Source organism: Haemaphysalis longicornis, unplaced genomic scaffold (genome assembly GCF_048455015.1).
Source record: "Haemaphysalis longicornis isolate Haplotype H1 unplaced genomic scaffold, Haemaphysalis longicornis Haplotype H1 scaffold_10, whole genome shotgun sequence".
NCBI lineage: Eukaryota > Metazoa > Arthropoda > Arachnida > Ixodida > Ixodidae > Haemaphysalis > Haemaphysalis longicornis.
The window spans coordinates 74351248-74423336 of NW_027526204.1; the positions used below are offsets into that span (position 1 = coordinate 74351248).

The following is a 72089-nucleotide window of genomic DNA, read 5'->3' on the forward strand; positions in this document are numbered from 1 at the left end:
GACATCGGTTTTTCATCCTGAACGAAAGGTGAGACTTTCTTTTTTAAAGTGCTGGTGTGGCGTATCATATTTACGTTTCCTTGTACTGCAAATGCTTCGAGCACTGCGTAACCTCAGGGAATCAGGCATAGCTAGTGCTGCGTCTTTAAGATAAGCGCTTTGGAAACGCCCCGGAAAGGCGTAAGACACCATTTTTTAGCTGGGCGTAATTCTATTTTAGGCTGGTTGTGCCGTTTTATCTAGCGCTGAGGTATGCCAGCGGTACGCGGCCGTCGTCGCACGTAGCGTTTACGTGCCGCAAACGACGGCTGTGAGTTTCGGAAGTGGCCGGCCGGCCGGTGGTCCGTAGGCGAAGCAGGCGTTGTGCGCTGTCGCTGCACTGAATTACGTGAGCCGCAGGCTGCGTTGTATTATACTAGCTAGCCATTGCTAGCTTGGCCAACTGTTACTGCTATTATGGCCGTGATGCGCTGCAAAGCCGTCCGGGCTAACGTACACGGCGAAGTAGCCGTATCTGCATTAATTTGGCTTATCTGGGCATAACCAGCAGCCGTACACTCATCGTAAGTTTTACACATGCGTGCATACCAAGCTGTCTGCGTACAAAGCGAACCCGCTCGCCGACGCCGATAACGCGCGCTCGTCGCTTCGCTTTGGCGCGCCAGGTACGGTAAAAACGCGTCTTTCGTCGGCAGATAACAGCTTTGCTCGAGGCGGGGTGAGTGCGCAGTGCATTGAAACCTTCAAATTTGGTCTTCGTTCTACATCGTATATCAATTCTGGTATCGCAGGCATTGCATACAACTGTTCCACACTTGCCGTTTTTTCAAGCGTTTGCTCCCTTTTCTCTGGTCATATTTTGGCTAGTTTCATTAAACACGTATTGCGCAGATTGCACCTATTCAGTCGGAACTGTGTGTTTCTTGTCATATCTTTTTAAGGCATGGCCTTTGGCGGTCAGTAGTACTCAGTACGACGCTCACTGCTGCTTGCCATGGTGCCCACACAGCGCCCAAATATAGTTTCGCCAGGTGCCCGTTCTCGGGATGCGTTTCTTTCGCGAGCCCGTGGGGCAACAGGTTTGTTTAACGTTCAGCTCGCTCTCGCTCTTCGTCCTGATTTTACAAAAAAAGACACAGGGATTCAGGCTATGTGAGCAGCGTTATCATTCTTGTTAACCCAAACAATAGGTGAATTGCATTAAGAATGTGCCTAACCAGTGTTGCGAAATTACAAAGTCCCATATTTTAAGTGTTGCTAATAGCTTGACCGCATGATTGCTGAATAGAATAAGAGAACTTGTGTTTCAAATAGGTGGCATGCACTGGAGGCAATACTTGAATACTAGTTGCAGTGAAATTTATAGACTATTCGCATATCATCTGTCATTGCAAGCAGTTTGTGTACTATATCACCTATCACCTGTGCAGGTCTACAGGTGCCCTCAAGACAGAGCCAACCAGCCAGCTGCATTCGTCATACCAAACATGGTGCAAGCACTTCATGAATCGTGCCCTCACAGGACTCACAAAAGTGGCCGTGCCAACTGTTCTCCCAGAGTTATTCAGTTGTATTGATGACTGCCTGCAATGCTTCTTGCTACCTTATTGATGCTTCTAATGGATACCGCAAGTGTATTCCATCTATTGAACCTTGCCATTAGCACCTAAAATCTAACGCAAGTCTCGGCACTCAATAAGGCGTGACCACTGAAAAGACTATCGTTGACTCAAGGAACAAACGGTTTTTTATCACTGACATGCCTCATATCATTAAAACCACTAACAACAGCGTATACAGTCTCCAAACTCCACTCGCAAGTTATTGTTGCTGCTAGTTTAATATTGTGAATCAGTACATTCACAAAAACCCTTTTACATTATGAAGACTGCCAGGGTAAGAGGTCATGCTAAATGTCGTTTGTCACCATACGTGCTGCCTGTTGTCGGACTGGCCTAGATGAAGAGAACCATGTTGGGACCTACGTTGTCAAATGCTTATGGGATCCTGTAATGTGCCACCATTGTCTCATACACGAGAAGCATATAGTGCTTCCCTGTTTCTTACATTAGACTGTTCGTATTGACAGCGGAAGGCATGAATTTGTGTGCCTTAATCGAGCCTGGAACCTGCCGGTTGACTACGTGCACGTACCTAAAATATCCCCGCCTGGCCCTTTGCCTTTACTGGGAAGGGAACGCTTTCGGAAGGTAACCCGGCTTCTTGGGAAAATGCACCCTTGCAAGGAACCAATAGGAAGTTGATTTTTTTCCTCTTTACCTTTTGCGTGTGCATCTCCACATAAATGGGATTTCGGTTCAGTTACTGCTACTGATTTGAAGTTGCCCCGAGGCAATAGATCTCATTAGCGTTCATCAAATAAGCGAGGCCATCAAAGCCAAAGTTTTTCCCTTCTTTCATATCCTAACTGGAGAAATTGCCAGACTAAGAAAATTATCTGCGGAGATAGTGGTTGTAAACAGTTGCAAGCATCCGAGTGTCTAGATTATGTTATGGTTGATATTTTTGTATGACTGCAACAGCGCACAGAGTGTGAGGGTGTCGTAGATACAAGTAAACCTGTGGATGGCTGAGTTTCTGGATTTTCTGCATTTTCAATTACCGTGGAGAAAAAATCCTGTGTGTGGTTGTGATACCTTTACTTGTGCATTTTTTTTTCATTCCTGGAAACGTATTTTCCTCTCACTACTGTGTATTGTCTCTGTTGTGTATTACTCACTGTTTATTATTATATGTGTGTTGCAAAGAATGATGACAATTTGAACTTGTTCCGTTTAGTGCCATGCAATAAATATTTCTTCATTTATGGTGTGTCTCTTTTATCTGGTTCGGCAACATGTGAACACGCGACAGAATTCTTAACCAAGTGTGAGTGGTACTGTAAATTGCAATTTCACGTTTTCAGAAAAAGGTTTTTTTTTTGTAAAAGCATACGGGCACTAAGCCTGAGAATGATATATTCAAATAAACACTAATTATTGCATGAAAGCGTCCGAATACCGTACCGATGCCCGTCGCTGTGAGCAGCGCTTTGCAGTCCTTCAAACTACCCGCCAAAATCGGTGTCCGCGAAACCGAAACCGAAAGTGAACGTACGAAAGTATGGTTAGTAGTTTGGCTCTCCGTCCGCTCGGTGCGCTACACTACAGTACAGTCATTCGGCCGCAGGGCTCTATGGGAGTGTCCACTCTTACCAGTATTTCTTTCTCTATGGCCAGTGCCAATCGGACTACCTTCTTTTTAATCCCCGCGCCGTGACTCGAGTGTCTGCGACATGTCGAGAGTGGTCAACCAGCGTTGAACCCTCTTAAGCTCCCTATGGCACCAAGACTGCCAGAACAGAGGCCCTCGCTATGCATGTAGCGAATCAGAATAGGAAATGAGGGACTCGTAGAAATAACAGAGAAATAAGGATTGGCAGTCAAGAAGACCTCGGAAAGCAAAGGGGAGGTTGTGGTAGGCCTTTGAAACAGATCAAGAATTTGGAAAGAAAGAAAGAAAGCGAAGAAAAAATGCCCGCCAGGTGGGATCGGAACCCACGACCTCCAGAATACCGGTCTGGTGCGATAACCACTACGCTACCGGCGGGGGGATTTTCTCCCCCGCTTTCTGGGGTAGTTATGTCAATGTAATTTTGTTCCTGTGCTTGGGGGTGGTAGCCAGCGCCACTCTGACTTCTCGGGGTGAAGGGGCCCTTCTTTTTAATCCCCGCGCCGTGACTCGAGTGTCTACGACATGTCGAGAGTGGTCAACCAGCGTTGAACCCTCTTAAGCTCCCTATGGCACCAAGACTGCCAGAACAGAGGCCCTCGCTATGCATGTAGCGAATCAGAATAGGAAATGAGGGACTCGTAGAAATAACAGAGAAATAAGGATTGGCAGTCAAGAAGACCTCGGAAAGCAAAGGGGAGGTTGTGGTAGGCCATTGAAACAGATCAAGAATTTGGAAAGAAAGAAAGAAAGCGAAGAAAAAATGCCCGCCAGGTGGGATCCGAACCCACGACCTCCAGAATTCTTCGCTTTCTTTCTTTCTTTCCAAATTCTTGATCTGTTTCAATGGCCTACCACAACCTCCCCTTTGCTTTCCGAGGTCTTCTTGACTGCCAATCCTTATTTCTCTGTTATATATATATATATATATATATAGAGAGAGAGAGAGAGAGAGAGAGAGAGAACATCGGAAAGCAAAGGGGAGCATGTGGTAGGTCATTCAAACAGATAAAGAATTTGCAAACAAAGAAAGTGGAGAAAAAATGCCCGCCAGGTGGGATCCGAACCAACGACCTCCAGAATACCGGTCTGGTGCGATAACCACTACGCTACCGGCGGGGCGATTTTCCCCTCCACTTTCTAGGGTATTTATGTTAAGGTATTTTTGTTTCCTGTGCTTGGGGGTGGTAGCCAGTGCATAGAGAAATAAAAAAATTAGAAGAGTGGACACACGGGCTTATCGCGGCCGAGTGGCCTGACTCGCGCGCCGTCCGGCAGTCGGCGCAAGTGGTAAAAAACTATATATTTAAAATTAAGCTAACACACAATATTATACTTTTAAAATTTTATTACACATTAGACTACACATTTTTATTTGTGTAATAAGTTGAATGGCTGTCAATGTAAAATTTTGTGGCTTCTTTGCGCCAAGCCTGGCCAAGCCGCCAAGCCGCAAGCGCAAGCCGACATTTGGCTCTTTCGGCAGCGTTTGCACGTGCGTTTCTGCAGCCTCGTGCTAACCTCTGTTTTGAGAAGGAAACGCCTAGCGCTTTATTTGCGACATCGGTTTTTCATCCTGAACGAAAGGTGAGACTTTCTTCTTTAAAGTGCTGGTGTGGCGTATCATATTTACGTTTCCTTGTACTGCAAACGCTTCGAGCACTGCGTAACCTCAGGGAATCAGGCATAGCTAGTGCTGCGTCTTTAAGATAAGCGCTTTGGAAACGCCCCGGAAAGGCGTAAGACACCATTTTTTAGCTGGGCGTAATTCTATTTTAGGCTGGTTGTGCCGTTTTATCTAGCGCTGAGGTATGCCAGCGGTACGCGCCCGTCGTCGCACGTAGCGTTTACGTGCCGCAAACGACGGCTGTGAGTTTCGGAAGTGGCCGGCCGGCCGGTGGTCCATAGGCGAAGCAGGCGTTGTGCGCTGTCGCTGCACTGAATTACGTGAGCCGCAGGCTGCGTTGTATTATACTAGCTAGCCATTGCTAGCTTGGCCAACTGTTACTGCTATTATGGCCGTGATGCGCTGCAAAGCCGTCCGGGCTAACGTACACGGCGAAGTAGCCGTATCTGCATTAATTTGGCTTATCTGGGCATAACCAGCAGCCGTACACTCATCGTAAGTTTTACACATGGGTGCATACCAAGCTGTCTGCGTACAAAGCGAACCCGCTCGCCGACGCCGATAACGCGCGCTCGTCGCTTCGCTTTGGCGCGCCAGGTACGGTAAAAACGCGTCTTTCGTCGGCAGATAACAGCTTTGCTCGAGGCGGGGTGAGTGCGCAGTGCATTGAAACCTTCAAATTTGGTCTTCGTTCTACATCGTATATCAATTCTGGTATCGCAGGCATTGCATACAACTGTTCCACACTTGCCGTTTTTTCAAGCGTTTGCTCCCTTTTCTCTGGTCATATTTTGGCTAGTTTCATTAAACACGTATTGCGCAGATTGCACCTATTCAGTCGGAACTGTGTGTTTCTTGTCATATCTTTTTAAGGCATGGCCTTTGGCGGTCAGTAGTACTCAGTACGACGCTCACTGCTGCTTGCCATGGTGCCCACACAGCGCCCAAATATAGTTTCGCCAGGTGCCCGTTCTCGGGATGCGTTTCTTTCGCGAGCCCGTGGGGCAACAGGTTTGTTTAACGTTCAGCTCGTTCTCGCTCTTCGTCCTGATTTTACAAAAAAAGACACAGGGATTCAGGCTATGTGAGCAGCGTTATCATTCTTGTTAACCCAAACAATAGGTGAATTGCATTAAGAATGTGCCTAACCAGTGTTGCGAAATTACAAAGTCCCATATTTTAAGTGTTGCTAATAGCTTGACCGCATGATTGCTGAATAGAATAAGAGAACTTGTGTTTCAAATAGGTGGCATGCACTGGAGGCAATACTTGAATACTAGTTGCAGTGAAATTTATAGACTATTCGCATATCATCTGTCATTGCAAGCAGTTTGTGTACTATATCACCTATCACCTGTGCAGGTCTACAGGTGCCCTCAAGACAGAGCCAACCAGCCAGCTGCATTCGTCATACCAAACATGGTGCAAGCACTTCATGAATCGTGCCCTCACAGGACTCACAAAAGTGGCCGTGCCAACTGTTCTCCCAGAGTTATTCAGTTGTATTGATGACTGCCTGCAATGCTTCTTGCTACCTTATTGATGCTTCTAATGGATATCGCAAGTGTATTCCATATATTGAACCTTGCCATTAGCACCTAAAATCTAACGCAAGTCTCGGCACTCAATAAGGCGTGACCACTGAAAAGACTATCGTTGACTCAAGGAACAAACGGTTTTTTATCACTGACATGCCTCATATCATTAAAACCACTAACAACAGCGTATACAGTCTCCAAACTCCACTCACAAGTTATTGTTGCTGCTAGTTGTAATATTGTGAAACAGTACATTCACAAAAACCCTTTTACATTATGAAGACTGCCAGGGTAAGAGGTCATGCTAAATGTCGTTTGTCACCATACGTGCTGCCTGTTGTCGGACTGGCCTAGATGAAGAGAACCATGTTGGGACCTACGTTGTCAAATGCTTATGGGATCCTGTAATGTGCCACCATTGTCTCATACACGAGAAGCATATAGTGCTTCCCTGTTTCTTACATTAGACTGTTCGTTTTGACAGCGGAAGGCATGAATTTGTGTGCCTTAATCGAGCCTGGAACCTGCCGGTTGACTACGTGCACGTACCTAAAATATCCCCGCCTGGCCCTTTGCCTTTACTGGGAAGGGAACGCTTTCGGAAGGTAACCCGGCTTCTTGGGAAAATGCACCCTTGCAAGGAACCAATAGGAAGTTGATTTTTTTCCTCTTTACCTTTTGCGTGTCCATCTCCACATAAATGGGATTTCGGTTCAGTTACTGCTACTGATTTGAAGTTGCCCCGAGGCAATAGATCTCCTTAGCGTTCATCAAATAAGCGAGGCCATCAAAGCCAAAGTTTTTCCCTTTCATATCCTAACTGGAGAAATTGCCAGACTAAGAAAATTATCTGCGGAGATAGTGGTTGTAAACAGTTGCAAGCATCCGAGTGTCTAGATTATGTTATGGTTGATATTTTTGTATGAATGCAACAGCGCACAGAGTGTGAGGGTGTCGTAGATACATGTAAACCTGTGGATGGCTGAGTTTCTGGATTTTCTGCATTTTCAATTACCGTGGAGAAAAAATCCTGTGTGTGGTTGTGATACCTTTACTTGTGCATTTTTTTTTCATTCCTGGAAACGTATTTTCCTCTCACTACTGTGTATTGTCTCTGTTGTGTATTACTCACTGTTTATTATTATATGTGTGTTGCAAAGAATGATGACAATTTGAACTTGTTCCGTTTAGTGCCATGCAATAAATATTTCTTCATTTATGGTGTGTCTCTTTTATCTGGTTCGGCAACATGTGAACACGCGACAGAATTCTTAACCAAGTGTGAGTGGTACTGTAAATTGCAATTTCACGTTTTCAGAAAAAGGTTTTTTTTTTGTAAAAGCATACGGGCACTAAGCCTGAGAATGATATAATCAAATAAACACTAATTATTGCATGAAAGCGTCCGAATACCGTACCGATGCCCGTCGCTGTGAGCAGCGCTTTGCAGTCCTTCAAACTACCCGCCAAAATCGGTGTCCGCGAAACCGAAACCGAAAGTGAACGTACGAAAGTATGGTTAGTAGTTTGGCTCTCCGTCCGCTCGGTGCGCTACACTACAGTACAGTCATTCGGCCGCAGGGCTCTATGGGAGTGTCCACTCTTACCAGTATTTCTTTCTCTATGGCCAGTGCCACTCGGACTACCTTCTTTTCAATCCCCGCGCGGTGACTCGAGTGTCTACGACATGTCGAGAGTGGTCAACCAGCGTTGAACCCTCTTAAGCTCCCTATGGCACCAAGACTGCCAGAACAGAGGCCCTCGCTATGCATGTAGCGAATCAGAATAGGAAATGAGGGACTCGTAGAAATAACAGAGAAATAAGGATTGGCAGTCAAGAAGACCTCGGAAAGCAAAGGGGAGGTTGTGGTAGGCCATTGAAACAGATCAAGGATTTGGAAAGAAAGAAAGAAAGCGAAGAAAAAATGCCCGCCAGGTGGGATCCGAACCCACGACCTCCAGAATACCGGTCTGGTGCGATAACCACTACGCTACCGGCGGGGGTATTTTCTCCCCCGCTTTCTGGGGTAGTTATGTCAATGTAATTTTGTTCCTGTGCTTGGGGGTGGTAGCCAGCGCCACTCTGACTTCTCGGGGTGAAGGGGACCTTCTTTTTAATCCCCGCGCCGTGACTCGAGTGTCTACGACATGTCGAGAGTGGTCAACCAGCGTTGAACCCTCTTAAGCTCCCTATGGCACCAAGACTGCCAGAACAGAGGCCCTCGCTATGCATGTAGCGAATCAGAATAGGAAATGAGGGACTCGTAGAAATAACAGAGAAATAAGGATTGGCAGTCAAGAAGACCTCGGAAAGCAAAGGGGAGGTTGTGGTAGGCCTTTGAAACAGATCAAGAATTTGGAAAGAAAGAAAGAAAGCGAAGAAAAAATGCCCGCCAGGTGGGATCGGAACCCACGACCTCCAGAATACCGGTCTGGTGCGATAACCACTACGCTACCGGCGGGGGGATTTTCTCCCCCGCTTTCTGGGGTAGTTATGTCAATGTAATTTTGTTCCTGTGCTTGGGGGTGGTAGCCAGCGCCACTCTGACTTCTCGGGGTGAAGGGGCCCTTCTTTTTAATCCCCGCGCCGTGACTCGAGTGTCTACGACATGTCGAGAGTGGTCAACCAGCGTTGAACCCTCTTAAGCTCCCTATGGCACCAAGACTGCCAGAACAGAGGCCCTCGCTATGCATGTAGCGAATCAGAATAGGAAATGAGGGACTCGTAGAAATAACAGAGAAATAAGGATTGGCAGTCAAGAAGACCTCGGAAAGCAAAGGGGAGGTTGTGGTAGGCCATTGAAACAGATCAAGAATTTGGAAAGAAAGAAAGAAAGCGAAGAAAAAATGCCCGCCAGGTGGGATCCGAACCCACGACCTCCAGAATTCTTCGCTTTCTTTCTTTCTTTCCAAATTCTTGATCTGTTTCAATGGCCTACCACAACCTCCCCTTTGCTTTCCGAGGTCTTCTTGACTGCCAATCCTTATTTCTCTGTTATATATATATATATATATATATATATATATATATAGAGAGAGAGAGAGAGAGAGAGAGAACATCGGAAAGCAAAGGGGAGCATGTGGTAGGTCATTCAAACAGATAAAGAATTTGCAAACAAAGAAAGTGGAGAAAAAATGCCCGCCAGGTGGGATCCGAACCAACGACCTCCAGAATACCGGTCTGGTGCGATAACCACTACGCTACCGGCGGGGCGATTTTCCCCTCCACTTTCTAGGGTATTTATGTTAAGGTATTTTTGTTTCCTGTGCTTGGGGGTGGTAGCCAGTGCATAGAGAAATAAAAAAATTAGAAGAGTGGACACACGGGCTTATCGCGGCCGAGTGGCCTGACTCGCGCGCCGTCCGGCAGTCGGCGCAAGTGGTAAAAAACTATATATTTAAAATTAAGCTAACACACAATATTATACTTTTAAAATTTTATTACACATTAGACTACACATTTTTATTTGTGTAATAAGTTGAATGGCTGTCAATGTAAAATTTTGTGGCTTCTTTGCGCCAAGCCTGGCCAAGCCGCCAAGCCGCAAGCGCAAGCCGACATTTGGCTCTTTCGGCAGCGTTTGCACGTACGTTTCTGCAGCCTCGTGCTAACCTCTGTTGTTGAGAAGGAAACGCCTAGCGCTTTATTTGCGACATCGGTTTTTCATCCTGAACGAAAGGTGAGACTTTCTTCTTTAAAGTGCTGGTGTGGCGTATCATATTTACGTTTCCTTGTACTGCAAACGCTTCGAGCACTGCGTAACCTCAGGGAATCAGGCATAGCTAGTGCTGCGTCTTTAAGATAAGCGCTTTGGAAACGCCCCGGAAAGGCGTAAGACACCATTTTTTAGCTGGGCGTAATTCTATTTTAGGCTGGTTGTGCCGTTTTATCTAGCGCTGAGGTATGCCAGCGGTACGCGCCCGTCGTCGCACGTAGCGTTTACGTGCCGCAAACGACGGCTGTGAGTTTCGGAAGTGGCCGGCCGGCCGGTGGTCCGTAGGCGAAGCAGGCGTTGTGCGCTGTCGCTGCACTGAATTACGTGAGCCGCAGGCTGCGTTGTATTATACTAGCTAGCCATTGCTAGCTTGGCCAACTGTTACTGCTATTATGGCCGTGATGCGCTGCAAAGCCGTCCGGGCTAACGTACACGGCGAAGTAGCCGTATCTGCATTAATTTGGCTTATCTGGGCATAACCAGCAGCCGTACACTCATCGTAAGTTTTACACATGGGTGCATACCAAGCTGTCTGCGTACAAAGCGAACCCGCTCGCCGACGCCGATAACGCGCGCTCGTCGCTTCGCTTTGGCGCGCCAGGTACGGTAAAAACGCGTCTTTCGTCGGCAGATAACAGCTTTGCTCGAGGCGGGGTGAGTGCGCAGTGCATTGAAACCTTCAAATTTGGTCTTCGTTCTACATCGTATATCAATTCTGGTATCGCAGGCATTGCATACAACTGTTCCACACTTGCCGTTTTTTCAAGCGTTTGCTCCCTTTTCTCTGGTCATATTTTGGCTAGTTTCATTAAACACGTATTGCGCAGATTGCACCTATTCAGTCGGAACTGTGTGTTTCTTGTCATATCTTTTTAAGGCATGGCCTTTGGCGGTCAGTAGTACTCAGTACGACGCTCACTGCTGCTTGACATGGTGCCCACACAGCGCCCAAATATAGTTTCGCCAGGTGCCCGTTCTCGGGATGCGTTTCTTTCGCGAGCCCGTGGGGCAACAGGTTTGTTTAACGTTCAGCTCGCTCTCGCTCTTCGTCCTGATTTTACAAAAAAAGACACAGGGATTCAGGCTATGTGAGCAGCGTTATCATTCTTGTTAACCCAAACAATAGGTGAATTGCATTAAGAATGTGCCTAACCAGTGTTGCGAAATTACAAAGTCCCATATTTTAAGTGTTGCTAATAGCTTGACCGCATGATTGCTGAATAGAATAAGAGAACTTGTGTTTCAAATAGGTGGCATGCACTGGAGGCAATACTTGAATACTAGTTGCAGTGAAATTTATAGACTATTCGCATATCATCGGTCATTGCAAGCAGTTTGTGTACTATATCACCTATCACCTGTGCAGGTCTACAGGTGCCCTCAAGACAGAGCCAACCAGCCAGCTGCATTCGTCATACCAAACATGGTGCAAGCACTTCATGAATCGTGCCCTCACAGGACTCACAAAAGTGGCCGTGCCAACTGTTCTCCCAGAGTTATTCAGTTGTATTGATGACTGCCTGCAATGCTTCTTGCTACCTTATTGATGCTTCTAATGGATATCGCAAGTGTATTCCATATATTGAACCTTGCCATTAGCACCTAAAATCTAACGCAAGTCTCGGCACTCAATAAGGCGTGACCACTGAAAAGACTATCGTTGACTCAAGGAACAAACGGTTTTTTATCACTGACATGCCTCATATCATTAAAACCACTAACAAGAGCGTATACAGTCTCCAAACTCCACTCGCAAGTTATTGTTGCTGCTAGTTGTAATATTGTGAAACAGTACATTCACAAAAACCCTTTTACATTATGAAGACTGCCAGGGTAAGAGGTCATGCTAAATGTCGTTTGTCACCATACGTGCTGCCTGTTGTCGGACTGGCCTAGATGAAGAGAACCATGTTGGGACCTACGTTGTCAAATGCTTATGGGATCCTGTAATGTGCCACCATTGTCTCATACACGAGAAGCATATAGTGCTTCCCTGTTTCTTACATTAGACTGTTCGTATTGACAGCGGAAGGCATGAATTTGTGTGCCTTAATCGAGCCTGGAACCTGCCGGTTGACTACGTGCACCTACCTAAAATATCCCCGCCTGGCCCTTTGCCTTTACTGGGAAGGGAACGCTTTCGGAAGGTAACCCGGCTTCTTGGGAAAATGCACCCTTGCAAGGAACCAATAGGAAGTTGATTTTTTTCCTCTTTACCTTCTGCGTGTGCATCTCCACATAAATGGGATTTCGGTTCAGTTACTGCTACTGATTTGAAGTTGCCCCGAGGCAATAGATCTCATTAGCGTTCATCAAATAAGCGAGGCCATCAAAGCCAAAGTTTTTCCCTTCTTTCATATCCTAACTGGAGAAATTGCCAGACTAAGAAAATTATCTGCGGAGATAGTGGTTGTAAACAGTTGCAAGCATCCGAGTGTCTAGATTATGTTATGGTTGATATTTTTGTATGAATGCAACAGCGCACAGAGTGTGAGGGTGTCGTAGATACAAGTAAACCTGTGGATGGCTGAGTTTCTGGATTTTCTGCATTTTCAATTACCGTGGAGAAAAAATCCTGTGTGTGGTTGTGATACCTTTACTTGTGCATTTTTTTTTCATTCCTGGAAACGTATTTTCCTCTCACTACTGTGTATTGTCTCTGTTGTGTATTACTCACTGTTTATTATTATATGTGTGTTGCAAAGAATGATGACAATTTGAACTTGTTCCGTTTAGTGCCATGCAATAAATATTTCTTCATTTATGGTGTGTCTCTTTTATCTGGTTCGGCAACATGTGAACACGCGACAGAATTCTTAACCAAGTGTGAGTGGTACTGTAAATTGCAATTTCACGTTTTCAGAAAAAGGTTTTTTTTTTGTAAAAGCATACGGGCACTAAGCCTGAGAATGATATATTCAAATAAACACTAATTATTGCATGAAAGCGTCCGAATACCGTACCGATGCCCGTCGCTGTGAGCAGCGCTTTGCAGTCCTTCAAACTACCCGCCAAAATCGGTGTCCGCGAAACCGAAAGTGAACGTACGAAAGTATGGTTAGTAGTTTGGCTCTCCGTCCGCTCGGTGCGCTACACTACAGTACAGTCATTCGGCCGCAGGGCTCTATGGGAGTGTCCACTCTTACCAGTATTTCTTTCTCTATGGCCAGTGCCACTCGGACTACCTTCTTTTTAATCCCCGCGCCGTGACTCGAGTGTCTACGACATGTCGAGAGTGGTCAACCAGCGTTGAACCCTCTTAAGCTCCCTATGGCACCAAGACTGCCAGAACAGAGGCCCTCGCTATGCATGTAGCGAATCAGAATAGGAAATGAGGGACTCGTAGAAATAACAGAGAAATAAGGATTGGCAGTCAAGAAGACCTCGGAAAGCAAAGGGGAGGTTGTGGTAGGCCATTGAAACAGATCAAGGATTTGGAAAGAAAGCGAAGAAAAAATGCCCGCCAGGTGGGATCCGAACCCACGACCTCCAGAATACCGGTCTGGTGCGATAACCACTACGCTACCGGTGGGGGTATTTTCTCCCCCGCTTTCTGGGGTAGTTATGTCAATGTAATTTTGTTCCTGTGCTTGGGGGTGGTAGCCAGCACCACTCTGACTTCTCGGGGTGAAGGGGACCTTCTTTTTAATCCCCGCGCCGTGACTCGAGTGTCTACGACATGTCGAGAGTGGTCAACCAGCGTTGAACCCTCTTAAGCTCCCTATGGCACCAAGACTGCCAGAATAGAGGCCCTCGCTATGCATGTAGCGAATCAGAATAGGAAATGAGGGACTCGTAGAAATAACAGAGAAATAAGGATTGGCAGTCAAGAAGACCTCGGAAAGCAAAGGGGAGGTTGTGGTAGGCCTTTGAAACAGATCAAGAATTTGGAAAGAAAGAAAGAAAGCGAAGAAAAAATGCCCGCCAGGTGGGATCGGAACCCACGACCTCCAGAATACCGGTCTGGTGCGATAACCACTACGCTACCGGCGGGGGGATTTTCTTCCCCGCTTTCTGGGGTAGTTATGTCAATGTAATTTTGTTCCTGTGCTTGGGGGTGGTAGCCAGCGCCACTCTGACTTCTCGGGGTGAAGGGGCCCTTCTTTTTAATCCCCGCGCCGTGACTCGAGTGTCTACGACATGTCGAGAGTGGTCAACCAGCGTTGAACCCTCTTAAGCTCCCTATGGCACCAAGACTGCCAGAACAGAGGCCCTCGCTATGCATGTAGCGAATCAGAATAGGAAATGAGGGACTCGTAGAAATAACAGAGAAATAAGGATTGGCAGTCAAGAAGACCTCGGAAAGCAAAGGGGAGGTTGTGGTAGGCCATTGAAACAGATCAAGAATTTGGAAAGAAAGAAAGAAAGCGAAGAAAAAATGCCCGCCAGGTGGGATCCGAACCCACGACCTCCAGAATTCTTCGCTTTCTTTCTTTCTTTCCAAATTCTTGATCTGTTTCAATGGCCTACCACAACCTCCCCTTTGTTTCCGAGGTCTTCTTGACTGCCAATCCTTATTTCTCTGTTATATATATATATATATATATATATATATATATATATATAGAGAGAGAGAGAGAGAGAGAACATCGGAAAGCAAAGGGGAGCATGTGGTAGGTCATTCAAACAGATAAAGAATTTGCAAACAAAGAAAGTGGAGAAAAAATGCCTGCCAGGTGGGATCCGAACCAACGACCTCCAGAATACCGGTCTGGTGCGATAACCACTACGCTACCGGCGGGGCGATTTTCCCCTCCACTTTCTAGGGTATTTATGTTAAGGTATTTTTGTTTCCTGTGCTTGGGGGTGGTAGCCAGTGCATAGAGAAATAAAAAAATTAGAAGAGTGGACACACGGGCTTATCGCGGCCGAGTGGCCTGACTCGCGCGCCGTCCGGCAGTCGTCGCAAGTGGTAAAAAACTATATATTTAAAATTAAGCTAACACACAATATTATACTTTTAAAATTTTATTACACATTAGACTACACATTTTTATTTGTGTAATAAGTTGAATGGCTGTCAATGTAAAATTTTGTGGCTTCTTTGCGCCAAGCCTGGCCAAGCCGCCAAGCCGCAAGCGCAAGCAGACATTTGGCTCTTTCGGCAGCGTTTGCACGTGCGTTTCTGCAGCCTCGTGCTAACCTCTGTTGTTGAGAAGGAAACGCCTAGCGCTTTATTTGCGACATCGGTTTTTCATCCTGAACGAAAGGTGAGACTTTCTTTTTTAAAGTGCTGGTGTGGCGTATCATATTTACGTTTCCTTGTACTGCAAACGCTTCGAGCACTGCGTACCCTCAGGGAATCAGGCATAGCTAGTGCTGCGTCTTTAAGATAAGCGCTTTGGAAACGCCCCGGAAAGGCGTAAGACACCATTTTTTAGCTGGGCGTAATTCTATTTTAGGCTGGTTGTGCCGTTTTATCTAGCGCTGAGGTATGCCAGCGGTACGCGCCCGTCGTCGCACGTAGCGTTTACGTGCCGCAAACGACGGCTGTGAGTTTCGGAAGTGGCCGGCCGGCCGGTGGTCCGTAGGCGAAGCAGGCGTTGTGCGCTGTCGCTGCACTGAATTACGTGAGCCGCAGGCTGCGTTGTATTATACTAGCTAGCCATTGCTAGCTTGGCCAACTGTTACTGCTATTATGGCCGTGATGCGCTGCAAATACGTCCGGGCTAACGTACACGGCGAAGAGCCGTATCTGCATTAATTTGGCTTATCTGGGCATAACCAGCAGCCGTACACTCATCGTAAGTTTTACACATGGGTGCATACCAAGCTGTCTGCGTACAAAGCGAACACGCTCGCCGACGCCGATAACGCGCGCTCGTCGCTTCGCTTTGGCGCGCCAGGTACGGTAAAAACGCGTCTTTCGTCGGCAGATAACAGCTTTGCTCGAGGCGGGGTGAGTGCGCAGTGCATTGAAACCTTCAAATTTGGTCTTCGTTCTACATCGTATATCAATTCCGGTATCGCAGGCATTGCATACAACTGTTCCACACTTGCCGTTTTTTCAAGCGTTTGCTCCCTTTTCTCTGGTCATATTTTGGCTAGTTTCATTAAACACGTATTGCGCAGATTGCACCTATTCAGTCGGAACTGTGTGTTTCTTGTCATATCTTTTTAAGGCATGGCCTTTGGCGGTCAGTAGTACTCAGTACGACGCTCACTGCTGCTTGCCATGGTGCCCACACAGCGCCCAAATATAGTTTCGCCAGGTGCCCGTTCTCGGGATGCGTTTCTTTCGCGAGCCCGTGGGGCAACAGGTTTGTTTAACGTTCAGCTCGCTCTCGCTCTTCGTCCTGATTTTACAAAAAAAGACACAGGGATTCAGGCTATGTGAGCAGCGTTATCATTCTTGTTAACCCAAACAATAGGTGAATTGCATTAAGAATGTGCCTAACCAGTGTTGCGAAATTACAAAGTCCCATATTTTAAGTGTTGCTAATAGCTTGACCGCATGATTGCTGAATAGAATAAGAGAACTTGTGTTTCAAATAGGTGGCATGCACTGGAGGCAATACTTGAATACTAGTTGCAGTGAAATTTATAGACTATTCGCATATCATCTGTCATTGCAAGCAGTTTGTGTACTATATCACCTATCACCTGTGCAGGTCTACAGGTGCCCTCAAGACAGAGCCAACCAGCCAGCTGCATTCGTCATACCAAACATGGTGCAAGCACTTCATGAATCGTGCCCTCACAGGACTCACAAAAGTGGCCGTGCCAACTGTTCTCCCAGAGTTATTCAGTTGTATTGATGACTGCCTGCAATGCTTCTTGCTACCTTATTGAAGCTTCTAATGGATACCGCAAGTGTATTCCATCTATTGAACCTTGCCATTAGCACCTAAAATCTAACGCAAGTCTCGGCACTCAATAAGGCGTGACCACTGAAAAGACTATCGTTGACTCAAGGAACAAACGGTTTTTTATCACTGACATGCCTCATATCATTAAAACCACTAACAGCGTATACAGTCTCCAAACTCCACTCGCAAGTTATTGTTGCTGCTAGTTGTAATATTGTGAAACAGTACATTCACAAAAACCCTTTTACATTATGAAGACTGCCAGGGTAAGAGGTCATGCTAAATGTCGTTTGTCACCATACGTGCTGCCTGTTGTCGGACTGGCCTAGATGAAGAGAACCATGTTGGGACCTACGTTGTCAAATGCTTATGGGATCCTGTAATGTGCCACCATTGTCTCATACACGAGAAGCATATAGTGCTTCCCTGTTTCTTACATTAGACTGTTCGTATTGACAGCGGAAGGCATGAATTTGTGTGCCTTAATCGAGCCTGGAACCTGCCGGTTGACTACGTGCACGTACCTAAAATATCCCCGCCTGGCCCTTTGCCTTTACTGGGAAGGGAACGCTTTCGGAAGGTAACCCGGCTTCTTGGGAAAATGCACCCTTGCAAGGAACCAATAGGAAGTTGATTTTTTTCCTCTTTACCTTCTGCGTGTGCATCTCCACATAAATGGGATTTCGGTTCAGTTACTGCTACTGATTTGAAGTTGCCCCGAGGCAATAGATCTCATTAGCGTTCATCAAATAAGCGAGGCCATCAAAGCCAAAGTTTTTCCCTTCTTTCATATCCTAACTGGAGAAATTGCCAGACTAAGAAAATTATCTGCGGAGATAGTGGTTGTAAACAGTTGCAAGCATCCGAGTGTCTAGATTATGTTATGGTTGATATTTTTGTATGAATGCAACAGCGCACAGAGTGTGAGGGTGTCGTAGATACAAGTAAACCTGTGGATGGCTGAGTTTCTGGATTTTCTGCATTTTCAATTACCGTGGAGAAAAAATCCTGTGTGTGGTTGTGATACCTTTACTTGTGCATTTTTTTTTCATTCCTGGAAACGTATTTTCCTCTCACTACTGTGTATTGTCTCTGTTGTGTATTACTCACTGTTTATTATTATATGTGTGTTGCAAAGAATGATGACAATTTGAACTTGTTCCGTTTAGTGCCATGCAATAAATATTTCTTCATTTATGGTGTGTCTCTTTTATCTGGTTCGGCAACATGTGAACACGCGACAGAATTCTTAACCAAGTGTGAGTGGTACTGTAAATTGCAATTTCACGTTTTCAGAAAAAGGTTTTTTTTTTGTAAAAGCATACGGGCACTAAGCCTGAGAATGATATATTCAAATAAACACTAATTATTGCATGAAAGCGTCCGAATACCGTACCGATGCCCGTCGCTGTGAGCAGCGCTTTGCAGTCCTTCAAACTACCCGCCAAAATCGGTGTCCGCGAAACCGAAAGTGAACGTACGAAAGTATGGTTAGTAGTTTGGCTCTCCGTCCGCTCGGTGCGCTACACTACAGTACAGTCATTCGGCCGCAGGGCTCTATGGGAGTGTCCACTCTTACCAGTATTTCTTTCTCTATGGCCAGTGCCACTCGGACTACCTTCTTTTTAATCCCCGCGCCGTGACTCGAGTGTCTACGACATGTCGAGAGTGGTCAACCAGCGTTGAACCCTCTTAAGCTCCCTATGGCACCAAGACTGCCAGAACAGAGGCCCTCGCTATGCATGTAGCGAATCAGAATAGGAAATGAGGGACTCGTAGAAATAACAGAGAAATAAGGATTGGCAGTCAAGAAGACCTCGGAAAGCAAAGGGGAGGTTGTGGTAGGCCATTGAAACAGATCAAGGATTTGGAAAGAAAGAAAGAAAGCGAAGAAAAAATGCCCGCCAGGTGGGATCCGAACCCACGACCTCCAGAATACCGGTCTGGTGCGATAACCACTACGCTACCGGCGGGGGTATTTTCTCCCCCGCTTTCTGGGGTAGTTATGTCAATGTAATTTTGTTCCTGTGCTTGGGGGTGGTAGCCAGCACCACTCTGACTTCTCGGGGTGAAGGGGACCTTCTTTTTAATCCCCGCGCCGTGACTCGAGTGTCTACGACATGTCGAGAGTGGTCAACCAGCGTTGAACCCTCTTAAGCTCCCTATGGCACCAAGACTGCCAGAACAGAGGCCCTCGCTATGCATGTAGCGAATCAGAATAGGAAATGAGGGACTCGTAGAAATAACAGAGAAATAAGGATTGGCAGTCAAGAAGACCTCGGAAAGCAAAGGGGAGGTTGTGGTAGGCCTTTGAAACAGATCAAGAATTTGGAAAGAAAGAAAGAAAGCGAAGAAAAAATGCCCGCCAGGTGGGATCGGAACCCACGACCTCCAGAATACCGGTCTGGTGCGATAACCACTACGCTACCGGCGGGGGGATTTTCTCCCCCGCTTTCTGGGGTAGTTATGTCAATGTAATTTTGTTCCTGTGCTTGGGGGTGGTAGCCAGCGCCACTCTGACTTCTCGGGGTGAAGGGGCCCTTCCTTTTAATCCCCGCGCCGTGACTCGAGTGTCTACGACATGTCGAGAGTGGTCAACCAGCGTTGAACCCTCTTAAGCTCCCTATGGCACCAAGACTGCCAGAACAGAGGCCCTCGCTATGCATGTAGCGAATCAGAATAGGAAATGAGGGACTCGTAGAAATAACAGAGAAATAAGGATTGGCAGTCAACAAGACCTCGGAAAGCAAAGGGGAGGTTGTGGTAGGCCATTGAAACAGATCAAGAATTTGGAAAGAAAGAAAGAAAGCGAAGAAAAAATGCCCGCCAGGTGGGATCCGAACCCACGACCTCCAGAATTCTTCGCTTTCTTTCTTTCTTTCCAAATTCTTGATCTGTTTCAATGGCCTACCACAACCTCCCCTTTGTTTCCGAGGTCTTCTTGACTGCCAATCCTTATTTCTCTGTTATATATATATATATATATATATATATATATATATATATAGAGAGAGAGAGAGAGAGAACATCGGAAAGCAAAGGGGAGCATGTGGTAGGTCATTCAAACAGATAAAGAATTTGCAAACAAAGAAAGTGGAGAAAAAATGCCTGCCAGGTGGGATCCGAACCAACGACCTCCAGAATACCGGTCTGGTGCGATAACCACTACGCTACCGGCGGGGCGATTTTCCCCTCCACTTTCTAGGGTATTTATGTTAAGGTATTTTTGTTTCCTGTGCTTGGGGGTGGTAGCCAGTGCATAGAGAAATAAAAAAATTAGAAGAGTGGACACACGGGCTTATCGCGGCCGAGTGGCCTGACTCGCGCGCCGTCCGGCAGTCGTCGCAAGTGGTAAAAAACTATATATTTAAAATTAAGCTAACACACAATATTATACTTTTAAAATTTTATTACACATTAGACTACACATTTTTATTTGTGTAATAAGTTGAATGGCTGTCAATGTAAAATTTTGTGGCTTCTTTGCGCCAAGCCGCCAAGCCGCAAGCGCAAGCAGACATTTGGCTCTTTCGGCAGCGTTTGCACGTGCGTTTCTGCAGCCTCGTGCTAACCTCTGTTGTTGAGAAGGAAACGCCTAGCGCTTTATTTGCGACATCGGTTTTTCATCCTGAACGAAAGGTGAGACTTTCTTTTTTAAAGTGCTGGTGTGGCGTATCATATTTACGTTTCCTTGTACTGCAAACGCTTCGAGCACTGCGTACCCTCAGGGAATCAGGCATAGCTAGTGCTGCGTCTTTAAGATAAGCGCTTTGGAAACGCCCCGGAAAGGCGTAAGACACCATTTTTTAGCTGGGCGTAATTCTATTTTAGGCTGGTTGTGCCGTTTTATCTAGCGCTGAGGTATGCCAGCGGTACGCGCCCGTCGTCGCACGTAGCGTTTACGTGCCGCAAACGACGGCTGTGAGTTTCGGAAGTGGCCGGCCGGCCGGTGGTCCGTAGGCGAAGCAGGCGTTGTGCGCTGTCGCTGCACTGAATTACGTGAGCCGCAGGCTGCGTTGTATTATACTAGCTAGCCATTGCTAGCTTGGCCAACTGTTACTGCTATTATGGCCGTGATGCGCTGCAAATACGTCCGGGCTAACGTACACGGCGAAGAGCCGTATCTGCATTAATTTGGCTTATCTGGGCATAACCAGCAGCCGTACACTCATCGTAAGTTTTACACATGGGTGCATACCAAGCTGTCTGCGTACAAAGCGAACACGCTCGCCGACGCCGATAACGCGCGCTCGTCGCTTCGCTTTGGCGCGCCAGGTACGGTAAAAACGCGTCTTTCGTCGGCAGATAACAGCTTTGCTCGAGGCGGGGTGAGTGCGCAGTGCATTGAAACCTTCAAATTTGGTCTTCGTTCTACATCGTATATCAATTCCGGTATCGCAGGCATTGCATACAACTGTTCCACACTTGCCGTTTTTTCAAGCGTTTGCTCCCTTTTCTCTGGTCATATTTTGGCTAGTTTCATTAAACACGTATTGCGCAGATTGCACCTATTCAGTCGGAACTGTGTGTTTCTTGTCATATCTTTTTAAGGCATGGCCTTTGGCGGTCAGTAGTACTCAGTACGACGCTCACTGCTGCTTGCCATGGTGCCCACACAGCGCCCAAATATAGTTTCGCCAGGTGCCCGTTCTCGGGATGCGTTTCTTTCGCGAGCCCGTGGGGCAACAGGTTTGTTTAACGTTCAGCTCGCTCTCGCTCTTCGTCCTGATTTTACAAAAAAAGACACAGGGATTCAGGCTATGTGAGCAGCGTTATCATTCTTGTTAACCCAAACAATAGGTGAATTGCACTAAGAATGTGCCTAACCAGTGTTGCGAAATTACAAAGTCCCATATTTTAAGTGTTGCTAATAGCTTGACCGCATGATTGCTGAATAGAATAAGAGAACTTGTGTTTCAAATAGGTGGCATGCACTGGAGGCAATACTTGAATACTAGTTGCAGTGAAATTTATAGACTATTCGCATATCATCTGTCATTGCAAGCAGTTTGTGTACTATATCACCTATCACCTGTGCAGGTCTACAGGTGCCCTCAAGACAGAGCCAACCAGCCAGCTGCATTCGTCATACCAAACATGGTGCAAGCACTTCATGAATCGTGCCCTCACAGGACTCACAAAAGTGGCCGTGCCAACTGTTCTCCCAGAGTTATTCAGTTGTATTGATGACTGCCTGCAATGCTTCTTGCTACCTTATTGAAGCTTCTAATGGATACCGCAAGTGTATTCCATCTATTGAACCTTGCCATTAGCACCTAAAATCTAACGCAAGTCTCGGCACTCAATAAGGCGTGACCACTGAAAAGACTATCGTTGACTCAAGGAACAAACGGTTTTTTATCACTGACATGCCTCATATCATTAAAACCACTAACAACAGCGTATACAGTCTCCAAACTCCACTCGCAAGTTATTGTTGCTGCTAGTTGTAATATTGTGAAACAGTACATTCACAAAAACCCTTTTACATTATGAAGACTGCCAGGGTAAGAGGTCATGCTAAATGTCGTTTGTCACCATACGTGCTGCCTGTTGTCGGACTGGCCTAGATGAAGAGAACCATGTTGGGACCTACGTTGTCAAATGCTTATGGGATCCTGTAATGTGCCACCATTGTCTCATACACGAGAAGCATATAGTGCTTCCCTGTTTCTTACATTAGACTGTTCGTATTGACAGCGGAAGGCATGAATTTGTGTGCCTTAATCGAGCCTGGAACCTGCCGGTTGACTACGTGCACGTACCTAAAATATCCCCGCCTGGCCCTTTGCCTTTACTGGGAAGGGAACGCTTTCGGAAGGTAACCCGGCTTCTTGGGAAAATGCACCCTTGCAAGGAACCAATAGGAAGTTGATTTTTTTCCTCTTTACCTTCTGCGTGTGCATCTCCACATAAATGGGATTTCGGTTCAGTTACTGCTACTGATTTGAAGTTGCCCCGAGGCAATAGATCTCATTAGCGTTCATCAAATAAGCGAGGCCATCAAAGCCAAAGTTTTTCCCTTCTTTCATATCCTAACTGGAGAAATTACCAGACTAAGAAAATTATCTGCGGAGATAGTGGTTGTAAACAGTTGCAAGCATCCGAGTGTCTAGATTATGTTATGGTTGATATTTTTGTATGAATGCAACAGCGCACAGAGTGTGAGGGTGTCGTAGATACAAGTAAACCTGTGGATGGCTGAGTTTCTGGATTTTCTGCATTTTCAATTACCGTGGAGAAAAAATCCTGTGTGTGGTTGTGATACCTTTACTTGTGCATTTTTTTTTCATTCCTGGAAACGTATTTTCCTCTCACTACTGTGTATTGTCTCTGTTGTGTATTACTCACTGTTTATTATTATATGTGTGTTGCAAAGAATGATGACAATTTGAACTTGTTCCGTTTAGTGCCATGCAATAAATATTTCTTCATTTATGGTGTGTCTCTTTTATCTGGTTCGGCAACATGTGAACACGCGACAGAATTCTTAACCAAGTGTGAGTGGTACTGTAAATTGCAATTTCACGTTTTCAGAAAAAGGTTTTTTTTTTGTAAAAGCATACGGGCACTAAGCCTGAGAATGATATATTCAAATAAACACTAATTATTGCATGAAAGCGTCCGAATACCGTACCGATGCCCGTCGCTGTGAGCAGCGCTTTGCAGTCCTTCAAACTACCCGCCAAAATCGGTGTCCGCGAAACCGAAAGTGAACGTACGAAAGTATGGTTAGTAGTTTGGCTCTCCGTCCGCTCGGTGCGCTACACTACAGTACAGTCATTCGGCCGCAGGGCTCTATGGGAGTGTCCACTCTTACCAGTATTTCTTTCTCTATGGCCAGTGCCACTCGGACTACCTTCTTTTTAATCCCCGCGCCGTGACTCGAGTGTCTACGACATGTCGAGAGTGGTCAACCAGCGTTGAACCCTCTTAAGCTCCCTATGGCACCAAGACTGCCAGAACAGAGGCCCTCGCTATGCATGTAGCGAATCAGAATAGGAAATGAGGGACTCGTAGAAATAACAGAGAAATAAGGATTGGCAGTCAAGAAGACCTCGGAAAGCAAAGGGGAGGTTGTGGTAGGCCATTGAAACAGATCAAGGATTTGGAAAGAAAGAAAGAAAGCGAAGAAAAAATGCCCGCCAGGTGGGATCCGAACCCACGACCTCCAGAATACCGGTCTGGTGCGATAACCACTACGCTACCGGCGGGGGTATTTTCTCCCCCGCTTTCTGGGGTAGTTATGTCAATGTAATTTTGTTCCTGTGCTTGGGGGTGGTAGCCAGCACCACTCTGACTTCTCGGGGTGAAGGGGACCTTCTTTTTAATCCCCGCGCCGTGACTCGAGTGTCTACGACATGTCGAGAGTGGTCAACCAGCGTTGAACCCTCTTAAGCTCCCTATGGCACCAAGACTGCCAGAACAGAGGCCCTCGCTATGCATGTAGCGAATCAGAATAGGAAATGAGGGACTCGTAGAAATAACAGAGAAATAAGGATTGGCAGTCAAGAAGACCTCGGAAAGCAAAGGGGAGGTTGTGGTAGGCCTTTGAAACAGATCAAGAATTTGGAAAGAAAGAAAGAAAGCGAAGAAAAAATGCCCGCCAGGTGGGATCGGAACCCACGACCTCCAGAATACCGGTCTGGTGCGATAACCACTACGCTACCGGCGGGGGGATTTTCTCCCCCGCTTTCTGGGGTAGTTATGTCAATGTAATTTTGTTCCTGTGCTTGGGGGTGGTAGCCAGCGCCACTCTGACTTCTCGGGGTGAAGGGGCCCTTCCTTTTAATCCCCGCGCCGTGACTCGAGTGTCTACGACATGTCGAGAGTGGTCAACCAGCGTTGAACCCTCTTAAGCTCCCTATGGCACCAAGACTGCCAGAACAGAGGCCCTCGCTATGCATGTAGCGAATCAGAATAGGAAATGAGGGACTCGTAGAAATAACAGAGAAATAAGGATTGGCAGTCAAGAAGACCTCGGAAAGCAAAGGGGAGGTTGTGGTAGGCCATTGAAACAGATCAAGAATTTGGAAAGAAAGAAAGAAAGCGAAGAAAAAATGCCCGCCAGGTGGGATCCGAACCCACGACCTCCAGAATTCTTCGCTTTCTTTCTTTCTTTCCAAATTCTTGATCTGTTTCAATGGCCTACCACAACCTCCCCTTTGTTTCCGAGGTCTTCTTGACTGCCAATCCTTATTTCTCTGTTATATATATATATATATATATATATATATATATATATATATATATATAGAGAGAGAGAGAACATCGGAAAGCAAAGGGGAGCATGTGGTAGGTCATTCAAACAGATAAAGAATTTGCAAACAAAGAAAGTGGAGAAAAAATGCCTGCCAGGTGGGATCCGAACCAACGACCTCCAGAATACCGGTCTGGTGCGATAACCACTACGCTACCGGCGGGGCGATTTTCCCCTCCACTTTCTAGGGTATTTATGTTAAGGTATTTTTGTTTCCTGTGCTTGGGGGTGGTAGCCAGTGCATAGAGAAATAAAAAAATTAGAAGAGTGGACACACGGGCTTATTGCGGCCGAGTGGCCTGACTCGCGCGCCGTCCGGCAGTCGTCGCAAGTGGTAAAAAACTATATATTTAAAATTAAGCTAACACACAATATTATACTTTTAAAATTTTATTACACATTAGACTACACATTTTTATTTGTGTAATAAGTTGAATGGCTGTCAATGTAAAATTTTGTGGCTTCTTTGCGCCAAGCCTGGCCAAGCCGCCAAGCCGCAAGCGCAAGCAGACATTTGGCTCTTTCGGCAGCGTTTGCACGTGCGTTTCTGCAGCCTCGTGCTAACCTCTGTTGTTGAGAAGGAAACGCCTAGCGCTTTATTTGCGACATCGGTTTTTCATCCTGAACGAAAGGTGAGACTTTCTTTTTTAAAGTGCTGGTGTGGCGTATCATATTTACGTTTCCTTGTACTGCAAACGCTTCGAGCACTGCGTACCCTCAGGGAATCAGGCATAGCTAGTGCTGCGTCTTTAAGATAAGCGCTTTGGAAACGCCCCGGAAAGGCGTAAGACACCATTTTTTAGCTGGGCGTAATTCTATTTTAGGCTGGTTGTGCCGTTTTATCTAGCGCTGAGGTATGCCAGCGGTACGCGCCCGTCGTCGCACGTAGCGTTTACGTGCCGCAAACGACGGCTGTGAGTTTCGGAAGTGGCCGGCCGGCCGGTGGTCCGTAGGCGAAGCAGGCGTTGTGCGCTGTCGCTGCACTGAATTACGTGAGCCGCAGGCTGCGTTGTATTATACTAGCTAGCCATTGCTAGCTTGGCCAACTGTTACTGCTATTATGGCCGTGATGCGCTGCAAATACGTCCGGGCTAACGTACACGGCGAAGAGCCGTATCTGCATTAATTTGGCTTATCTGGGCATAACCAGCAGCCGTACACTCATCGTAAGTTTTACACATGGGTGCATACCAAGCTGTCTGCGTACAAAGCGAACACGCTCGCCGACGCCGATAACGCGCGCTCGTCGCTTCGCTTTGGCGCGCCAGGTACGGTAAAAACGCGTCTTTCGTCGGCAGATAACAGCTTTGCTCGAGGCGGGGTGAGTGCGCAGTGCATTGAAACCTTCAAATTTGGTCTTCGTTCTACATCGTATATCAATTCCGGTATCGCAGGCATTGCATACAACTGTTCCACACTTGCCGTTTTTTCAAGCGTTTGCTCCCTTTTCTCTGGTCATATTTTGGCTAGTTTCATTAAACACGTATTGCGCAGATTGCACCTATTCAGTCGGAACTGTGTGTTTCTTGTCATATCTTTTTAAGGCATGGCCTTTGGCGGTCAGTAGTACTCAGTACGACGCTCACTGCTGCTTGCCATGGTGCCCACACAGCGCCCAAATATAGTTTCGCCAGGTGCCCGTTCTCGGGATGCGTTTCTTTCGCGAGCCCGTGGGGCAACAGGTTTGTTTAACGTTCAGCTCGCTCTCGCTCTTCGTCCTGATTTTACAAAAAAAGACACAGGGATTCAGGCTATGTGAGCAGCGTTATCATTCTTGTTAACCCAAACAATAGGTGAATTGCATTAAGAATGTGCCTAACCAGTGTTGCGAAATTACAAAGTCCCATATTTTAAGTGTTGCTAATAGCTTGACCGCATGATTGCTGAATAGAATAAGAGAACTTGTGTTTCAAATAGGTGGCATGCACTGGAGGCAATACTTGAATACTAGTTGCAGTGAAATTTATAGACTATTCGCATATCATCTGTCATTGCAAGCAGTTTGTGTACTATATCACCTATCACCTGTGCAGGTCTACAGGTGCCCTCAAGACAGAGCCAACCAGCCAGCTGCATTCGTCATACCAAACATGGTGCAAGCACTTCATGAATCGTGCCCTCACAGGACTCACAAAAGTGGCCGTGCCAACTGTTCTCCCAGAGTTATTCAGTTGTATTGATGACTGCCTGCAATGCTTCTTGCTACCTTATTGATGCTTCTAATGGATACCGCAAGTGTATTCCATCTATTGAACCTTGCCATTAGCACCTAAAATCTAACGCAAGTCTCGGCACTCAATAAGGCGTGACCACTGAAAAGACTATCGTTGACTCAAGGAACAAACGGTTTTTTATCACTGACATGCCTCATATCATTAAAACCACTAACAACAGCGTATACAGTCTCCAAACTCCACTCGCAAGTTATTGTTGCTGCTAGTTGTAATATTGTGAAACAGTACATTCACAAAAACCCTTTTACATTATGAAGACTGCCAGGGTAAGAGGTCATGCTAAATGTCGTTTGTCACCATACGTGCTGCCTGTTGTCGGACTGGCCTAGATGAAGAGAACCATGTTGGGACCTACGTTGTCAAATGCTTATGGGATCCTGTAATGTGCCACCATTGTCTCATACACGAGAAGCATATAGTGCTTCCCTGTTTCTTACATTAGACTGTTCGTATTGACAGCGGAAGGCATGAATTTGTGTGCCTTAATCGAGCCTGGAACCTGCCGGTTGACTACGTGCACGTACCTAAAATATCCCCGCCTGGCCCTTTGCCTTTACTGGGAAGGGAACGCTTTCGGAAGGTAACCCGGCTTCTTGGGAAAATGCACCCTTGCAAGGAACCAATAGGAAGTTGATTTTTTTCCTCTTTACCTTCTGCGTGTGCATCTCCACATAAATGGGATTTCGGTTCAGTTACTGCTACTGATTTGAAGTTGCCCCGAGGCAATAGATCTCATTAGCGTTCATCAAATAAGCGAGGCCATCAAAGCCAAAGTTTTTCCCTTCTTTCATATCCTAACTGGAGAAATTGCCAGACTAAGAAAATTATCTGCGGAGATAGTGGTTGTATACAGTTGCAAGCATCCGAGTGTCTAGATTATGTTATGGTTGATATTTTTGTATGAATGCAACAGCGCACAGAGTGTGAGGGTGTCGTAGATACAAGTAAACCTGTGGATGGCTGAGTTTCTGGATTTTCTGCATTTTCAATTACCGTGGAGAAAAAATCCTGTGTGTGGTTGTGATACCTTTACTTGTGCATTTTTTTTTCATTCCTGGAAACGTATTTTCCTCTCACTACTGTGTATTGTCTCTGTTGTGTATTACTCACTGTTTATTATTATATGTGTGTTGCAAAGAATGATGACAATTTGAACTTGTTCCGTTTAGTGCCATGCAATAAATATTTCTTCATTTATGGTGTGTCTCTTTTATCTGGTTCGGCAACATGTGAACACGCGACAGAATTCTTAACCAAGTGTGAGTGGTACTCTAAATTGCAATTTCACGTTTTCAGAAAAAGGTTTTTTTTTTGTAAAAGCATACGGGCACTAAGCCTGAGAATGATATATTCAAATAAACACTAATTATTGCATGAAAGCGTCCGAATACCGTACCGATGCCCGTCGCTGTGAGCAGCGCTTTGCAGTCCTTCAAACTACCCGCCAAAATCGGTGTCCGCGAAACCGAAAGTGAACGTACGAAAGTATGGTTAGTAGTTTGGCTCTCCGTCCGCTCGGTGCGCTACACTACAGTACAGTCATTCGGCCGCAGGGCTCTATGGGAGTGTCCACTCTTACCAGTATTTCTTTCTCTATGGCCAGTGCCACTCGGACTACCTTCTTTTTAATCCCCGCGCCGTGACTCGAGTGTCTACGACATGTCGAGAGTGGTCAACCAGCGTTGAACCCTCTTAAGCTCCCTATGGCACCAAGACTGCCAGAACAGAGGCCCTCGCTATGCATGTAGCGAATCAGAATAGGAAATGAGGGACTCGTAGAAATAACAGAGAAATAAGGATTGGCAGTCAAGAAGACCTCGGAAAGCAAAGGGGAGGTTGTGGTAGGCCATTGAAACAGATCAAGGATTTGGAAAGAAAGAAAGAAAGCAAAGAAAAAATGCCCGCCAGGTGGGATCGGAACCCACGACCTCCAGAATACCGGTCTGGTGCGATAACCACTACGCTACCGGCGGGGGTATTTTCTCCCCCGCTTTCTGGGGTAGTTATGTCAATGTAATTTTGTTCCTGTGCTTGGGGGTGGTAGCCAGCACCACTCTGACTTCTCGGGGTGAAGGGGACCTTCTTTTTAATCCCCGCGCCGTGACTCGAGTGTCTACGACATGTCGAGAGTGGTCAACCAGCGTTGAACCCTCTTAAGCTCCCTATGGCACCAAGACTGCCAGAACAGAGGCCCTCGCTATGTATGTAGCGAATCAGAATAGGAAATGAGGGACTCGTAGAAATAACAGAGAAATAAGAATTGGCAGTCAAGAAGACCTCGGAAAGCAAAGGGGAGGTTGTGGTAGGCCTTTGAAACAGATCAAGAATTTGGAAAGAAAGAAAGAAAGCGAAGAAAAAATGCCCGCCAGGTGGGATCGGAACCCACGACCTCCAGAATACCGGTCTGGTGCGATAACCACTACGCTACCGGCGGGGGGATTTTCTCCCCCGCTTTCTGGGGTAGTTATGTCAATGTAATTTTGTTCCTGTGCTTGGGGGTGGTAGCCAGCGCCACTCTGACTTCTCGGGGTGAAGGGGCCCTTCCTTTTAATCCCCGCGCCGTGACTCGAGTGTCTACGACATGTCGAGAGTGGTCAACCAGCGTTGAACCCTCTTAAGCTCCCTATGGCACCAAGACTGCCAGAACAGAGGCCCTCGCTATGCATGTAGCGAATCAGAATAGGAAATGAGGGACTCGTAGAAATAACAGAGAAATAAGGATTGGCAGTCAAGAAGACCTCGGAAAGCAAAGGGGAGGTTGTGGTAGGCCATTGAAACAGATCAAGAATTTGGAAAGAAAGAAAGAAAGCGAAGAAAAAATGCCCGCCAGGTGGGATCCGAACCCACGACCTCCAGAATTCTTCGCTTTCTTTCTTTCTTTCCAAATTCTTGATCTGTTTCAATGGCCTACCACAACCTCCCCTTTGCTTTCCGAGGTCTTCTTGACTGCCAATCCTTATTTCTCTGTTATATATATATATATATATATATATATATAGAGAGAGAGAGAGAGAGAGAACATCGGAAAGCAAAGGGGAGCATGTGGTAGGTCATTCAAACAGATAAAGAATTTGCAAACAAAGAAAGTGGAGAAAAAATGCCCGCCAGGTGGGATCCGAACCAACGACCTCCAGAATACCGGTCTGGTGCGATAACCACTACGCTACCGGCGGGGCGATTTTCCCCTCCACTTTGTAGGGTATTTATATTAATTTATTTTTGTTTCCTGTGCTTGGGGGTGGTAGCCAGTGCATAGAGAAATAAAAAAATTAGAAGAGTGGACACACGGGCTTATCGCGGCCGAGTGGCCTGACTCGCGCGCCGTCCGGCAGTCGTCGCAAGTGGTAAAAAACTATATATTTAAAATTAAGCTAACACACAATATTATACTTTTAAAATTTTATTACACATTAGACTACACATTTTTATTTGTGTAATAAGTTGAATGGCTGTCAATGTAAAATTTTGTGGCTTCTTTGCGCCAAGCCTGGCCAAGCCGCCAAGCCGCAAGCGCAAGCCGACATTTGGCTCTTTCGGCAGCGTTTGCACGTGCGTTTCTGCAGCCTCGTGCTAACCTCTGTTGTTGAGAAGGAAACGCCTAGCGCTTTATTTGCGACATCGGTTTTTCATCCTGAACGAAAGGTGAGACTTTCTTTTTTAAAGTGCTGGTGTGGCGTATCATATTTACGTTTCCTTGTACTGCAAACGCTTCGAGCACTGCGTACCCTCAGGGAATCAGGCATAGCTAGTGCTGCGTCTTTAAGATAAGCGCTTTGGAAACGCCCCGGAAAGGCGTAAGACACCATTTTTTAGCTGGGCGTAATTCTATTTTAGGCTGGTTGTGCCGTTTTATCTAGCGCTGAGGTATGCCAGCGGTACGCGCCCGTCGTCGCACGTAGCGTTTACGTGCCGCAAACGACGGCTGTGAGTTTCGGAAGTGGCCGGCCGGCCGGTGGTCCGTAGGCGAAGCAGGCGTTGTGCGCTGTCGCTGCACTGAATTACGTGAGCCGCAGGCTGCGTTGTATTATACTAGCTAGCCATTGCTAGCTTGGCCAACTGTTACTGCTATTATGGCCGTGATTCGCTGCAAAGCCGTCCGGGCTAACGTACACGGCGAAGAGCCGTATCTGCATTAATTTGGCTTATCTGGGCATAACCAGCAGCCGTACACTCATCGTAAGTTTTACACATGGGTGCATACCAAGCTGTCTGCGTACAAAGCGAACCCGCTCGCCGACGCCGATAACGCGCGCTCGTCGCTTCGCTTTGGCGCGCCAGGTACGGTAAAAACGCGTCTTTCGTCGGCAGATAACAGCTTTGCTCGAGGCGGGGTGAGTGCGCAGTGCATTGAAACCTTCAAATTTGGTCTTCGTTCTACATCGTATATCAATTCCGGTATCGCAGGCATTGCATACAACTGTTCCACACTTGCCGTTTTTTCAAGCGTTTGCTCCCTTTTCTCTGGTCATATTTTGGCTAGTTTCATTAAACACGTATTGCGCAGATTGCACCTATTCAGTCGGAACTGTGTGTTTCTTGTCATATCTTTTTAAGGCATGGCCTTTGGCGGTCAGTAGTACTCAGTACGACGCTCACTGCTGCTTGCCATGGTGCCCACACAGCGCCCAAATATAGTTTCGCCAGGTGCCCGTTCTCGGGATGCGTTTCTTTCGCGAGCCCGTGGGGCAACAGGTTTGTTTAACGTTCAGCTCGCTCTCGCTCTTCGTCCTGATTTTACAAAAAAAGACACAGGGATTCAGGCTATGTGAGCAGCGTTATCATTCTTGTTAACCCAAACAATGGGTGAATTGCATTAAGAATGTGCCTAACCAGTGTTGCGAAATTACAAAGTCCCATATTTTAAGTGTTGCTAATAGCTTGACCGCATGATTGCTGAATAGAATAAGAGAACTTGTGTTTCAAATAGGTGGCATGCACTGGAGGCAATACTTGAATACTAGTTGCAGTGAAATTTATAGACTATTCGCATATCATCTGTCATTGCAAGCAGTTTGTGTACTATATCACCTATCACCTGTGCAGGTCTACAGGTGCCCTCAAGACAGAGCCAACCAGCCAGCTGCATTCGTCATACCAAACATGGTGCAAGCACTTCATGAATCGTGCCCTCACAGGACTCACAAAAGTGGCCGTGCCAACTGTTCTCCCAGAGTTATTCAGTTGTATTGATGACTGCCTGCAATGCTTCTTGCTACCTTATTGATGCTTCTAATGGATACCGCAAGTGTATTCCATCTATTGAACCTTGCCATTAGCACCTAAAATCTAACGCAAGTCTCGGCACTCAATAAGGCGTGACCACTGAAAAGACTATCGTTGACTCAAGGAACAAACGGTTTTTTATCACTGACATGCCTCATATCATTAAAACCACTAACAACAGCGTATACAGTCTCCAAACTCCACTCGCAAGTTATTGTTGCTGCTAGTTGTAATATTGTGAAACAGTACATTCACAAAAACCCTTTTACATTATGAAGACTGCCAGGGTAAGAGGTCATGCTAAATGTCGTTTGTCACCATACGTGCTGCCTGTTGTCGGACTGGCCTAGATGAAGAGAACCATGTTGGGACCTACGTTGTCAAATGCTTATGGGATCCTGTAATGTGCCACCATTGTCTCATACACGAGAAGCATATAGTGCTTCCCTGTTTCTTACATTAGACTGTTCGTATTGACAGCGGAAGGCATGAATTTGTGTGCCTTAATCGAGCCTGGAACCTGCCGGTTGACTACGTGCACGTACCTAAAATATCCCCGCCTGGCCCTTTGCCTTTACAGGGAAGGGAACGCTTTCGGAAGGTAACCCGGCTTCTTGGGAAAATGCACCCTTGCAAGGAACCAATAGGAAGTTGATTTTTTTCCTCTTTACCTTTTGCGTGTGCATCTCCACATAAATGGGATTTCGGTTCAGTTACTGCTACTGATTTGAAGTTGCCCCGAGGCAATAGATCTCATTAGCGTTCATCAAATAAGCGAGGCCATCAAAGCCAAAGTTTTTCCCTTCTTTCATATCCTAACTGGAGAAATTGCCAGACTAAGAAAATTATCTGCGGAGATAGTGGTTGTAAACAGTTGCAAGCATCCGAGTGTCTAGATTATGTTATGGTTGATATTTTTGTATGACTGCAACAGCGCACAGAGTGTGAGGGTGTCGTAGATACAAGTAAACCTGTGGATGGCTGAGTTTCTGGATTTTCTGCATTTTCAATTACCGTGGAGAAAAAATCCTGTGTGTGGTTGTGATACCTTTACTTGTGCATTTTTTTTTCATTCCTGGAAACGTATTTTCCTCTCACTACTGTGTATTGTCTCTGTTGTGTATTACTCACTGTTTATTATTATATGTGTGTTGCAAAGAATGATGACAATTTGAACTTGTTCCGTTTAGTGCCATGCAATAAATATTTCTTCATTTATGGTGTCTTTTTTATCTGGTTCGGCAACATGTGAACACGCGACAGAATTCTTAACCAAGTGTGAGTGGTACTGTAAATTGCAATTTCACGTTTTCAGAAAAAGGTTTTTTTTTGGTAAAAGCATACGGGCACTAAGCCTGAGAATGATATATTCAAATAAACACTAATTATTGCATGAAAGCGTCCGAATACCGTACCGATGCCCGTCGCTGTGAGCAGCGCTTTGCAGTCCTTCAAACTACCCGCCAAAATCGGTGTCCGCGAAACCGAAACCGAAAGTGAACGTACGAAAGTATGGTTAGTAGTTTGGCTCTCCGTCCGCTCGGTGCGCTACACTACAGTACAGTCATTCGGCCGCAGGGCTCTATGGGAGTGTCCACTCTTACCAGTATTTCTTTCTCTATGGCCAGTGCCACTCGGACTACCTTCTTTTTAATCCCCGCGCCGTGACTCGAGTGTCTACGACATGTCGAGAGTGGTCAACCAGCGTTGAACCCTCTTAAGCTCCCTATGGCACCAAGACTGCCAGAACAGAGGCCCTCGCTATGCATGTAGCGAATCAGAATAGGAAATGAGGGACTCGTAGAAATAACAGAGAAATAAGGAGTGGCAGTCAAGAAGACCTCCGAAAGCAAAGGGGAGGTTGTGGTAGGCCATTGAAACAGATCAAGGATTTGGAAAGAAAGAAAGAAAGCGAAGAAAAAATGCCCGCCAGGTGGGATCCGAACCCACGACCTCCAGAATACCAGTCTGGTGCGATAACCACTACGCTACCGGCGGGGGTATTTTCTCCCCCGCTTTCTGGGGTAGTTATGTCAATGTAATTTTGTTCCTGTGCTTGGGGGTGGTAGCCAGCGCCACTCTGACTTCTCGGGGTGAAGGGGACTTTCTTTTTAATCCCCGCGCCGTGACTCGAGTGTCTACGACATGTCGAGAGTGGTCAACCAGCGTTGAACCCTCTTAAGCTCCCTATGGCACCAAGACTGCCAGAACAGAGGCCCTCGCTATGCATGTAGCGAATCAGAATAGGAAATGAGGGACTCGTAGAAATAACAGAGAAATAAGGATTGGCAGTCAAGAAGACCTCGGAAAGCAAAGGGGAGGTTGTGGTAGGCCTTTGAAACAGATCAAGAATTTGGAAAGAAAGAAAGAAAGCGAAGAAAAAATGCCCGCCAGGTGGGATCCGAACCCACGACCTCCAGAATTCTTCGCTTTCTTTCTTTCTTTCCAAATTCTTGATCTGTTTCAATGGCCTACCACAACCTCCCCTTTCCTTTCCGAGGTCTTCTTGACTGCCAATCCTTATTTCTCTGTTATATATATATATATATATATATAGAGAGAGAGAGAGAGAGAGAACATCGGAAAGCAAAGGGGAGCATGTGGTAGGTCATTCAAACAGATAAAGAATTTGCAAACAAAGAAAGTTTAGAAAAAATGCCCGCCAGGTGGGATCCGAACCAACGACCTCCAGAATACCGGTCTGGTGCGATAACCACTACGCTATGGCGGGGCGATTTTCCCCTCCACTTTGTAGGGTATTTATATTAAGGTATTTTTGTTTCCTGTGCTTGGGGGTGGTAGCCAGTGCATAGAGAAATAAAAAAATTAGAAGAGTGGACACACGGGCTTATCGCGGCCGAGTGGCCTGACTCGCGCGCCGTCCGGCAGTCGGCGCAAGTGGTAAAAAACTATATATTTAAAATTAAGCTAACACACAATATTATACTTTTAAAATTTTATTACACATTAGACTACACATTTTTATTTGTGTAATAAGTTGAATGGCTGTCAATGTAAAATTTTGTGGCTTCTTTGCGCCAAGCCTGGCCAAGCCGCCAAGCCGCAAGCGCAAGCCGACATTTGGCTCTTTCGGCAGCGTTTGCACGTGCGTTTCTGCAGCCTCGTGCTAACCTCTGTTGTTGAGAAGGAAACGCCTAGCGCTTTATTTGCGACATCGGTTTTTCATCCTGAACGAAAGGTGAGACTTTCTTTTTTAAAGTGCTGGTGTGGCGTATCATATTTACGTTTCCTTGTACTGCAAACGCTTCGAGCACTGCGTAACCTCAGGGAATCAGGCATAGCTAGTGCTGCGTCTTTAAGATAAGCGCTTTGGAAACGCCCCGGAAAGGCGTAAGACACCATTTTTTAGCTGGGCATAATTCTATTTTAGGCTGGTTGTGCCGTTTTCTAGCGCTGAGGTATGCCAGCGGTACGCGCCCGTCGTCGCACGTAGCGTTTACGTGCCGCAAACGACGGCTGTGAGTTTCGGAAGTGGCCGGCCGGCCGGTGGTCCGTAGGCGAAGCAGGCGTTGTGCGCTGTCGCTGCACTGAATTACGTGAGCCGCAGGCTGCGTTGTATTATACTAGCTAGCCATTGCTAGCTTGGCCAACTGTTACTGCTATTATGGCCGTGATGCGCTGCAAAGCCGTCCGGGCTAACGTACACGGCGAAGTAGCCGTATCTGCATTAATTTGGCTTATCTGGGCATAACCAGCAGCCGTACACTCATCGTAAGTTTTACACATGGGTGCATACCAAGCTGTCTGCGTACAAAGCGAACCCGCTCGCCGACGCCGATAACGCGCGCTCGTCGCTTCGCTTTGGCGCGCCAGGTACGGTAAAAACGCGTCTTTCGTCGGCAGATAACAGCTTTGCTCGAGGCGGGGTGAGTGCGCAGTGCATTGAAACCTTCAAATTTGGTCTTCGTTCTACATCGTATATCAATTCCGGTATCGCAGGCATTGCATACAACTGTTCCACACTTGCCGTTTTTTCAAGCGTTTGCTCCCTTTTCTCTGGTCATATTTTGGCTAGTTTCATTAAACACGTATTGCGCAGATTGCACCTATTCAGTCGGAACTGTGTGTTTCTTGTCATATCTTTTTAAGGCATGGCCTTTGGCGGTCAGTAGTACTCAGTACGACGCTCACTGCTGCTTGCCATGGTGCCCACACAGCGCCCAAATATAGTTTCGCCAGGTGCCCGTTCTCGGGATGCGTTTCTTTCGCGAGCCCGTGGGGCAACAGGTTTGTTTAACGTTCAGCTCGCTCTCGCTCTTCGTCCTGATTTTACAAAAAAAGACACAGGGATTCAGGCTATGTGAGCAGCGTTATCATTCTTGTTAACCCAAACAATAGGTGAATTGCATTAAGAATGTGCCTAACCAGTGTTGCGAAATTACAAAGTCCCATATTTTAAGTGTTGCTAATAGCTTGACCGCATGATTGCTGAATAGAATAAGAGAACTTGTGTTTCAAATAGGTGGCATGCACTGGAGGCAATACTTGAATACTAGTTGCAGTGAAATTTATAGACTATTCGCATATCATCTGTCATTGCAAGCAGTTTGTGTACTATATCACCTATCACCTGTGCAGGTCTACAGGTGCCCTCAAGACAGAGCCAACCAGCCAGCTGCATTCGTCATACCAAACATGGTGCAAGCACTTCATGAATCGTGCCCTCACAGGACTCACAAAAGTGGCCGTGCCAACTGTTCTCCCAGAGTTATTCAGTTGTATTGATGACTGCCTGCAATGCTTCTTGCTACCTTATTGATGCTTCTAATGGATACCGCAAGTGTATTCCATCTATTGAACCTTGCCATTAGCACCTAAAACCTAACGCAAGTCTCGGCACTCAATAAGGCGTGACCACTGAAAAGACTATCGTTGACTCAAGGAACAAACGGTTTTTTATCACTGACATGCCTCATATCATTAAAACCACTAACAACAGCGTATACAGTCTCCAAACTCCACTCGCAAGTTATTGTTGCTGCTAGTTGTAATATTGTGAAACAGTACATTCACAAAAACCCTTTTACATTATGAAGACTGCCAGGGTAAGAGGTCATGCTAAATGTCGTTTGTCACCATACGTGCTGCCTGTTGTCGGACTGGCCTAGATGAAGAGAACCATGTTGGGACCTACGTTGTCAAATGCTTATGGGATCCTGTAATGTGCCACCATTGTCTCATACACGAGAAGCATATAGTGCTTCCCTGTTTCTTACATTAGACTGTTCGTATTGACAGCGGAAGGCATGAATTTGTGTGCCTTAATCGAGCCTGGAACCTGCCGGTTGACTACGTGCACGTACCTAAAATATCCCCGCCTGGCCCTTTGCCTTTACTGGGAAGGGAACGCTTTCGGAAGGTAACCCGGCTTCTTGGGAAAATGCACCCTTGCAAGGAACCAATAGGAAGTTGATTTTTTTCCTCTTAACCTTTTGCGTGTGCATCTCCACATAAATGGGATTTCGGTTCAGTTACTGCTACTGATTTGAAGTTGCCCCGAGGCAATAGATCTCATTAGCGTTCATCAAATAAGCGAGGCCATCAAAGCCAAAGTTTTTCCCTTCTTTCATATCCTAACTGGAGAAATTGCCAGACTAAGAAAATTATCTGCGGAGATAGTGGTTGTAAACAGTTGCAAGCATCCGAGTGTCTAGATTATGTTATGGTTGATATTTTTGTATGACTACAACAGCGCACAGAGTGCGAGGGTGTCGTAGATACAAGTAAACCTGTGGATGGCTGAGTTTCTGGATTTTCTGCATTTTCAATTACCATGGAGAAAAAATCCTGTGTGTGGTTGTGATACCTTTACTTGTGCATTTTTTTTTCATTCCTGGAAACGTATTTTCCTCTCACTACTGTGTATTGTCTCTGTTGTGTATTACTCACTGTTTATTATTATATGTGTGTTGCAAAGAATGATGACAATTTGAACTTGTTCCGTTTAGTGCCATGCAATAAATATTTCTTCATTTATGGTGTGTCTCTTTTATCTGGTTCGGCAACATGTGAACACGCGACAGAATTCTTAACCAAGTGTGAGTGGTACTGTAAATTGCAATTTCACGTTTTCAGAAAAAGGTTTTTTTTTTGTAAAAGCATACGGGCACTAAGCCTGAGAATGATATATTCAAATAAACACTAATTATTGCATGAAAGCGTCCGAATACCGTACCGATGCCCGTCGCTGTGAGCAGCGCTTTGCAGTCCTTCAAACTACCCGCCAAAATCGGTGTCCGCGAAACCGAAACCGAAAGTGAACGTACGAAAGTATGGTTAGTAGTTTGGCTCTCCGTCCGCTCGGTGCGCTACACTACACTACAGTCATTCGGCCGCAGGGCTCTATGGGAGTGTCCACTCTTACCAGTATTTCTTTCTCTATGGCCAGTGCCACTCGGACTACCTTCTTTTTAATCCCCGCGCCGTGACTCGAGTGTCTACGACATGTCGAGAGTGGTCAACCAGCGTTGAACCCTCTTAAGCTCCCTATGGCACCAAGACTGCCAGAACAGAGGCCCTCGCTATGCATGTAGCGAATCAGAATAGGAAATGAGGGACTCGTAGAAATAACAGAGAAATAAGGATTGGCAGTCAAGAAGACCTCGGAAAGCAAAGGGGAGGTTGTGGTAGGCCATTGAAACAGATCAAGGATTTGGAAAGAAAGAAAGAAAGCGAAGAAAAAATGCCCGCCAGGTGGGATCCGAACCCACGAACCCCAGAATACCGGTCTGGTGCGATAACCACTACGCTACCGGCGGGGGTATTTTCTCCCCCGCTTTCTGGGGTAGTTATGTCAATGTAATTTTGTTCCTGTGCTTGGGGGTGGTAGCCAGCGCCACTCTGACTTCTCGGGGTGAAGGGGACCTTCTTTTTAATCCCCGCGCCGTGACTCGAGTGTCTACGACATGTCGAGAGTGGTCAACCAGCGTTGAACCCTCTTAAGCTCCCTATGGCACCAAGACTGCCAGAACAGAGGCCCTCGCTATGCATGTAGCGAATCAGAATAGGAAATGAGGGACTCGTAGAAATAACAGAGAAATAAGGATTGGCAGTCAAGAAGACCTCGGAAAGCAAAGGGGAGGTTGTGGTAGGCCATTGAAACAGATCAAGAATTTGGAAAGAAAGAAAGAAAGCGAAGAAAAAATGCCCGCCAGGTGGGATCGGAACCCACGACCTCCAGAATACCGGTCTGGTGCGATAACCACTACGCTACCGGCGGGGGGATTTTCTCCCCCGCTTTCTGGGGTAGTTATGTCAATGTAATTTTGTTCCTGTGCTTGGGGGTGGTAGCCAGCGCCACTCTGACTTCTCGGGGTGAAGGGGCCCTTCTTTTTAATCCCCGCGCCGTGACTCGAGTGTCTACGACATGTCGAGAGTGGTCAACCAGCGTTGAACCCTCTTAAGCTCCCTATGGCACCAAGACTGCCAGAACAGAGGCCCTCGCTATGCATGTAGCGAATCAGAATAGGAAATGAGGGACTCGTAGAAATAACAGAGAAATAAGGATTGGCAGTCAAGAAGACCTCGGAAAGCAAAGGGGAGGTTGTGGTAGGCCATTGAAACAGATCAAGAATTTGGAAAGAAAGAAAGAAAGCGAAGAAAAAATGCCCGCCAGGTGGGATCCGAACCCACGACCTCCAGAATTCTTCGCTTTCTTTCTTTCTTTCCAAATTCTTGATCTGTTTCAATGGCCTACCACAACCTCCCCTTTGCTTTCCGAGGTCTTCTTGACAGCCAATCCTTATTTCTCTGTTATATATATATATATATATATATATATATATATATATATATATATATAGAGAGAGAGAGAGAGAGAGAGAGAGAGAGAGAACATCGGAAAGCAAAGGGGAGCATGTGGTAGGTCATTCAAACAGATAAAGAATTTGCAAACAAAGAAAGTGGAGAAAAAATGCCCGCCAGGTGGGATCCGAACCAACGACCTCCAGAATACCGGTCTGGTGCGATAACCACTACGCTACTGGCGGGGCGATTTTCCCCTCCACTTTCTAGGGTATTTATATTAAGGTATTTTTGTTTCCTGTGCTTGGGGGTGGTAGCCAGTGCATAGAGAAATAAAAAAATTAGAAGAGTGGACACACGGGCTTATCGCTGCCGAGTGGCCTGACTCGCGCGCCGTCCGGCAGTCGGCGCAAGTGGTAAAAAACTATATATTTAAAATTAAGCTAACACACAATATTATACTTTTAAAATTTTATTACACATTAGACTACACATTTTTATTTGTGTAATAAGTTGAATGGCTGTCAATGTAAAATTTTGTGGCTTCTTTGCGCCAAGCCTGGCCAAGCCGCCAAGCCGCAAGCGCAAGCCGACATTTGGCTCTTTCGGCAGCGTTTGCACGTGCGTTTCTGCAGCCTCGTGCTAACCTCTGTTGTTGAGAAGGAAACGCCTAGCGCTTTATTTGCGACATCGGTTTTTCATCCTGAACGAAAGGTGAGACTTTCTTTTTTAAAGTGCTGGTGTGGCGTATCATATTTACGTTTCCTTGTACTGCAAACGCTTCGAGCACTGCGTAACCTCAGGGAATCAGGCATAGCTAGTGCTGCGTCTTTAAGATAAGCGCTTTGGAAACGCCCCGGAAAGGCGTAAGACACCATTTTTTAGCTGGGCATAATTCTATTTTAGGCTGGTTGTGCCGTTTTCTAGCGCTGAGGTATGCCAGCGGTACGCGCCCGTCGTCGCACGTAGCGTTTACGTGCCGCAAACGACGGCTGTGAGTTTCGGAAGTGGCCGGCCGGCCGGTGGTCCGTAGGCGAAGCAGGCGTTGTGCGCTGTCGCTGCACTGAATTACGTGAGCCGCAGGCTGCGTTGTATTATACTAGCTAGCCATTGCTAGCTTGGCCAACTGTTACTGCTATTATGGCCGTGATGCGCTGCAAAGCCGTCCGGGCTAACGTACACGGCGAAGTAGCCGTATCTGCATTAATTTGGCTTATCTGGGCATAACCAGCAGCCGTACACTCATCGTAAGTTTTACACATGGGTGCATACCAAGCTGTCTGCGTACAAAGCGAACCCGCTCGCCGACGCCGATAACGCGCGCTCGTCGCTTCGCTTTGGCGCGCCAGGTACGGTAAAAACGCGTCTTTCGTCGGCAGATAACAGCTTTGCTCGAGGCGGGGTGAGTGCGCAGTGCATTGAAACCTTCAAATTTGGTCTTCGTTCTACATCGTATATCAATTCCGGTATCGCAGGCATTGCATACAACTGTTCCACACTTGCCGTTTTTTCAAGCGTTTGCTCCCTTTTCTCTGGTCATATTTTGGCTAGTTTCATTAAACACGTATTGCGCAGATTGCACCTATTCAGTCGGAACTGTGTGTTTCTTGTCATATCTTTTTAAGGCATGGCCTTTGGCGGTCAGTAGTACTCAGTACGACGCTCACTGCTGCTTGCCATGGTGCCCACACAGCGCCCAAATATAGTTTCGCCAGGTGCCCGTTCTCGGGATGCGTTTCTTTCGCGAGCCCGTGGGGCAACAGGTTTGTTTAACGTTCAGCTCGCTCTCGCTCTTCGTCCTGATTTTACAAAAAAAGACACAGGGATTCAGGCTATGTGAGCAGCGTTATCATTCTTGTTAACCCAAACAATAGGTGAATTGCATTAAGAATGTGCCTAACCAGTGTTGCGAAATTACAAAGTCCCATATTTTAAGTGTTGCTAATAGCTTGACCGCATGATTGCTGAATAGAATAAGAGAACTTGTGTTTCAAATAGGTGGCATGCACTGGAGGCAATACTTGAATACTAGTTGCAGTGAAATTTATAGACTATTCGCATATCATCTGTCATTGCAAGCAGTTTGTGTACTATATCACCTATCACCTGTGCAGGTCTACAGGTGCCCTCAAGACAGAGCCAACCAGCCAGCTGCATTCGTCATACCAAACATGGTGCAAGCACTTCATGAATCGTGCCCTCACAGGACTCACAAAAGTGGCCGTGCCAACTGTTCTCCCAGAGTTATTCAGTTGTATTGATGACTGCCTGCAATGCTTCTTGCTACCTTATTGATGCTTCTAATGGATACCGCAAGTGTATTCCATCTATTGAACCTTGCCATTAGCACCTAAAACCTAACGCAAGTCTCGGCACTCAATAAGGCGTGACCACTGAAAAGACTATCGTTGACTCAAGGAACAAACGGTTTTTTATCACTGACATGCCTCATATCATTAAAACCACTAACAACAGCGTATACAGTCTCCAAACTCCACTCGCAAGTTATTGTTGCTGCTAGTTGTAATATTGTGAAACAGTACATTCACAAAAACCCTTTTACATTATGAAGACTGCCAGGGTAAGAGGTCATGCTAAATGTCGTTTGTCACCATACGTGCTGCCTGTTGTCGGACTGGCCTAGATGAAGAGAACCATGTTGGGACCTACGTTGTCAAATGCTTATGGGATCCTGTAATGTGCCACCATTGTCTCATACACGAGAAGCATATAGTGCTTCCCTGTTTCTTACATTAGACTGTTCGTATTGACAGCGGAAGGCATGAATTTGTGTGCCTTAATAGAGCCTGGAACCTGCCGGTTGACTACGTGCACGTACCTAAAATATCCCCGCCTGGCCCTTTGCCTTTACTGGGAAGGGAACGCTTTCGGAAGGTAACCCGGCTTCTTGGGAAAATGCACCCTTGCAAGGAACCAATAGGAAGTTGATTTTTTTCCTCTTAACCTTTTGCGTGTGCATCTCCACATAAATGGGATTTCGGTTCAGTTACTGCTACTGATTTGAAGTTGCCCCGAGGCAATAGATCTCATTAGCGTTCATCAAATAAGCGAGGCCATCAAAGCCAAAGTTTTTCCCTTCTTTCATATCCTAACTGGAGAAATTGCCAGACTAAGAAAATTATCTGCGGAGATAGTGGTTGTAAACAGTTGCAAGCATCCGAGTGTCTAGATTATGTTATGGTTGATATTTTTGTATGACTACAACAGCGCACAGAGTGCGAGGGTGTCGTAGATACAAGTAAACCTGTGGATGGCTGAGTTTCTGGATTTTCTGCATTTTCAATTACCATGGAGAAAAAATCCTGTGTGTGGTTGTGATACCTTTACTTGTGCATTTTTTTTTTCATTCCTGGAAACGTATTTTCCTCTCACTACTGTGTATTGTCTCTGTTGTGTATTACTCACTGTTTATTATTATATGTGTGTTGCAAAGAATGATGACAATTTGAACTTGTTCCGTTTAGTGCCATGCAATAAATATTTCTTCATTTATGGTGTGTCTCTTTTATCTGGTTCGGCAACATGTGAACACGCGACAGAATTCTTAACCAAGTGTGAGTGGTACTGTAAATTGCAATTTCACGTTTTCAGAAAAAGGTTTTTTTTTGTAAAAGCATACGGGCACTAAGCCTGAGAATGATATATTCAAATAAACACTAATTATTGCATGAAAGCGTCCGAATACCGTACCGATGCCCGTCGCTGTGAGCAGCGCTTTGCAGTCCTTCAAACTACCCGCCAAAATCGGTGTCCGCGAAACCGAAACCGAAAGTGAACGTACGAAAGTATGGTTAGTAGTTTGGCTCTCCGTCCGCTCGGTGCGCTACACTACACTACAGTCATTCGGCCGCAGGGCTCTATGGGAGTGTCCACTCTTACCAGTATTTCTTTCTCTATGGCCAGTGCCACTCGGACTACCTTCTTTTTAATCCCCGCGCCGTGACTCGAGTGTCTACGACATGTCGAGAGTGGTCAACCAGCGTTGAACCCTCTTAAGCTCCCTATGGCACCAAGACTGCCAGAACAGAGGCCCTCGCTATGCATGTAGCGAATCAGAATAGGAAATGAGGGACTCGTAGAAATAACAGAGAAATAAGGATTGGCAGTCAAGAAGACCTCGGAAAGCAAAGGGGAGGTTGTGGTAGGCCATTGAAACAGATCAAGGATTTGGAAAGAAAGAAAGAAAGCGAAGAAAAAATGCCCGCCAGGTGGGATCCGAACCCACGAACCCCAGAATACCGGTCTGGTGCGATAACCACTACGCTACCGGCGGGGGTATTTTCTCCCCCGCTTTCTGGGGTAGTTATGTCAATGTAATTTTGTTCCTGTGCTTGGGGGTGGTAGCCAGCGCCACTCTGACTTCTCGGGGTGAAGGGGACCTTCTTTTTAATCCCCGCGCCGTGACTCGAGTGTCTACGACATGTCGAGAGTGGTCAACCAGCGTTGAACCCTCTTAAGCTCCCTATGGCACCAAGACTGCCAGAACAGAGGCCCTCGCTATGCATGTAGCGAATCAGAATAGGAAATGAGGGACTCGTAGAAATAACAGAGAAATAAGGATTGGCAGTCAAGAAGACCTCGGAAAGCAAAGGGGAGGTTGTGGTAGGCCATTGAAACAGATCAAGAATTTGGAAAGAAAGAAAGAAAGCGAAGAAAAAATGCCCGCCAGGTGGGATCGGAACCCACGACCTCCAGAATACCGGTCTGGTGCGATAACCACTACGCTACCGGCGGGGGGATTTTCTCCCCCGCTTTCTGGGGTAGTTATGTCAATGTAATTTTGTTCCTGTGCTTGGGGGTGGTAGCCAGCGCCACTCTGACTTCTCGGGGTGAAGGGGCCCTTCTTTTTAATCCCCGCGCCGTGACTCGAGTGTCTACGACATGTCGAGAGTGGTCAACCAGCGTTGAACCCTCTTAAGCTCCCTATGGCACCAAGACTGCCAGAACAGAGGCCCTCGCTATGCATGTAGCGAATCAGAATAGGAAATGAGGGACTCGTAGAAATAACAGAGAAATAAGGATTGGCAGTCAAGAAGACCTCGGAAAGCAAAGGGGAGGTTGTGGTAGGCCATTGAAACAGATCAAGAATTTGGAAAGAAAGAAAGAAAGCGAAGAAAAAATGCCCGCCAGGTGGGATCCGAACCCACGACCTCCAGAATTCTTCGCTTTCTTTCTTTCTTTCCAAATTCTTGATCTGTTTCAATGGCCTACCACAACCTCCCCTTTGCTTTCCGAGGTCTTCTTGACAGCCAATCCTTATTTCTCTGTTATATATATATATATATATATATATATATATATATATATATATATATATAGAGAGAGAGAGAGAGAGAGAGAGAGAGAGAACATCGGAAAGCAAAGGGGAGCATGTGGTAGGTCATTCAAACAGATAAAGAATTTGCAAACAAAGAAAGTGGAGAAAAAATGCCCGCCAGGTGGGATCCGAACCAACGACCTCCAGAATACCGGTCTGGTGCGATGACCACTACGCTACTGGCGGGGCGATTTTCCCCTCCACTTTCTAGGGTATTTATATTAAGGTATTTTTGTTTCCTGTGCTTGGGGGTGGTAGCCAGTGCATAGAGAAATAAAAAAATTAGAAGAGTGGACACACGGGCTTATCGCGGCCGAGTGGCCTGACTCGCGCGCCGTCCGGCCGTCGGCGCAAGTGGTAAAAAACTATATATTTAAAATTAAGCTAACACACAATATTATACTTTTAAAATTTTATTACACATTAGACTACACATTTTTATTTGTGTAATAAGTTGAATGGCTGTCAATGTAAAATTTTGTGGCTTCTTTGCGCCAAGCCTGGCCAAGCCGCCAAGCCGCAAGCGCAAGCCGACATTTGGCTCTTTCGGCAGCGTTTGCACGTGCGTTTCTGCTGCCTCGTGCTAACCTCTGTTGTTGAGAAGGAAACGCCTAGCGCTTTATTTGCGACATCGGTTTTTCATCCTGAACGAAAGGTGAGACTTTCTTCTTTAAAGTGCTGGTGTGGCGTATCATATTTACGTTTCCTTGTACTGCAAACGCTTCGAGCACTGCGTAACCTCAGGGAATCAGGCATAGCTAGTGCTGCGTCTTTAAGATAAGCGCTTTGGAAACGCCCCGGAAAGGCGTAAGACACCATTTTTTACTGGGCGTAATTCTATTGTAGGCTGGTTGTGCCATTTTATCTAGCGCTGAGGTATGCCAGCGGTACGCGGCCGTCGTCGCACGTAGCGTTTACGTGCCGCAAACGACGGCTGTGAGTTTCGGAAGTGGCCGGCCGGCCGGTGGTCCGTAGGCGAAGCAGGCGTTGTGCGCTGTCGCTGCTTTGAATTACGTGAGCCGCAGGCTGCGTTGTATTATACTAGCTAGCCATTGCTAGCTTGGCCAACTGTTACTGCTATTATGGCCGTGATGCGCTGCAAAGCCGTCCGGGCTAACGTACACGGCGAAGTAGCCGTATCTGCATTAATTTGGCTTATCTGGGCATAACCAGCAGCCGTACACTCATCGTAAGTTTTACACATGGGTGCATACCAAGCTGTCTGCGTACAAAGCGAACCCGCTCGCCGACGCCGATAACGCGCGCTCGTCGCTTCGCTTTGGCGCGCCAGGTACGGTAAAAACGCGTCTTTCGTCGGCAGATAACAGCTTTGCTCGAGGCGGGGTGAGTGCGCAGTGCATTGAAACCTTCAAATTTGGTCTTCGTTCTACATCATATATCAATTCCGGTATCGCAGGCATTGCATACAACTGTTCCACACTTGCCGTTTTTTCAAGCGTTTGCTCCCTTTTCTCTGGTCATATTTTGGCTAGTTTCATTAAACACGTATTGCGCAGATTGCACCTATTCAGTCGGAACTGTGTGTTTCTTGTCATATCTTTTTAAGGCATGGCCTTTGGCGGTCAGTAGTACTCAGTACGACGCTCACTGCTGCTTGCCATGGTGCCCACACAGCGCCCAAATATAGTTTCGCCAGGTGCCCGTTCTCTGGATGCGTTTCTTTCGCGAGCCCGTGGGGCAACAGGTTTGTTTAACGTTCAGCTCGCTCTCGCTCTTCGTCCTGATTTTACAAAAAAAGACACAGGGATTCAGGCTATGTGAGCAGCGTTATCATTCTTGTTAACCCAAACAATAGGTGAATTGCATTAAGAATGTGCCTAACCAGTGTTGCGAAATTACAAAGTCCCATATTTTAAGTGTTGCTAATAGCTTGACCGCATGATTGCTGAATAGAATAAGAGAACTTGTGTTTCAAATAGGTGGCATGCACTGGAGGCAATACTTGAATACTAGTTGCAGTGAAATTTATAGACTATTCGCATATCATCTGTCATTGCAAGCAGTTTGTGTACTATATCACCTATCACCTGTGCAGGTCTACAGGTGCCCTCAAGACAGAGCCAACCAGCCAGCTGCATTCGTCATACCAAACATGGTGCAAGCACTTCATGAATCGTGCCCTCACAGGACTCACAAAAGTGGCCGTGCCAACTGTTCTCCCAGAGTTATTCAGTTGTATTGATGACTGCCTGCAATGCTTCTTGCTACCTTATTGATGCTTCTAATGGATACCGCAAGTGTATTCCATCTATTGAACCTTGCCATTAGCACCTAAAATCTAACGCAAGTCTCGGCACTCAATAAGGCGTGACCACTGAAAAGACTATCGTTGACTCAAGGAACAAACGGTTTTTTATCACTGACATGCCTCATATCATTAAAACCACTAACAACAGCGTATACAGTCTCCAAACTCCACTCGCAAGTTATTGTTGCTGCTAGTTTAATATTGTGAATCAGTACATTCACAAAAACCCTTTTACATTATGAAGACTGCCAGGGTAAGAGGTCATGCTAAATGTCGTTTGTCACCATACGTGCTGCCTGTTGTCGGACTGGCCTAGATGAAGAGAACCATGTTGGGACCTACGTTGTCAAATGCTTATGGGATCCTGTAATGTGCCACCATTGTCTCATACACGAGAAGCATATAGTGCTTCCCTGTTTCTTACATTAGACTGTTCGTATTGACAGCGGAAGGCATGAATTTGTGTGCCTTAATCGAGCCTGGAACCTGCCGGTTGACTACGTGCACGTACCTAAAATATCCCCGCCTGGCCCTTTGCCTTTACTGGGAAGGGAACGCTTTCGGAAGGTAACCCGGCTTCTTGGGAAAATGCACCCTTGCAAGGAACCAATAGGAAGTTGATTTTTTTCCTCTTAACCTTTTGCGTGTGCATCTCCACATAAATGGGATTTCGGTTCAGTTACTGCTACTGATTTGAAGTTGCCCCGAGGCAATAGATCTCATTAGCGTTCATCAAATAAGCGAGGCCATCAAAGCCAAAGTTTTTCCCTTCTTTCATATCCTAACTGGAGAAATTGCCAGACTAAGAAAATTATCTGCGGAGATAGTGGTTGTAAATAGTTGCAAGCATCCGAGTGTCTAGATTATGTTATGGTTGATATTTTTGTATGACTGCAACAGCGCACAGAGTGTGAGGGTGTCGTAGATACAAGTAAACCTGTGGATGGCTGAGTTTCTGGATTTTCTGCATTTTCAATTACCGTGGAGAAAAAATCCTGTGTGTGGTTGTGATACCTTTACTTGTGCATTTTTTTTTCATTCCTGGAAACGTATTTTCCTCTCACTACTGTGTATTGTCTCTGTTGTGTATTACTCACTGTTTATTATTATATGTGTTGCAAAGAATGATGACAATTTGAACTTGTTCCATTTAGTGCCATGCAATAAATATTTCTTCATTTATGGTGTGTCTCTTTTATCTGGTTCGGCAACATGTGAACACGCGACAGAATTCTTAACCAAGTGTGAGTGGTACTGTAAATTGCAATTTCACGTTTTCAGAAAAAGGTTTTTTTTTTGTAAAAGCATACGGGCACTACGCCTGAGAATGATATATTCAAATAAACACTAATTATTGCATGAAAGCGTCCGAATACCGTACCGATGCCCGTCGCTGTGAGCAGCGCTTTGCAGTCCTTCAAACTACCCGCCAAAATCGGTGTCCGCGAAACCGAAACCGAAAGTGAACGTACGAAAGTATGGTTAGTAGTTTGGCTGTCCGTCCGCTCGGTGCGCTACACTACAGTACAGTCATTAGGCCGCAGGGCTCTATGGGAGTGTCCACTCTTACCAGTATTTCTTTCTCTATGGCCAGTGCCACTCGGACTACCTTCCTTTTACCCCCGAGCCGTGACTCGAGTGTCTACGACATGTCAAGAGTGGTCGACCAGCGTTGAACCCTCTTAAGCTTCCTATGGCACCAAGACTGCCAGAACAGAGGCCCTCGCTGTGCATATAGCGAATTAGAATGTGAAATGAGGTGCTCGTTGAAAATGACACAGAAATAAGAGTTGGCAGTCAAGAAAACCTCGCAAAGCAAAGGGGAGCACGTGGTAGGTCATTGAAACAGATAAAAAATTTGGAAAGAAAGAAAGAAAGTGGAGAAAAAACTCGCCACTTTCTTTCTTTGTTTGTAACCAGAGCGGGCACTGCATTGGGTAGCCCGGTGGTGAGGTTCTACCGCTCATCAGTTTTCTCACCTCGGAACGCCTTAGAAGATTAGGCCTGCGACAATGCATGGCTGAATCTGCTTACGCAAGCTCTGACCTCGAGCGCCTCCCGCACTCATGGAAGTGCCGGATTAGTAAGTTACGAGCTTATGAAGTTACCCTCCCCAGCTTTCGCTGTGGTGTCCCAAATTTAAAATATTACTTGTACCGCTGCAATATGGCCTATTTAGCACTCTGTGCGTTTTGTAACAATTAGACACAACTGAACACTTTTTCCTCTCCTGCCGACGGTACTCTTCGGTACGAAAAATATAATTAACAGGTTTAATCAATTGGCCCTCCCACTGTCTGTTCCTCTAATCTTATCGTTCGGGGTGAAGGTGCTGGGTGTTAGCCGCGCAGATCTTTGCTCCGCCGTACACTTATTCATTTCGGAATCTGGCTGTCTCCCGGGCTAGCCCCCAGATAGCCATGCCGGGCTTCCCTCAAAAAGATCCTGGCGTTTATGATCACTGCAGTGCCTTCCCTCCCACTCTCTCCTTCACCAACTTCCCTTCATGTTTTATTTCTTTACATACTTTTCGTGTTTTTTGTTTTATTTTTTAAAGTTTTGACTTTATATTGTTCTTAACACTTCCTGGAGCTGCATCTATGTTTGGGCAGTTTTTTTCTGTTGATATTTCCCCTCTAAACGCATATTTTAATTTCTTTCCCTAAATGTACTTCTTTAATTACTGAGTATACAGTTTCCTTCGGTGAGCGTTCATTTCCTGCCCAATCCCCGTGATTGGGTATGAGACATATCTTCTGGCACCACCACTACCACCTTCGCAGCGTGGATTGGAGCCGCATTTTTTGTTTAACATAGACCTTTCGCGGCTTTAATGAGGCTGAGTGAGTTACCAAAGCCTCTTCTTTTTTTCAGTCTGAACAAAGCTGTATTTTATATTCTTGACTTCCTTGCAGTACGTGGTGACTTATAGAATTCACTATGCAGCGACCGATGAGGCGTCGGAGGGTAATAATAAAAGCAGAGAGGCAGTTTTACCTCTGCTCGATACTTAAACCTGAAACGAAATCACTGAAATTGTTTCGACGTGTTGCAGAGTCTCCGGGTACTGTACACGGTTCATGCGAGGGGCGGGTCGTCACGCCAACTTCGCATGTCCCATTGTTTGACTGGCTGTCTGAGTTATCTGCTGCGGCACCCTTATCCTGTCCCCATGCAATTTTGCTTGGGACAATTCGCGCTGATAATCGTTCTCTTTTGTGTCGGGTTCAAACACACGTGCCTTGCCTTTTGTCTTGTTATCGCACGGCGTGGTGACGCCGTCCGATAACAAGAACGAATAGAAGAAGGATTAGAAGGAGGAGGTGGCACCGAGGCCTCTACAAAAGTGCAGTTAGTTGTTGCTACTTGGTACAGTCGGACCACCGGTTCTCGCGCCTGTGTAAAATTTAAACAACGCACCCCAGGGAACCCAAAGTGAGTTATTTTCTCTGCGTTCAGAACATTCGAATGATGTAGCTGGAGTCTGAATACTGTGGAAGTAGGAAAGGTTTTATCCTTTGCCGGTCCCACATTATTTAATTTATTGACGCGTTTGGGTCCCGAGTGCATATTACAAGGCGTAAGACCACGGCAAAGTTCACAGCATAATGCCGTAATACAATAATAAAGAAGTTACCCATTTTTGAAGAAAATCAAAGAACAAAATATATTCAACGCAGGAGAAGTCTTTTGCAAGAAATATTGTAATGTGCTGGAAAATATTTCCGTTGTCCTGGAATATATGAGCTACATTCTGCCGGACGCAATCATATCTGTGGAGCATAATGTTTGGCGCGTTTTACATTTACAGGGACGATGATGACAACCTAGAACTTTGCTTTATAATTGAAGAACTAGGCAGGTCATATCTCGCTCCAAGTTCTTCCAACGAGAATCGTTACTGCTACGACCGAGGATTTAGTGTTTAAAGTGGCAGGTTTCAAATTACCCGCTTGCCGCGATATTACATGACGTGAGAAAAGTTATAACGCAGGGAGTGGGCGGAGTGTACGGAGTGTGCGCAATGTGCGGGAAACTAGCGGTGCGATCGCGTCCTTTCGTGGCATGCAGTCTTGGGTAGTTCGGGAATCGGACTGGCAGCAAGTGATTGCACTGTGCTTCTGATAGGGCTGAACCGTTGCTATATTTTTTTTCGTCCTGCTTCCTCGTTCCTTCAGCTGCTGCGTCTAGATATCGTCCGTGCTCGTAAATTTGGAGCAGCTGAGTTCACTGCCTACAGTAGATATTCACATAGCCAAGGTGCCTTCGTAACGTAAGCTACTTGCCGCGGAACTAGAAATTTGCGTCGTCTTCATGTCTTTCAACGTGAGTGGCGGCTGTCGATGGGTCGTTCAGCAGCACGCACAGTCCCCCTTCCCGCTGCCTAGGTTTCACCAAGCATAAAACACTGCGTGAAATGCGCTTAAGTGTGCTGATATTGTACTACTTCCATGAGGCTAAGACACTTCGTATGCCACCCCACGCCGGCAAATAATGCGTCTGTCATCTGCCGAGCACGTTGGGTAGCAGCGAGTAGCAGACGGGGACGAACTATACCCGGGGACAACTTTCTGTGGCAATGCAGCCAAGGCTACGGAGCCGGACCACGCCTTTTCACTGCGCACCTGGAAGTAGTTCAACAAAAATTGCTAGCGGTAACCTCGGCAATTCAAGGATATTTACTTCTTAAGTTTTAGACTTGCATTGATAATTCCACTAAATTGCTAGGCCGAATATATGAAACACAGATCTTTTTTTTTTACATTTTCGGATATTTTTGGTTGCAGTTGTTGCCGCTGGCGTCGCAACAGTTCCCTCCGAAAAAAAAAACAAAAAAAAAACATGACGTTTTTGTTGACCGTTTCCAGCAGCCCGCCATTTCATTCTCCGCATAGGATTTGTAAAGCTTCGCTGTCTAAACAAACGAAGCGAGTGGTTTACAAAGTGTACGCCCAAGTCAGACTGATGCAACCGGGACTCTCCGCCGTTTTCGCAATCCGTTCCGTTTGCCAGTTTCCCGGCGTACGCGAGCGCGTGCGTAAGCATGTGTGCATGCTGCTCTTTCGGTATTCCGCGACCGCGTTATGTAAGTACGCCGCACATGCCGGTAGTGCTGCCCAGTAGAAGAGTTTGCAGATCGGTGCATTCCGTCAAAACCGCAGCGCTTACAAACTTCACTTCTTTTCTGAACGATACAAAGTCCGCCGTCGGTCTGAGTTCTTCAGTTCACGGCCGCGCGGGCCGTGTCCAGTCAAAGCGTTGGCCTGTGTTTACAAACAAATGAAGCGTGTGGAAGGAGACGCCAATATGCCTGCATGCTCGGTGATCGTTGTTCAGTGCACTCAACTACGGAGCTTATGCGAATAAATGAACTGTATCAAATGCGTATCGGTAACGCCGAAACTGAAACCGAAACTAGTTTATTGGGAACTACTTTGCGCAGTAACACAGAGCAGTTAGCTTCCCCCTCCCCCTCCCTCCGTAGCTTTCGCTCCATTGCCACAGAAAGTTGTCCCCGAGTATACATTCCGCATTAAACGTTGCAAAGCTGGACTGGTAATTTGAGAAACCATTACCCTTACGCAAAACAATCAACGTCATGACTGTCGCAGTGTTCGTCGGCGCAGGCGATCTGTCGAAGAGCTTAGTGTAAATCATCACACCGTTTTCAACTGATGTACACCGATGACGTGTTTGAACCGATAACAACGTATCGTCGTTGTCATCGTCGACGCGCAAACAGTCAGGAGCAGGCTGCCTGTCTGTCACTTGAATGACAAATGTTTGTCGAAAGTCCGCTTACTTGTGTGTATTGACCTACCGGGAAATGATTAGTTATTAGTAAAGAGGAAGGACAGGGAAAGTTGTTAATAGAGAGAGGGCAATATGACAGGCGAAGAGGGCGGGAAAAAGGGTGTTGAGCGAAGGGGACAGGGAAGCGAGAAAATGGTGAATTTTAGGAGAAGGAGGGCGACTGAAGTGGGGGAGTGCGACACGTAGAAAGGGGGAGGGAGAGTTTGATATTGAGTGACAAGTAAAGTGTTGGGAGGCAATAAGATGGAAAATGTGTAGCGGAGTGCATGTGGGTACAATGGTAGGGGAGAAAGCGAAAAAAAAAATAGTCCGGGAACTAGCCGGGAAGGCCTCGGAAGAGTATGAAGTCAAAGGGGAGGATTACTTTTGCGACAAAAGGATCAGAGGGTGAACAAAAAAGGGGAGAATAATTGCTGATAGTGGTGGCATTAGACGGGTGGGGACGGGGAGGGTAAACAGCGTATAAGAACGTGTAAGAGGACGGAGAGTGGAACAGAATGATATACGCAACGCAGATCCAAACAGCGCTAACAAACTGGACAAGGAAAGACCACACAGCGTCTGCAACGCATTAAAGACGGCGCTGTGTGTTGTCTTTTCTCGTCCCGTTTGTTAGATCTATTTTGATTTCCGTTGGATATGACCCAATTAACTCAAACCACCGTCCACATCAGATATATAAGGTATAAGGAGAAGTAAAAGAGGCTGAAAAAGTGTAGCGGAAAGTAGGGTAAGCAGAGCGGAATGCTAAGGCGGAGGGGGCGGTGGGCAGCGGGAGAAAGAGAGAGAGAGGGAGAGAGAGAAGGAGGGAGAGAGAGAGTGAGAGAGAGAGAGAGAGAGAGAGAGAGAGAGAGAGAGAGAGAGAGAGAGAGAGAGAGAGAGAGAGAGAGAGAGAGAGAGAGAGAAAACACTTCATTGGCTGAGGAAGCGGCCAAGCAGAATTGAAGTCCTCATGTTGGCGGCGGGTAAGGGCTGAACGTCCACTTCACCAGGACGTCTTCTCCTTGAGTTCAGTGGGCGAGCTCGTGGTAACCGTAGGCCAGTGTCTTTCGGCGACCTCTTCCGCCCTCTTGACCAGGCGTACCTGTAGGCCCGGATCGGGGCTGCGATGCGAGGCCTCCCACCTCTAATCAGAGGGGATTTCGGGAAAAGGGTCCTGGGGGCATGCCCACATGATGTGGGCCAGGTTGGTATGGGCGCCACATAAGGGGCACACCGTGGTTGGATAGAGGTATGGTGGATATAGGTCATGGTGGACGGATTGGGAAAGACTCCCGTCTGCAGTTGTCTCCAGACATGGCTTTGCTCTACGGTCAGGGATTTGTCTGCCCGAGGATAGATCCGGCGGGAGAGGAGGTAGTAGGTGGTAATATCATGAAAGCCGATCAGATGGTCCCGCGCGGACCTGGATCTGTGATAGGGATACGGGCTCGGCCCAGCCCGGATGGTAGGTCCTCGGGCTAGGTCATGGGCCGCCTCGTTTTCCTCGAGTCCCGAATGCGCGGGGGTCCAGATAAGTTGTACAGGGGATTGCGGGGGGGGGGGGGGGGGGGTTACTGAGCAAACTTTTGAGCGCCGTTGGGGATATTCGTCCAGCGGCAAAATTTTGGAGAGCGGTTTTAGAATCTGTAATGCTGTTTCGGGGGTAGAGTTAAGTGAAAGGGCCAGCGCTATCGCCGCCTCTTATGCCGGTTCTGGGATTGGCGTCCTGACTGTAATGGAATCAATGGTGTTGGTTTTTGGGTAATTACAAACAGCGATTGCGGTGAAGGCCTCGTGGTGTCTGTATTCCGCTGCATCTATGTACACGAGTAGTGGGTAATTTTTGTCTTATACAAGGCGCGGGCTCGTTGTTCCCTCCGACCAGAGTGGTACGTGGGATTCATGTTGCGGGGGAGTGGTTCGGCTATGATGTTAGCGCGGATACTATGGGGAATAGTTGTTGCAGCCTGATACAGGGTGTGGTATGCCTTCCTGTGGGGCTGCGAGTGAGGAGTTCGTATTGTACCATCAGGTGGGCTTCGACAAGTTCGCTGGCCTTACTGTGAAGGCCTAACCCTTCAAGTCTGGCAGTTGACGGGGCGGCGGAGGCGTAGCGCCGCCTTGTAGGCTCATCAATGAGGGCGTCTATTTTGTCCGTTTCTGCCGTTGTCAGCTGAAGGTATGCAATGGAACAAAGTATTCGGCTCACGATGAAGGCTTGGCGGAGGCGGACCCTGTCCTGCTCGGTCAGGCCTAAGTGCTTATTGGTGACTCTCTTCAGACTAGTAGTTTGGTTTACATGCCGTTCAATCGTTATGATACAGTTGTGATTAAGTCTGGATGATTGTATCTGCAGCCCAAGGAATTTAAGGGAAGTGACCTCTGGAATCTCTCTCCCTTCGATGTGAACTTTTATTTTGGATCTCAGTTGTTTTTTGTGGCTCGGGGGAATGCATAGTAGCTCAGACTTGACCGGGAAGCAGGTCAAGCCCGCTTTCCCGCCTCCTCCACCACCACTTCTACACTTCTTTAAAGCGTTTCTTCGATGTGGCCATCACTCCCCCGGTTTATCCAGAGGGTGATGTCGTCTGCGTAGATGCTATGGTACAGGTGGGGAATCCGTGCTAATTTTAGAGGAAGGGAAAGCAAAAACAAGTCGGGGGTTGGGAAATTGAAGGTTGAAGGAAAGGGGATTGGTGATGAAAGAGGAGGACGATATATTGTGGGGTGGAGTTGTGGGAGGTAGAAATGAGGAGGATTATAAAAAAAGTCGTGCGGAGAAGGGAGGAGAAATACAATAGAAGACCATGAGGGAAATTTGACGAAGGAAAGCTTACCACTGGGAGGAAGGAAGAGCAGGAGAAAGACATGGGGTGAGGAAAGGAGGATGATATAGTTTATTCAGGTGGACGGAGATATTGGGAGAGGGTGAAATGTAGGCGTTAGTAAAGGCTCAGAAGTGCGGAGGGGCCAGAGAAAACGCTAGTGGAAGGAGACATGGAGGAGTGGAGCACAGTGGGAGTGGGAAAGAGGGATGAAGTGTGAGAGGGCGAGCATCTGAGGGAAACGGAGAACAGGAGGACGGAAAAGCTAGGACCAGTTTAGGGGAAGCGAAGTACGGAGCAGTATCCTCCCCTTCATACAAGGCCTGCAGCGCTGTCAAGGCTGAAGAGTGTAGTGGGGCGCTTCACGCGACGAGAAAAGTAGTGAGCAAGGCTGACCAAAGCACTCAGATTGCATAAACTAAGAACGCAATTATTATAATTAGGAACTGGTTGGCGTTATCTGAATATACTACGTTTGCTCACGTTTATTTATTTTTATTCACAATACCCCTAAAGGCCCCAGTGAGTGGGTATTGCATAACGGGGTTACATTTAGACATATCTTGCATAACAGTAAAAAAGAAATCAGAGAAAAAACAAAACAAAAAGGGTAATATTCAAACTGAGAACTGCTGGAAGATTTGACAACTTTTTGCTTTCAGGATCTGTCAAAAGAGAAACTCAGAAATGGCGTAACAGTTCCAAACAGAGTCCAGGTCGTGAAATTTGAGCAGACGATGCGCCCGGTTTCATCACTTCATTTCTTTTTTTCCTTTGAGTTATATAGGCAAGATAGTTTTGTCTGCGCTTATTTTCATTCTTGCCTTATATCATAGATTGAAAAAAAAATTATCCGAAGAAAATTGTGGTCTCTACTCAAAAATTGCTCCTGCAAATGTGTTCCTCCTTTTGGGTGCACTTCTTACCTCAGAGCCATGGGGTAAGGCAGGGTGCTACAATTTTTTTTGCCGCGGGCTAGTTCCGTAGCTTTCACTGCGTTGCGTGCTTTGTATTAACTCTTTCGCTACCGCCGGATTAATTGACCAATTTTTAGGGGTCCAAGAAAACATTTTTTTTCCTGCTAAAAAAATTGGTTACACACTAATTACAGAACAAAAATTTAGAATATTGAACGGCCTTTCCAATAACACCAGTTTTTTAAATGTTCTTTCATCATAGTAGTGAAAAAAATATCACAATCAAAATTTTTGTCAAGTTGTCCAAAAAAATGATAAAGAAGGAGTTGTGTATATCAAACCACCGGTAGTAGAAAAAAATTGGAATATAGATTTTGTATGGAAACATTTCAAAAACGCGTCCTAGAAAAAATGTCGACTTGCGCGGAACAGTTTGTCAGATGTATTAAAAAATGTTAGCACTCATGGTGCTCGAGTCATGCGGTGAAGCCCAACCTCAAATTCAAAATGTGCAATTTCGGGTGGTTCCCTGGAATAAATCTGGCAGTTTGACATTATCAGAGGCACCAATTTACCCCCACATAACGTTAAAACATATTGTCAATGACTGACTTCGCATTTACAACGAGCACAATGTTTGTGACAAGCACGCGATGCGGAAAAAAAACATGCATGAAGTCGAAAACGGAACGCCGTGGTTGATGCTTGTTGAAGTTCACGGTCAGTTATATCTCAAAACATAAAGCTGCGCTTTATTATCATCTTCTTACTCACAATTGTAGCCTTGCTCGCAAAAATGAGGTATGATGCACAAGAATCGTGCCCTGTGGTCTTTGGGCGAGTAGCAGTTGCGCGATGAAAAACATCAGCACAACCAGCCTCCGCTATTGCAGCGCCACCTAACATTTTTGAAATGAAACAGTACAAAAACTTATCGGAGACTCCGCCCGAATAGACAGTTCAACTAAGCAGCAACATTAGACACCCGGATATACCCTCGCATGGAAGCGAAACTGGAAGTCGAACAGCTGGCAGTGTAAGGCTGGTTTGAAGCGCTGTCCTCGGCGGAACAGACATCTGGCGACTGGGTGTGATCTTTTTTTTAGGGGCGAAGCTCCTTAAGTCATGGGTCTGCCCATCCCTTGTGTCTCGTGGTACGTGACCGCAGCATGCTTTCGGAGATGTCGCAAAGTGGGCCGCGTTGCACGCGGAAGAACCGGCTGCAACCGGCAGCGCAAACACGGCACCGGGAGCGCGAGCTTGTCTGTGTTCGCCAACGGAGGCGCGAGCGCACGTGCACTGCGAGGGGGAGATCACGCAAGAGATCACGCCACGAACGCAGGCAGTCGTTCTCGGAGATCGAACGAGACGCAAGGACCTTTGCTCGTTTCCTCTCGTCTTGTTCGGGCACAAGTTCACCCTAAATAAAAGTTCTTTCTTTACCGTTGTGTCCCTGCCTACGTGACAAATTGTGGTGGAGGTGCGGGGTAGTCCTCGATGGCGCGGGGTCTTTCACCGGGTCTGGGCCTGGAAGCATTGACTCCGAAAATAAAAGTTGATTTGTACAATGTACGCACACAGTCTTACGTCTTTCTTAATGATGTAATGGGCGAACTTTCACGGGAGAGTTACGGTTACCGATGATCTCCCTCTCTCGAGCTTTGCCCCACTTACCATCATTCATTCCGTGGATATGGCGTGATTTTTTTTTACTTGCATCTGAAGTTCTTATCGCAGAAATCAAGTTAGGGTGGGGGGAAATTAGGAGCGGCGTGCTTTGTTCGAGGATCAGTCGCGGACGCTCCAGGCGCCATGGCAGGTATCCTTGAAGTTGGGTAACTGCGTAGTAGCGCTAAATATGAATATCGCGATGCAGAAACTAAACCGAAACTGCTGTAAGCTGTTCGCGAATGGTCCTGGGGTAAGTAGAACTACCACAGAACTTAGAACAACGTGGGCAAAGGCAATAAAACTGCCTAGAATCATACAGTACCTTTGCGACCAGGCACTACTTGACATTTTCAGCCGATTTCTGGGATTATTACTGTCAGAGCGCGAACCTGACGATTGAAAATCGTTTGCTGGGTCACCATTCACGCCCTGATAGCAAAAAACAAACGCTGGTGCAGAGTAATTACGAGTGGCACGCATTCTTCGTTGTTAGCAGTGACGCGCGATGACCACGCCCCTTTTCTACACCCAGGTGATTCAAAAGCGTGTCAAAAATCACGTTTCCGTTGCAAAAATGAAAACAAAACTGATTTTGAAAGGCCATTTTCTGGTGTAACTCTGAACAGCTTTACTTGTTCGAGCAACGCCTGGAACGCTATAAAAAGGCACTCCCTAAGTATCGATCAAATTGATCGATTTTGAATAGGCGCGGTAGCGAAAATTAAACACACCATGGCGGATATGAAAAGAGGGTAGGTGAATGGGGGGAAGGAGAGAGGAGGGGAAAGCGTGAATGGTAGGAGAGGAAGAGAGAAGGAGGCGTTAAATGCAGGCTAAGCCAAAACGCTCCTCATCCTTTGCAGCGATATATAATCTAATTTCGCTAGGCACAATTATTCGTAACGCTGCGAAGAAATGAGGGGTACCAGAACCGGTTGCAGTCATTTTCTAAAGGTACCATATATTTATGAACATTTCTTTTACTCCCACATTTCAGGCACAAGCTTCGGTGTGACGAGGCAGCTCAAGGCAAACCAACGAGCCCTGCAGCCCCCGTTCTGTCATTTCTGGGTATAAAACGTTTTTCAGGGGCTCGGACTGTCGGCCTCTCATGTCGTCGCAGCATCATGTAGTCACAATCTCAAACAGCGGGACACTCGTTTTCAACGCCTCGCTCTAGAACGTTTCATCTCCGTTGGGAAAAGGCGTAAAAGAACACACCGGAACACTTCTTTTCCGATGCCTCGCGCTAGAAAGCTTCGTGCTTCAAAGGCGTGAAACTTGCAGCAAAGCTGAATACCTCTACCTTCAACGGATTCATCTGCGTGGGAAAAAATGCCAAGGCGCCAAGAGTACACTTATATACTGCATGCTTCACGCCTGCCTAGGTTTCACGTTAGTGGAGATGGCACGGGATGTTTTCTTCGTCCCCCAATCAGTTTAAATTTGTAACTGGGTGTGAATTGCTTAGTAAAATAAATTTGTGCTGTTTTTGTAATTAACACTCAAACCTTTATAGATATAGACCTTCTTTTTCTACTGTTCTTCATCGTTCAAGTACGTGGGGTTTATGAAGTCATGTAACCTTGTTCAGTAGTAGTAGGTACCATTCAGACATTTCCGTGTTACCAAGCACTTTTTTATAGAACACCAATAATTTCATTATAGGTGAATTATTCGAAGTCGTGGATATTTTTTGTTCTTCTAACAACCATTCAATAATTGCTGTGATGCGGGATCTTTTTAGATTTTTCGAAAATCATTTCACTTTGTGCGAAATATTGAAGTAACTTTCTACAGAACTCGTAATCACCATGCAATTATTTCTCTGCTTCCACATGTTCTGTGTGATTGTTTTCTTATCATTCCACTGGAGGCGAAATATTTAGTTATGTGTATTTATCATTGTCTTCTATCCACCATTCAATCCTTTCTGTTTTTCCACTTTTTTTTTGCATTGTTCCCGATTCCTTTCTTTTTGTGTGAAATATTGAAGTAGGGTAAATTTAAACTGTGCTCGTAACCACAACTCAATCCTTTCTGTGTTGCGGAGATTTTTTTCTTTACTGTTCGCCAATCATTGTGCTCGATGCATATAATTTAAAGTCACGTAAATTTGTACTGTTCTTGTAACCAGCATTCAATCGTCTGTTTCCGAGCTTTTTTTGTTTTGTTGTTCCCCAATAACTTCACTAAGGGAAAATGATTATTTAGACATGTAGATATTACATCTATTACATGTATTTAGACATGTAAATTTATCTCTCTATTGCAACAACCATTCAAATATTTCTAGGTTTAAGTTTTCTTTCTTCCCTATTTATTGCCACCTTTTCTGCTCGATGTGACTTATTTAATATTACGTAAAATTTTACTATCCTTATAATTATAAAATCTGTAACCTTTAAGCCAAAGCAGATAGGCCTCAAAACTAAAGTGCTTGTGTTGCAAAATTGTATTACTTTTTGAAGCCAATATAAACTGTATTGCCTGAACTTTTGTATTTTATATGTACTTTGAAAGCTTTCTTTCTGCCCAGCTATACTTACTTCCACTTTTCTTGACGTGACTTACTTTAAAGTCTACGACTTTATTTTTCAATTGCTTGAGTAATAGTTTATTCGCACATGGTTTGTACAGCAATGTTGTGTGGTAAGATATCCGCGCCCGACGACACTTGTGAGGTTCCCTATTGTCAAGGGAACTTGTGCTGATAGGACCGGTTTGCTGTTACTTATTGTCCCTTGTTTTAGATGTGATGTTCCTTGTTTGGAGGTGTGCTTATTGTGCAACTGTAAGCGTCTGTCAGCTTGACTCTTCAGATTAGACATCATGTAGTTTGCAGCACTCCAATAATTGGAACACATTACTCTAGAAACCAGGCGCCAAGTAACAGCACACAGTGCTGATGAACTACCAAGATCGAAAAATCCAGCGCGGCTTAGACGACACCAGGAAGAACGACGGGACAAGCGCTCAAAAACATTGCATCTGAAATATAAGTGCCCGCGACATGTACGAGTCTTCCAAAAGGAGCCTGGCCGAGCTCCAAAGTAATGTCTAAAGAACCTAAATTTAATAGATACATTTTCATCTTCACAACATGAGTAGACCAGGTGTGTAAGTAACGAACTGGTTGTTCCAAAAACCACGAACAAATGTGGAATACGCATACCTATATCTTGCGTACGTGCCACTACCATATCAATAATATCCACCACTAAGATAATATCCAACAAACGGCTTATAAAAGTATCGTCACAAGTGCATTATGCAATGGTTTGACGCTGTTTGTTCGAGAATTGTTTTAGTTGCAGCAACGTGGAATATATGTAATTTCAATCAAAGCGCGGATGTCTCCTGGACATCTGCAATGTCGTTTGCTTTTATTTCCAGAATATCTGTAACACCGCAACGTTATTTGCTGGGTGTCGCTGGCAGGTTGGTTTTCTCGAAAGCCACCAATTTCAGGTAGATGAATGTTCCCGTTGTACAGGTGGCGGGTTATTCTTTTAAAAAAGAACTTTTTTCCATCATTTTACCGGTTCAGCGGAGCTGGGTAACGGGACGGAAAGAGCGGTACCGTGTTGGTTATTTTGCAGATTTATGATTGCTGTTATTTTGACTGTTTTCTATTCTCAAGGCCCAGTATCATGCAGTGAAGTCGAGTTATGATATTCCGACAGGTGTAAGCGGGAAGGATAAGAGACGTAGGAAATCGCCTCATATGCATTCAATCATAACCTGGAGAAGAACGTTTCTTGACGTTTTAAATGTCCGCGTTGAGGTTCCTTATCGAAAATCGAAGGTCCATAACGGGTATTGGCACTACATCACAATCATATTGAAGGGACACTTTTGGCATAGAAATTATAGAAATGAGCCTTCAATACTGAAATCGAGGGGTTGGACGGAAGCCCCTCTGGTCAGGAAAACACATCACAACATCACAAAATTTTGTCAACTTCTACACGAGCACTTGCAGAGCAGCACATATAATTAGGCATCATCTTGTTTCTTTCACTGGGTAAGGTGTTGAATCGGTCGGGTTTTTCAATCTAATCTATTTTTACCCCTTGCCTTCAGCTTTTTTCTATGCGTCTCAGGTGTACGCTATCTGTTGCAAATATGTTCATTCTTTTTTCGCATTTTCTACCGCCAAAAGTTATTGTGAGATTTGTACCTTTCATTTGATGTGGTTTGTGTGCTTTGAACATTGTAGTACTTTTTGCGTTATTTCCCTGTAATGTACTTATCCGTTATTTTCCCTTGTTTTTCTCTGATTTTGCCTTGTGTGTACTGAAGATTTTGGTTCTTTACAATCTTTTCTACCGAGTGTTGGCTGCTTGTACATTCTGTAATTTTCATGTAACCCCCCATACTCAATGCCCCCGGGCCTCTAAGGTATTTTAAATAAATAAATAAATAAATAAAAACTGGTACCAACGAAGAATGTTTCAAATCCAAAAAAGACGTTTCGGCTACCGTACGGGTGCCTTGTTCACAAATACTAAATAATCTCCAGCCTCTTCCTTTTGGGAAATGTCCTCCTGTAATGACAGCACCCTGAATATATTGAGCAGCTAGCTGTCATTGCAGCTGCCTGTTGTGACCAGCTGTATGCGAGATACAGGCTGGCGTACAATTGTTTAGTGCAGAAGTCACGCCAATTTTGTTGTTCCCCTAACTTTTTTATGGTGCGCCTCACGTCTTTCAGCTGTGCGGGCCTATCTCAAGTCTCCTAATACATTTGTGCACGGAGCCTTCCACTCATCTCACTTACAAAAAGCACGCAGGCATCACACGCCAGATGGTACGTGTGATTGTAGACACAGGAATGAATCTCTATACAAATTAACATGCGACCCTTTTCTGACTTACGAAACGAGAGGAGTAGGTGCCTTTAGGTTAAACTTCCGGGGCGGTGTGCAGTGCGGCAAGCTTATACGGCTTGCCTGCTCCTCGACTAAACTTGGCGACTCTTTTTGCTGGGAAGCACAGCAATGATGTTCGCCGCTCGCCGATGCCGAAGTGTTTTATTTTCCTTGGTCAGCCTTGTAGCGAGACCAGCGGCCTGTATTTTCCCGTGTACTTCATCCCTGATAATATAGCATAACGTTTTCGGGCTTGGTCACAGGTAATAAGGTAATACAAAATAAGGTGAATAAGGTAATACAAAATTGATGGCACGGAAAACAATTACCCACACGATATTGACTGCGTTTTTTTCAGTGAACAGGGTCGATCCGTTTCGTCGTGAAGAAATGGTTCGAGAATGGTCGAACCGTTCGGGCTTTCGTTTAAGGTCTGTTTCAGCTTTTGACATGCTAAATGAATTGCTGTTCGGGTTTGGGTTATGTTACCACAAATAAACCTGTTCGCTTGCTTTGCGCCGAACTTATTCTTACGTGATTTAGAAAATAGGTCAAGATTTAGAAATGGGTTAAGGTGATTTAGAAATGCCAGTAAATACGTTAAAACTAAGGAGGACCAATTTCAGGAAAAGGCGGCATAGAAAAAGGTTCACAAAAGTGGAAGAGAACGAAAGAGGTGGAAAAGAAGCGAAATGATGGGCTGCAAAGCATCAATGCAGAAAGAACAGACAGATTCCACTCACTTATTCAAAGACAGCTGCAAAGTCTAATAGGCTTGTAAATGAGAGATTTAAGGAGTAAATGGTAATAAAAACAATTAGTGGATACTGTCACAGAAATAAACTGTTTTAAAGGAGCCATGAAGACAAAATACAAGTAGGAATTATTGGAAAGATTTCGAGTTTTATAGCGTTCCCAGCGCTTGCGCGACAGCAAATGATGCCATATTCCCTGAGAAATTGATCAATTTAGGTTAAAATTTTGATTCTCCCGCCAAATCGTGTGTTTTGGTGACGTTTTCAATGAAGTCATAATGGCGCGTATACAAACAAACTTCCACTGCGCCATTCGGCTATGCGGCCTAGCTTGCCGTAAAACCCCCCAGGTGGCGCTACCACACTCAGCACTCCGCCGTTGGTTTGTTTTTACCGTATTTACACCTGGCTTGTTTTTGTTACGGTAGAAAGTAATCGCTTCGTGAAACTTGGGGTATGCTTGGCAAACAGGGTCACGTAAGGCAACGTCGCTTACGCCAATCGGCCAGCGTATTATAAGACAACTCCGAAGCGTCGGACTGCGCAGCTAAAACAAGGCTAGTGCGCCCAGTACCAACAGCAGTGCGCATTGGTAATTCTATGTTTACGTGTATTTTCGTGACTTTTGTTGTTTAACGCATGATTCTTAAAGGGGTCCTGAAATGCCTTCCGCCGATGCATGGATGTACATGTAACCAAATAAAGCAATGTATTAGCAATCTCCTCCTGCAAGAATTTTGTTAAAGCGATGAGTATTAGCTGAGAAATCGTAAATCAAAAACCGCGAATTATCGTCGCGCCGTATTTCCTCCTCCTTTCAACTGTTTCTTCGCTGTTGGCCTCCCCTCCCATGATGCTCCGCTTCTCAGCGGTGACGTACTTCCGCTATTGCGCTCCCACAGACTGCCGTCTGCTACGGGCCAGCTCTTTCGGCTTTTTCATCTCTGTAGACACCATGGACACAGGCTGGAAAAGCGAACGAATGACCTGGCCGCATGTGTGCGGCCTGGCCTTGCCCTTTCGCGGTGTACGTAGCTGCAGTTGGTATCGGCGGCGAACTCGCAGCCGCGTGGGGAGAATCGTGCGCTCGTTCCCTTTGGTGCACCGCGCACTGTTTATCCAAAAAGCGCGGTCTCAGATGTGGCCCCGCTGGTGCCGGGTGTTATTTTGCGGTGGTTGTAATTCCTACTACCGGCGGCATGTGAAAAAAGACATTTTCAACCGACACAGAACCCGTGCACAAAACGCGCCGGATCGGATCGCTTTATCAGCGGCGATGAACGTGAAGGCGAAGAGCAAACCAACGCTGCACTCGATCAGCGAGAACCCGTGTTCTGACAAGCTGCACCCATGTGTTGCATTCAACACTGACGGGAAAGCGTTTGTTTGCACTTGTTTGGATAGTCGTAAAATGTCCAAACACTCCGGCACTCCGCTAGCAGATCAGCCGGCGAGACATTTCGGAAAACATTTGACAGATGGCGCCGTATGCATTAGTGTGTCGCTACGCAAAACTGATGAGACGCTCTACTAAAACTCCCATCGCGGTGTCACGTAGCGGAACGCAAAAATTTAGCGTTTAGCGTATGCAAAGGCCACAAACGCTGTACTAAAACTCTATTAGCAGCAAAATAGCGTGCGTATGTGAAACCGCTTGCGTTTACAAAGCTGCACGCCGAGCGCGTACGTTTCAAACCTAGTGACATCGTTTAAATACACTGGCAAGCACAGTGTAACGTAGTCAGATATCAACCGTATGCTCAGGCGACAAGCAAGAGCTTGTTTTATGTGGGGCGGAGATTGCGCATAAAGGCCCGTTCGCACTTGCGACGAAAGCGAGTGAGAGCGGCAGGAATTCCGTCGCTTTGTCGCGCGACGATCGTTTTTGTCGAATGGTCGGGACAAATTTTGGTTGCGCGACAGAATTCCCGTCGCTTTCGCTCGCTTTCGTCGCAAGCGGGAATGGAAAGTTCTGCCGCTGCCGTCTGCTACGCACCTCGGAGGTACCGCGCGATCTGCTCGGACCGGATGAACGCGCACACTCCCGCACGGCAGCGCCCCAAGCGGCAGACGGCCGCGTACATCGCTCCCGGCGCCCGCCTGGAGCCCGCCCTCGGCACACTAGCCAGTATATTTCAGGCACTATAATGGAGGAAAGATTTTTTGCTTCCGATGAACCTAGTTCTTTGCCCCTGTGTTTTTAAATACGTGAAGTGGTTAGCACGTCGTCCTCACGTAGCTCTGTATCGTCGTAGCATCGCTGATTGTCCGAACGAAGCTTGCAGCTAAGCCAATGCAGCGACCGAAGCTGCGTGTGTGTGTGTGCATCGCCTCCTGTGTGTTGTGGACGCGTTCGTTTCGCGATGAAATGCGACATTGTACTTCTGCGGGTGGATAGTGCTTCCCATGGTCTGGATTATCTTTCTCGAACGAAGTACCACTCAACCTCGCATGGGGTATGTGCAGTGTGCCTGGCTAAAAGCCTTCTCGCTTGCGCGCCAGAGTTGTGACTTGCTGCTCGTCCCCGCAAACCGGGTGTGAGGTGAGTGCCGAATTTACGACGGGCAGGAGGAGGCAACTCATCGTCTGTCAATCGCGGTTCAGACTTGCAACGCATGTTGTGACGTTGCGTTCGTTCGAAACGCATCTCTGGATTGTTTTGAAGTTGAATAAAATGTACGCGTCAAACCCGGGCATTCGGCTCAGGGCGTTCTCTGCGATTGCACCAAAGAAGTGCCACGGGACTTTCTTTATGGTACGTACTCACGTAAGATAAAATCCACGTCGTGTTATGGCCGTGTTGCATTCAATACAAACGGTTAAGCGTTTGTTTACACTTGTTTCGTTTGTCGTAAAATGTCAAAGCACTCCGGCACTCCGCTGGCAGATCAGCCGGCGAGCCGACGCTGAGCAGACGACTCATCTCTTTGCCGGAAGTGCGTGAAAAAGCCGCCCAATAGCAGGATGTCTAGCTCATGACGAACATCTGGGAATCGATGATGTAGACATGTGAAGATGGCGGCGCCCAAAAACACGAAGGAAAGGGTTAGAAAAAAGCGACAAACTTTGCAACAAAAGTGTGAACTTTCCGCTGCGCGTAAAAGAGTAATACTTGGCACAGGTGACGTTGGCGACCCAATCTAGCGATTGCGCTAGTTCATTTAGTGTGCTCAAAATGCCTTTCAGGGCCCCTTTAATGGTGTAAAATGGATACGCATTGCTTTTAGGCGCAAATAGCTCGTTCGGCAAGCTTATAAGCTCTGCCTAAATCTGCTTCTTTCGTTGCGGTGTGCTGCCACCTAGCGTGCCTAGCGGAAGTTGAAGCGGTAGGGTTTGCCGGCGTTTCCTCCGGCTGTGTTCTCGTTGTATGCACGGCAATCCCACATTACGGCGAGCAGCAGCCAAAGTTTTTCTTCTGTGTTGGTGTTATAACGCCTTAAGATGACAGCCCGTGGTCATCGCATAATACAAGGCGGCTTCTTATCACTGAATGAGGGCTGGCAGAGAAATCTCGGACAGATCCGTGGGCCGTCCGAGTAACAGAGCGAGCAGTACTTGGAGTCATCTGGCATGAAGTGCGATCACCAGCTCAACAAAGGCCGGCAGTTCGCAAAATGCCTTTAAGCACTGGACACATGTACGATTGGTACACGCGATTCGCATGCAAGTGATCGTTACGACTCTCGCCACGACTAGTCGTACGCGTGAATTTGAGACGGCCCGATGCGCGCATGAGATGCGTCGTCGGCGTCGCTCCGCCCACTGTTTTTGCTCCATGGTCAACTACGATGATTGCTGAGCTCAATTTGTAGATTCTGCACGTTTGTTCGCAAGAAATGGATAAAGGAAGCAATCGTGAAGCGTTTTTTGCCTGCGGAAACAGTCCGCGCAGACGCCGGCCGCGCCTGCCAGCTCAGCACATTCAGCGGCTCGAACCGGCGCAGACCACGGTAGCAACCGCACGTGTCGCTGCTCTTCTGAATCAATGTGATCGCTAAAAAGAAGTTCCATATGCGAGAAAGTAGGTGTTAGTGTGGTGAAAAATTGTGCTAGGGATTGTTGTGAGGTCTTATTTTAAAAGCGGCGATCATATATCTGCCGCGATGCAAGCCTACGCTGACCGGTCGCTGCGGTGCGCGGTGCGCCGAGCGGCCGAGAGATGGCGATACCTGCGCGGAAGCATCGAAACAGGCTACGCAGATGTCTCGGTCACCGATCGCTCAAACGGCAGTTATAGCTTAAATAGAGTTCCACATGCGAGAAAGAGGATGATAGTGTTTTGAAAGGTTGTGTTGTGGATTGTCATTCGCAGTTGCACAGATAGCGGCGATAAAATATCCGCCAGGATGCTAAGCCCATCACCCGAGCAGACGCGAGTGACGCAAGCCGCCGTAGCCGATCGCGTGCGGCCGACGGGAAGCGATAGAAGCCGACACCGTTCCTTTTTTGGCACTCCGAGTTACAACGGAACGGCGCACAAGTTGTGGGCATTGTTCCGCGCACAACGAGCACACACGAAAAATCAAACGATGTAAATACAACAACGACCCCTACCCGCTTGTGCGGGAGCTGTGGGGAATGTCGTCTGCTGCCCCTACCGGACTGCTTAGGGACTTGGCCGCTGGGGGATTGCGCATGCGCAGTGGAGTTGTGAAAGAGGCGGGTTGTGTTTGCTTTGGCCGGCTTCAGCCAATCGCACAGCTGGGCTCATATGACATCATAGGTTCTGTTGCGAGAACTGAGCTAGTGGGTCGCATGACCATTCCCCTTTTCCCTAAGTATATGGCTTATTTGAGCGAAGCGTACGTTAGAAGTGGTGTCAGTATGATTCTAACGAGGCAACCTTCCGAACGAACCAAACTTTTGTTTTATCTTCATGGCTCCTTTAATTTACAGACGAGGTCAGCCTGGCAGGTTTTGTGGCTTGGCACATCGAACAGGAAGGGGGGTCCATGATGTGAAGTCGAGACAGTAAAAAATAAAAAGAACAAAACAAAAATAGGAACGCACACGCAGGTATACGTTGGCAGCAGCCTTTCGTCGTTGGGCCGTCAGACACTGCAACATATCACTTCCACGTTTTTAAGAAAACGCCAATCGGCCTTCGTTGCGCACGCCACCACATCAGAAAATGTCCATGGACTAGGTCTGTTTCTTGGTGCGATTTTCGGACGTACCGCAAAGAAACAGTCATCCCAATTCTTGAAATTATATGGCCATCCAGGACACACACACAATACATGCTGGTTGTTTTCGCGGACGGGTGAGAGCTTGACGGATGACCAAGCAGGATGAGCTTTACCAAGGGGAAGGGCTTTGTGCATGGCAGTTTTAAACGAATGTGATTTTGTGAGGCCGCGTGTTAAGCAGGCGGGAGTGTGGCCCGCAGAGGAGGATCGACGACAGTTGACGCCATGGCTTCAGAACAACAACAAAATATATTCTTTGGCGAAATCACAAACACTAGAAAAAAGCACTACGAACTTAAACGGTAACAAAATGCAGCACACGCACAACGCGGAGGAAAATAACTAACACAAGTCCGAACCAAAGTTCAGGCGGAAGGGAAAACGAGGAGACACGGTCACGTTCCCGTCTACTCGACGCTGGGCGGGATGACGTCGATGGAACGTGTGGAACGTCGGTGGAACGTCGCCTGTTGAGACGCAGTGGTCGCAGGTCAGAACGCCGATGCCCGGGCTCGTGCTTGGCCACTCTAGGCCTCGCCCCGAATTTCGGCCCGGAACACGCCTCGGCATCTCACCAGCGGGAACAGGCACCCCGCGTTCCAGCAGAGGAGCCCAGGAACAGCGCCCGGGACGAATCTCGGAGCACGGCGCAAGCACGCTCCTGGCTTGAGCACGCACCGCCTCCCGAGGAACCTTTGCGCCCGTTCCTCTAGCGCTGTTTTCGTCGCTCGTCACTGCTGGCACACTCCCCTCTCGTGCTCCTCGCTCGTCGTCGTCTTCTCTTCCTCCGCCGGCTCGCCTCCGTCGTTTGCTGGCGTGCTCTCGCGGCCCGGGGATGTCAATCATCACAGATGTAGAACACGTTCACCTCGCCTGAAAATGTTTCCCGGCGTCCGGAACCTACAGTCGGGGTCCACTCCATACAAGTTTTCTTGATAAGGCACGCCAGGGTTGGTTCAAGCAGGCCGCTTTGAGGACACTGCTGGAGTCGCAGTGTCCTGTCCCGTAAAATACACTAAAGCGACCAGTCCTGGTGGGCAGAGAAAGCAGCTGAGTCCGTCACTGGCATGAAGGAGTTTGCAGAGTCGGAGCTGCTCACTGGGATTTCCTCCCAATCCATCGGTTCTTCGCCACCAGTGACGTGACGATCCATTCTGCCCTGGGCATTAAGGTCATCAGAGTTTGGAGCTTGGTTGGTTTCCGTGAACGGGACAACGCACACTATCGCATTCACTGTCCGTGGAGCTCTCATTCCTTCAATTGCAGCATTGGTAACAGGCAGAAAATTGCGCCCGGTCGATGGTGAGGCAGCCGGTCCAACAGATACCCCGATATTAATTGTGGTAGACTGCCCCGGCAGCTCGCTGGGGTCGTCAAATGCAGTGAAAACCACTGCTACTTGCTGAATGGGGACAGCTTGCTCCATTGGAAGGGTGCTTGGGGAACCAGCTTGGCGTTCCATGAGGGAAGATGCCACCAAACGGCTCGTACGAGTTTTCACGAAGGCTCTTGAGATGTCTGCAAACATGACAACAGAAACATCAGTACAGACAAGAACTTCGTCGCGGGAACGCTTACAGTAGACGCTTATTTCGATGGCTCATACACCCCACAAATGACAGCTTCCTCAGTCGATTATGAGTACGACGTGAACACGTAAAGCGTTTACACATCGTACTCTCTCATGACCTACAACGTCAATAGTGCAGGCGCATCTGGATGCTCAGCTATGGTGGTTGAAAGGATAGGAAAGTGGCAATCGCTCTAGGTCAGACTGAAAGGTGCGGCTACGAACGCTATTAAAGGTATATATATATATATATATATATATATATATATATATATATATATATATATATATATATATATATATGTATTGTGAAGACGGCGGGGAGATAGCACCGACCTCGTAGAGAACGGAGAACGCGCCACGATCTCTGATAGCCCGCTGCATCGTGATCATCGCTCCGGCTAGTCCTCTCAGTGCCTACCTGAATACCGTCACCTGGAACGCTACCATCCATTCCTGAAACCCTGTTTTCAGGAATGGATG

General features: G+C 46.6%; 2 long non-coding RNA genes and 1 other non-coding gene across 3 annotated transcripts; 2 read left to right on the forward strand and 1 right to left on the reverse strand.

Annotated features, from left to right (window-relative positions):
• Positions 1 to 30932: 30932 nt before the first annotated feature.
• LOC144157798 (uncharacterized) lies at positions 30933 to 33856 on the forward strand. Its single transcript, XR_013319862.1, has 2 exons — positions 30933 to 31057; positions 32459 to 33856. It is a non-coding gene; the product is annotated as an uncharacterized LOC144157798 (long non-coding RNA).
• Positions 33857 to 34563: 707 nt separating this feature from the next.
• Positions 34564 to 34636, reverse strand: Trnat-ggu (transfer RNA threonine (anticodon GGU)). The gene has a single exon. It is a non-coding gene; the product is annotated as a tRNA-Thr (tRNA).
• Positions 34637 to 40997: 6361 nt separating this feature from the next.
• Positions 40998 to 43915, forward strand: LOC144157799 (uncharacterized). Its single transcript, XR_013319863.1, has 2 exons — positions 40998 to 41116; positions 42517 to 43915. It is a non-coding gene; the product is annotated as an uncharacterized LOC144157799 (long non-coding RNA).
• Positions 43916 to 72089: the final 28174 nt, after the last annotated feature.